Below are 59,299 nucleotides of genomic sequence, written 5' to 3'. Positions count from 1 at the left end.
TAAACGCATAAATACCTTGAAAAGTTTGACTTGAAGAAGTAGATCTACAAATACTGGTTTAAATCGCTCGAAACATGAAAACTGGCGCCCACGAATGACTGAATATTGTTTAACGTCCATCTCGAGAATTTTTCACTCATATGGAGACGTCACTATTGTCGTTCATTATCGATAAAAGCATTCGATATGTGCTTGTCGGAAATGCCGTACGCCGTAGTGACCCGGGTTAGAGTAGGTCCTCAGTACCCCTTGCTTGTCCTAAAAGGCAACTAAATGGGGTGGTCCTTCGGACGAGATAAAAAGAAACGAGGCCTGTGTTATAACAGGTGTGGCCCGATAAGGATCCCTCCCTGCACAAAGGCCATACACGCCGGGCATATGGCTAAACTTTGCAGCCCTTCACCGGCAATCATGATGTCTCCATACGAATGAAAAACTCTCAAGTGGAACATTAAACAATATACAACAACTGAATACCGTAAAAGTCTTTGAATTTTACAAATACCACTCCCAATTTTTTTTATATTTGGAGTTGACCCCTTTAAATTGTAAAAGTCAGCCGTCGATTGTAAAAGTAAGCCTCTTCGTAAAACTCTACTAGGAATACAAAATAAAAGGTTGGGCACACACGAACCCCTGGATATACCAGAGGTGGAATCAGGTGTCTAGGAAGAGTAAGCATCCCCTGTCAACCGATCAAACCCATCATAAGCCGTATATCTTGATCAGGTAAACGGAGTAATCCGTAGTCAAAATCAGTGTATAAAGAACGGTCTACCAATGAGTATGAAACACGTCAGACAGCATTTGACGTAGACTGCCTCAATTTTGTCCCAATTTCAATCAAACTTGTTTCAACGTATCATTTGATAAAATGGGTACACAAATTTGTATTTATTCGAATGAAGAGCTACATACTTGAATGACTGTCCTCTGAAATGTTCAAGATATAATCACAGCAGTGGTTAATCAATGGAATGAGTGGTTAATCAATTAATGATTTTATTTTCTGCTACGGAAATGTATCTGACTATATTATATTTACCAGTTAGACGTTGATGAATTCAGTGGTGATCGGGTTGTTCTAATTTCACAATCATCACTCCGATAAAATGATCTTTGTCCTGTAGACGTTTCCAGGGAATGAAAAAGCAACGTCAAAATGAATCAGACCATTATTCCACAACTAGTGCGGAATGCGTAACGACACTCGTATGAAGGAATTGCTTACATTTCATCATATACTTGCATGTTTGTATATTTTGTCCAAAAAGGCAAACTTTTGTCTTTAAATATTCAATCCCAATCACTTTTAATTTATTTGAATACCTCTGACCTCAGTAATTTATACCCCACTATTTCACCACTTCCTTGAAGTTGATATACCTTAATTTATAACAGGAGGTAAGATCACGGGTATTTTGGGATTTGTCCTTAAAAACGGAGGTCCGGTGTCAGGGCAGGCGTTTTGCACGATAATTTTTTTTATCACTGTAACGGCCCTGAGTGGCATGCATAAATCTAAATTGGGTCACTTCACCTGCAACTGGCGACGTCTCTGTATGAGTGAACAATTCTCTAATGTACATGGAACAAAATAGTACATTCTTTATTACATGTATATTATTATGATGATGTTTTATACTCTCACATTGCATACATTAATTACAGTTCCTTACAACCACAACACACTTCACATCATATATAGTAATTACAGCATAATGCAATTTTAGCATACTTTCCCATCACATAAAGCAATTACAGTGCAGTCACATTAGTTATGTTGCAGAGTTTACTTGAAAAATAAGTAACATGTCAGAAAGGACAATACTTTCACATCACATGCAGTAATTACAATACAATTCTTCGGTAGATTTCAGCAATTTAACTCGACAACATTTTACAAAGATAAATATTGGCAATTTTGTCTCTCAAAAAGTAGTTGAAAGCTTGGCGATTTATTTTTTTGGCAGAATCTCACTTAACATGTGTATTATTTCAATGGCTCTTTTTCATTTGACGAGTTTTCCTCATGGGGCCAAAAGGCCAACAATTTCAGTGGTTCTTTGGAATCTACAACTAAAGAGATTCCTTCAAATTCCTGAAGATCACACGACTTTTTATACTAATAATTTCCAATCTTAAACCGAATAGTCATATTTTAGTCCTGCTCTGAAAAAAATCTTTAAATTGATCCAGATCACAAATTGTAATCGGTTTTATTCAGAAAACGATGTTTTTTAAAAAAAAATTCCAATATTCCCCGAATGCTCCCGTCTCATCCAGTCTTTTTGTGGCCTCTGATCCGAGATGTTGTGAATGCAGTACATGTGTTCTTTAGATGACGAATTAAAAAGTATTCTGATGTCGAACATCTGGTGGCTTTTGTTGTCTCATCATGGTTATAATATCAAAAATGAAAGTATGTAGACGAACGCAGCAGATAACACAGCAAACAAAATTCGACTGTATAAGCCGCTCCATAAGAACACTTTCCGCCCACCAGTTGACGGTTGTCTTTTAAACTTCCTTCTACAAATAGAAAAAACATAATTTCAAACAATATACAACACGGGATACATTGGATCTATTTTCGAATTTCATGTTCCCCAGATGGGTTTTCAATACCATTACCTGTTTCTCACAGATGAATTTGTAGGCTATTGTACAGGAGGCATCATTCCAGTGATACCCTGACCCGGGGTTAATGTGAACACAATCCTCGCCACCTCTGTCATTGTTTGGTTCCCCCTCCACCCAGTCTGTGAATGCAAACGTCACTTGTGACGTCATCCAGTACCACTGTCCCTCAATGACGGCGTCTGATCCTCCTATCCACGTAGACTCTGTCAAAATTCACCGCTCTAAACTTCAAATTAAAGTGATCAAGAGATGTGTTTATGTAATATTCGTATAATACTCCTTCCTTCAAGAGTTAACCTAACATTGGGTCAAATGCTGTCTGACGTGTTTCATATCAATTTTTAGGCCTTTCTTGACTCACTGATTTTGACTACGGATAACTCCATTTACCTGATCAGGATATAGGGCTCACGGCGGGTGTGACCGGTCGACAGGGGATATTTACTCCTCCTAGGCACCTGACCCCACCTCTGGTGTGTCCAGGGGTCCGTGTTTGCCCAACTATCTATTTTGTATTGCTTATAGGAGTTATGAGATTGATCACTGTTCGTTATCTTCACCTTTCATGAAAGTGATAACGAACAACCCATAACATATAACTACGATGAATGCATATGTGACTGCACTTCACAGACTATACACTGTGACCTTTCATAACAACCAAACATAATACTTTTATTTATGCATAAATTTGAATTATACTGCTTTTGGATCGTACATTATCCCTGATTTGCATATCGACTCCTCAATTTAGTGTTTATGAAGTTTTGTGGATCCGGATCAGAAAGGTATCGGCAAAAGTTCACACTTTTTGATCACTCGGAGATCTCGTTAACAACAATGCAAGCCAAAATTTGGAAAAATTATATTGTATTAATTATGATCAGCAGAATAGAGAGGACCTACAGTAAAGATTTTATTGTACATGTATATATGAAAAAGAGACTTAATATTACAAAAATCAAATATGGAAGAAGTATTTTTGAAGTGAGGGAAAACCTACATGTAGGTAAATGTGTGGATGTTATTACATCTATTTGTGAAAAATACTTGTTTTTTGGTGTAAGTTATCCAAAAAGATTGTTAATTCATATTCAGATATATTGTTTGGAATAATGTACATATCTCAACTGATTCGATATGCAAGAATATGTTCTACGTATGAGAAGTTTTTATAATGAGGCAGATTACTGACAAATACGTTGACGTTACAGAGGTTCCGGAACAATAGTATCGTTTAAAGTTAGCACTTTGCAAATTTTGTGGTCGTTAAAACTAACTGATTAACCAAAAATAGGTCAACTGCTGTCTAACGTGTTTCATACCAATTAATAGGCCGTTCTTTACACACTGAGTTTGACCGGTCGACATGGGATACTTATTCTTCAAAGAAACCTGATCCCACCTCTGGTATGTATAGGGAGTGTGTTTTCCCTACTCTTGATTTTGTATTCTTTATGGGAATTATTAGATTGATCACTGTTTGTTGTCTTAACCTTTTCATGTTCTAGTATGCAAGTGCAAGATGACATGTTTATTATGTTAAAATTTATTTACATTTAATACCTATGACACTGTTTTAACTGCGTCTGATTTACAACACTCACTTGATATCTTTACCAAAACATTGCAATTCATGGAAATTTACTGTGAACATAGCCTAAACAAAGGTACTTATTTTTTCAAAACGTCCTGTGACAAAACGTAATCTTTTGTTCTATAGTATCACTATTGAAAATGTAAAAGAGTTTCGTTCTTTGGGCATATTCTTATCAAGAGGTGGAGATTTTAATAATGCAAAGAGAACAAGCATCGAAAGTTCTTTATGGTTCGTTATTTTAATTTACCAATTACTAATTAATTGTCAGATACATTTGTTTGATAAAATTGACCGGCTGTCCGCCAAATTTTACTTTATTCTTGTATAATTAGGGATTATGAGAATTTGAATATTATTGAAAAGGTAGTAAGGCCTATAATTTGTTAAATTTACCCTCCATATTAAATCAAGTGCCCCAAAGCATATGATGTTTGGAGCAAGTGACATGTATTGTTAAGCCGTTCTTGGCACACTGATTTTGACTGCGGTTAACTCCGTTTACCTGATCAGAATATAGGGCTCACGGCGGGTGTGACCGGTCGACAGGGGATGCTTACTCCTCCGTGTTTGTCCAACTATCTATCTTGTATTGCTTGTGGGAGTTATGACATTGATCACTGTTCGTTATCTTCACCTTTCATGTATCCATTATCAAAAAGTTAAAATATATGTAAGAATGGTTATGTGTTCAGAAAAAGAGTAACAGCAAGGTGAAGATAACGAACAGTGATCAATCTCATAACTCCTACAAGCAATACAACATAGATAGTTGGGCAAACACGGACCCCTGGACACACCAGAGGTGGGATAAGGAGGTGCCTAGGAGGAGTAAGCATCCCCTGTTGACCGGTCACACCCGCCGTGAGCCCCATATCCTGATCAGGTAAACGGAGTTATCCTCAGTCAAATCAGTGTGCCAAGAACGGCTTAACAATCGGTATGATACACGTCAGACAGCATTTGACCCAATGCGAGGTTGTATTGACGAACTAGATCGTTATATCGACCATAGAATTTGCGAAATGCTTACTTCAATCGAGACTGTTGAAATCCCTGTACCATCAGCTTGTTTGTCAGTAGCTTACCTCGATTTAAAAACTGACTATACCCAGAACAGGCTCTTGCATATCGAATCAGTTGAGATATATAAACACCATATGAAGGTGATAATGGAATATTGCTACATAAATGTGGGAAGTTGACGATGGAGAAGCTGAAATCATCCCGTTTGTTATACATTTGAGTTGTCAGTTTGCCGTTAATGTCTACTTTCAATAAAATATCTAAATATGAAGCAGAAGTGGACGACTCTGTGGTGTAATGTAATATATTGTTATTTTACAGGTATTGTATGGATGGGTCATTTATACACTGATAGATAAAGTATATAAAAGATATGCTTAATTTTTGTGAATTGTCGCACATATTGATAAATCAAACATTTCATAGCCTTAACTGGCTAGAGTCCTTTGTTATAGAATGGAGTCCCTGTAGTGATATCAATAACTCACCTAAATTAATGAATTGCAGATTTAAAAAAAAGATTTTGGTTTCGAAAATTATCTTTTCAGTTTGCCTAGAGATTTAAGGAGCTCGTTTACTAAATTTCGAACTTGTAACCATTGTATTTCTGTAGAAACTAGAATAATATTGAAAGATGTTTAAGGACATGTACAATGTGGGATTGCAGAAGTATAATCCATGATTAATTTCACTATGTCATGAAATGTACACATTTTTCAAACGATAGAAACATATGTTTGAAAAAAAAAAAATTAAAAAAAACATTATCAATTTTGATGACCTATTGAATGCAAACAATGTGATAGTTTTGAAATCAATGACAAAATCTATAAAGACAAAATTTAGTGCTACCTGCTCTTTCTGAACTAATGTACCTACAACTACAATATTTATTTTTCAATATATAAAAGGTGAGGATAACGAACAGTGGTCAATCTCATAACTTCTATAAGGAATACAAAATAGAGAGTTGGGCAAACACGGACCCCTGAATATACCAGAGGTGGGATTATGTACATGGGATGCTTACCCCTCCTAGGCACCTGATCCCACCTCTGATGTGTCCAGTGGTCCGTGTTTGTGCAACTTTCTATTTTGTATTGCTTATAGGAGTTATGAGATTGATTATTGTTTGTTATCTTCACCTTTCATATATTCATGCATATATTTGTTTAAACCTTGTATACCAGTGACCTGGTATTATCACCTGACATTCTGAGGTCTTTTATATGTTGAACGATGAAGTTTCTCTCCTGTTCGGTCTCAAGTTCCGCTAATTTTGAATTCAGACTGTGACAGTGATGCTGCAAATAAAACAATATACATATATATGAATATAATTATATATACATACATTTAGATCTTACTTACACAGTTTAAGTTAATTAAAGTGGTTAATTCCTAAATTTTCAATTGCAAAGTTCGGCTACCTTCCCGTCTTCTTTTTACTAAATTTCTATAACCGAAGATTGCCAAAACAGATAAACAAAGGGAACTGGGTACAGGTATATCTGTTATCTTTTGGAATTTCACAGTACTTGTACACTCGCTAGCTGTAGTATATCTAAAGAATCACAGTCTAAGTTCGGTATGTGAGGTAATTAACTACAACGAAAAACGTGATGTTTTGCAAGACGGCAAAGTCGTTACGCATAACTTATCACGTTTTCCATGAATCAGATATGCACATTATCACGATTTCCATTGAAGTTAATCACTTCACATAGTGATGCCCAGCAAACTTTGTGTCCTTAATAGAAATTGAAATACACATGACGTCCATGTTAATTTCCATACTGCCCCCACACTGACGTCATTCATTGGCATGGAAAAAGAGAAATTTACATCCAGTTGAGTATATGGGGAAATTGACACACAGAAACTTCAAATGTTATCACAGAGAAAATAGTTGAGAATCACAGGCACTCGACGTTTTAAATATTGTCTTCCTGTAAACAAAATATTCACAAGGTATATTATGCCGCCATCTTGGTTTTCTTTTTTTCACAAGCTGTATCGCTTGCAATTTTCGGCGAAAAGTTCGAGATTATATGATAATTAGACCCCTATCGTCTAGAAGCAACTCTGTGAAGATCGTAACTCCCGCATCGTGATGGTGAACTGGAAATAAAGTCCATTTATCGGCTATAATCAACCGTCAAACATCGTCTACTGCTTCTCAAATGCGACAAATCGGCAAAGAGGGGACAGAAGTGGACATAAATTTGGGATAGTCATTTTCTAATTGGTCGATAAAATTGAAAATAGTAATAATCAGCTGTAAATATGTTAGCGAGGTAGTGGATCTTGAACACTATAATATCTATTGGTATATATTATATTTTTTTTTCAACGTTAAACATGATAACTTCACTTATTCGTACATTCGTTGTATTAATTACTTGAAAGTAAATGTCATACGTAATATTTAAGAAAAGTTCACATTAACTGAATATTAACACCCGCACACGCGTACACGTGGGCATACTCTCACACGTTCACAGTGACATTTATACAGTCAAATGTCTGTAAATTTTCAGTGTTGTCACAATGACAAAACTTAGTGGGCTGGAGTCGAAGCAAAAAAAGAGAGGAGGGGCTCTTGAGCATTTCCAATGTTGTTTCGGCATTGCGATAGATTTACTAACCTTCCCGTGCCAGCCTGTCCCAAAACCACTGGAATTTTATTGTTTGCAGGGCTATACACTAACCTGCATTCACTGTCACCCCTTTTTTCACATAAACAACAGAGTACATCAGCAAAGGAATTCCTATTTGCATAATTATGTCAACTTCTGTCCTCCCTTTGCCGATTTCTCGCATTTGAGAAGTAGTTGATGATGTTTGACGGTTGATTGAACTTTATGTTCAGTTCACCGTGACGATTTGAAAGGTAAGACATTGACAGAGTTGCTTCTAGACGGTAGGGGTCTAATTATCATATTATATTGAACTTTTCGTCGAAAATTCCAAGCGATGCACTGGTAAAAAAGAAAACAAAGATTGCGGCATGATATATACCTTGTGAATATTTTGTTTATAGGAGGACAATATTTTATCATATATATTTTAAACGTCGAATGCCTGTGTTTGGGAATGTATAAATTTAAGAAATAAATTTCATTTTTGAAAATGCATGAGGTATGAACTGAGACGCTTCACATCGTCATACTTCATGAAGAGCGTTAATGCGCGAGACCGAGTCACGCGAGGAGCTCCGAGTAACTTTGGCTCACTCGACAAGAAAAATCAATGCGTTGCCCACAATTTGCACATTGTGTGGCTCACTCTCGAAATAGTGTAATTAGATATGACATTTAACTGAACAAAGATTTCACTGGCAATTTCTTTTGAAAATCCCATCGCCATCTTTTGTTTACATATGATATCACGTGTAAGATCGAGACAGCTATTTCTCGAATAAAACATTTTATTACACTAAAACTACATGTACTTAAATTAAACAGACCATTTTAAGATATTTGATATTAAAAAGAACAAAAATGACAGCAAAAAGTTTTAGTTTTGTCACATTTGTCCCGCCTAGTCGGTAATACACCAATGCACATTTTCATCACATGTGAGCATCGTTGTATTCTGGAGCCTACATCCGCGGTTTTTTCTCGATTTGATGGAAAAGGCCGAACGATGTTCCGATTGATCATCATAGTAAAGTTTCAATCAAAATGCTCTCATCAGACTATATAAATGAAAGTTTATTGAAAACTCACTGAGCTAAATAAGATCGTATGTAAACCATATCTTTTACATGCGATTATTTAAATCATCATTACAATACCAATGACATTCAATGAATATGTTACGCTCCAAACTTCACGTTTTATTGTAACTTTGCTTATCATGGATTTAGATATGAAAATGAAAGTACAATCCTTGTCTTTCTTAAATTACCTAAAAAATGAATGAGCAAGATGAATCACTTGGCTATTCCTCGTGAGCTTTTTCCTTTCTATCATTATGTCTTTCAGAAAGGTACATGTAATCTGAAAATTTATGCCACTTGAAATCTTGGGAGACGACCATCAAGTACTTTTAGGTAATAAATCCTCTTGTATATTTTGAAAACAATTTTTCTACCTTTACTTCAAAAATATTCTGATCTCTATATTCTTGATTAGAGTTGTTTTCAGATGGGCCCCTAACGTAAAATCCCACTTCCGGGTTTGCATAGTTTAATATCTGAGATATTATAACATTAGAATGACTATGTAAAATAAGGGAAATGTTAATATATCTATTTTTATTTGCAACAATACTTTTGGTATTCTGTTTTTTTGGCAAAACACGAAATGAATATATCTTGGTTTTACGAAATGTGTCCCCTTCAAATGTACCAGCCCACCCCTCCCTCAGAATCAGATGATTGTCCCTTTACCATTGCTGACGGCATAGTGGCGACTGTGTGGATAACTATGTAACAGGAAGGACCAAAAGCGACCCAACCGTCTGGACACGATGTGTTTCCTGTGGTTGCTGAAACTGTCAAAAGAAGGAGATGTTTGTAAAACACATATGCCCCCATGGTGCAAAATTGAAAAGGGTTATACACATACATCATTTAATTGAGAGTAGTATCATCAATTCAAAATATTGAGCAGACAATATCTTCCTATGTCAAGAGTGGATTTACCATGTGACCTAAAATCGGTAGGGGTCGTCTACTCTTTATGATGTACCAGCGTACCAACTTTAGTGTCAATCAAGCAAAGAATTCTTAAAATATAGGAGACAATATATTACTATGTCCAGTTCAACTATTGACCTTTGACCTCAAAATCAATAAGGGTCGTCTTCTCCTAAAAATGTACCAGTGTACTAAGTTTGATGTCTGTCAAGCAAAAGGGTTATCAAGATATTGAGTGGACAGTATATTACTATGCCCAGTTTGACCCTTGACCTTTGACCATGTGATCTTAAAATCAATAGGGGTCATCTTCTCCTAATGACGTACCAGTGCACCAAGTTTGATGTCTGTCAAGCAAAGGGTTCTCTAGACATTGAGTGGCCAGTATATTCCTATGTCTAGTTTGACCCTTGATCTTTGACCATGTGACCTCAAAATCGATAGGAGTCATCTTCTCCTGAAGATATACCATTGTACTAAGTTTGATGTCTGTCAAGCAAAGAGTTTTCAAGATATTGAGCGGACATTATATTACTATGTCCAGTTTGACCCATGACCTTTGACCATGTGACCTCAAAATCAATAGGGGTCATCTTGTTTTAAAGATGTACTGGTGTACCAAGTTTGATGTCTGTCAAGCACAGGGTTCTCTAGAAATTGAATGGTCAGTTTATTCCTATGCCCAGTTTGACCCTTGACCTTTGACCATATGACCTGAAAATCAATAGGGGTCATCTACTCCTTAGGATGTACCAGTGTGATGTCTGTCAAGCAAAGGGTTCTCAATATATTGAGCGAACATTATATTCCTATATCCAGAGTGGATTGACCTTTGACCTATGACCTGAAAAACAATAGGGGTCCTCTTCTACTCATAACCAACATACATATGAAATATCATTATCATCAAGAGAATGGTTCTCAAGATATTGAGCGGACAACATGTGGTCTACCGACCAACAGGTTCAAAGCAATATGCTTCTTTGAAGGGGGCATAAATATAAACAAATTTCAACACTTTTTTCAAATGGCAAACTGTACCCAGATGGTTTCCTCAATGAGGGAACCAATAGCAAAAACCGAGCTGCTGAATTTTAACCAAGAAATTCAAAAAATGCCCTCTCACCGTCAATTTTCCCCCCTTTTCGTGGTACTTTAGTTTTATATGCTTCTTCCAAGTGGTATATCACATTCTCGTAAGAATTTTCCAGCCTCTGAACTCGATGAACCTGTTCATCATGCAAACGTTTGATGTAATCATCATAGAAAAACTTCAGTCTTTCATACTTGGTATCACATTCAGACCTCACGACCTGAAGAGTATCCTTGTTTGTTTTTTCGGTCTGTGCAAGAATTTTCTGCATCTTCTCATTCACTCCTTGCAAGCGTCTATCGTACCAGTATGGGACGATCACAATAGCTACCCCTACCACAAGCATCAGCACCTCCCGGCCCAAACTCTGATCCGCTGGCATTTTTTTGCCCCTTGACGACAAACACCGAGCAATTATTATTTGCTGCTTTCGATTTTGCAGGAAATTCCCCAATGTATATATTTATGACGATGACGAAATTGACTTTTAAAGAATGTGTTGAAAAGACAATTTGGAACAGAGCCATAGTGTATTTTGTGAACATATACACGCACTATGCTTTTGAGTGTCGTTATAGTTGTAACCTCATCAAGTATGGCATAGAAATTATAAATGTTGAATGAGAATTTAATTACAGAGAACGCGAACGACAGAAAGTTATTTAACATGCGCACTGTTGATAATCTATATTAATGAATGCACTTTAACGAGATTAAATATTCTTCACACAAATTAACCATACACTGAAAAAGAGTGTCAGTCTGAGCAAGATTTCGATTGGTGTGAATTATAGTCACTATAAATCATGTATGTTACAGAACAATCAGCCCGTCCTGGTTACTATTTCTGTTTGATTTCATTTTCAAGATTATTTACTCAATAGTCGAGATCACACCATAGACCCTAGATGTGTTGAATGTATTACAGAAGCTCACTCAGTCCATCGTAAAGTATCGGGCCTTTCCTGCATGTGCAATATATCCAGGCATTACGGGAAAGGCCCGATAAAATGTGATTGCGCTTAATAATGGTGTTGGATTTAAATATGTAGTGAATGTTTTTTGGGTATCCTTACATCGTGCGCGCCGTAGGTGTGAGCTTCCTATTCTGTATGTAATTTCGTGTGGTTTTTCAATGTTCAAGAAGTTTCCAAACATATGTTGGTGAACCTTTCTCGAGTACCAAGATATTTGGTGCCCGAGCGAAGGAGGAACCGAATTGAGGGGCGAGAGAAAAGATTAACACACATAGTATGTGTTTCACGCGAGTAATTAACTCCCTATGGAATTAATGATTTAGGTGTGCAAGATATCTTCAAAGTTTGTTCTAAAACTACATGAAAGGTGAAGATAACGAAAAGTGATAAATCTCATAACTCCTATAAGCAATACTAAATAGAGAGTTGGGCAAACACAGACTCCTGGACACACCAAGGGTGGGATCAGGTGCCTAGGAGGAGTAAGCATCTCCTGTCTACTGGTCACACCCGACGTGAGCCATATATCCTGATCAGGTAAACGGAGTCACCCGTAGTCAAAATCAGTGTGCGAAGAACGGCCTAACAATTGGTATGAAACACGTCAGACAGCACTTGACCCAATGATAGGTTGTATTGACGAACCATAGAAATTGCAAAATGCTGACTTCAATCGAGACTGTTGAAACCCCTGTACCATCAACTTGTTTGTCAGTAGCTTGCCTTGATTTAAAAACTGACCATACGCAGAACAAGCTCTTGCGTATCGAATCAGTTGAGAAATATAAACACCATACGCATGTGATAATGGAATATTGCTACATAAATATCGGAAGTTGACGATAGAGAAGCTGAAATCATCCCGTTTGTCATACAGTTGAGTTGTCAGTTTGTCGTTAATGTCTACTTTCAATATGATATCTAAATATGAAGTAGAAGTGGACGACTCTGTGGTGTCTTTTATGAAATAAATTTAAAAGAGACAAGGACAGTTTTATATCGCTCTATCAGCATGTTGCCGTCGGACCATCGGATGATTCTTCAGGCGCATATCAATACATAATTCTAAACTGTCCGACTTTGAAAATCAATGGACAAACTGGAAAAACATTTTTGAGCCACAAATGTAAAATTTAATTATTCTATATAAATATATACAAGTATATATATTTTGTACACGGCATATTACTTTTTTAGACTTGAAATATGAAGACTTACTATCAAGAGCTTTATACACTATACCTAAAATCTCTCTAAGTTACAAGTACTGAAATTTTATGCATGTAGAACTATTTGTGTGTGAATATGTTTGAATGGGAGGTGAATGTGAAATGTGAATGTGAAAAGTAAAATTATACTAAGTTGTTCAATATATGCATATATGTTTCAATGGAAAATGCAAATTGAAAAAATAATTAGTTTTCTTCTACACATTCAAAATATCTTCATTCATGTTTCAAGACTGTGTATCATGGCCTTTCAGAAGAATTTTAGTCAAGAACTTACTAATAGTAGTATTTTGGACATTAGTGAGGGTTTGTGTTTGGGCATGATAGAGAAGACTTCAATGCATTTTCTAATTATTACTGGTATAACAGAGATTATTTGGGTGACCCGAGAGACCGACAGAAACATGCTGATACAGCGATATAAAACTGTCCGTGTCTCTTAAATGTTATTTCAAATGTTAGATTTCTGGATGTGTCGCTTTATGAACGACACTCGAAAACAAGGTAGTGGGTACTCATTTTATGCTATTTTCATTAACAAAGACCGAGAGAGAGAATAAATATCCTAAATATAATCTGAGTAAGGATTCATATCTCTGATATCCTGTTTCTGTTGGTCACCCAAACAATTACTAATATTTGTGGTTCTTTTATATTCAATATTAATTAGATAAGTGGAACACCGAGTTTAGAGAGTATGACACCCTGTCCTTTATTACTACCAGTCATTGATAATTATTGGTTAATAATTATAGACACAATATCATGGTTACCCGACTACGAAACTTGGATTTTGTACCAAGTGATTTAGTATAGGTAAAACTTTTTTGTTCTTAGTTTAATATATCATTAGTAAATAAAATTACAAATAAATATTTGAGAATTTTTAAAAGTAGGATGGTGTCCTAGGATGATTTAGTACCATAATGTAGTATGGGTGACTTAGCTAAGATATACAGTTATACTTGTCCAAACATTCTTCTTCTGCACAGAGGATCCTTAACACCCGATTACCGTAGATGAAATTCATCGCGAAAAGCGGGGAGTGTTAATGACTTGTGCGTCAGAATAATTCGAAATGCCAGCGAAAATCAATAAAGCAATTGAAATATTTAATTCCAATTCTCCAATTTATTTACAATAGAATATACACCTGTATGATGGAAAAATGTTATCTTACAGTAAGCAAAGTCCATAAATTCACATACAAGAATAAGCCTATTTATAGCGCCGTCGAAGTATGAATTACATAGATCAGTGATGGCTCGTCCCCAGTGATGTAATATCCAATTAATTCTGCAGAGTGCCCTTTTAACCACAAAATCTACCGTCTATTTATACTAAAACATAAAACTAAAACATAATTTTAGCAAGTAAAGTTCTAGAAAATGTAAACAAAACAAGCTACTACTGAACATACCCATAGTCTAAAAATCACCCTTATAAAAATAACTCTCGTTTAAATTCTTATTAACATCATCACAATCTACAACACTAGTATTTGTAAACTTAAAGATGTACGTTCCTGTAGTCGCAAAACAACTTGTTCAAGTCGTAATGTGTTTATAAGACATTTGTTTTAACATCATAGATAAATTACTCGATTTTAATCCAATATAATGCGCTGCATGCAAGGTGAAGATAACGAACAGTGATCAATCTCATAACTCCTACAAGCAATACAAAATAGATAGTTGGGCAAACACGGACCCCTGGATATACCAGAGGTGGGATCAGGTGCCTAGAAGGAGTAGGCACCACCTGTCGACCGGTCATACCAGCCATGAGTCCTATAGCTTGACCAGGTAATCGGAGCAATCCGTAGTCAAAATCAATGTGCCAAGAAAGGTCTAACAATCGGTATGAAACACGTCAGACAGCATTTGACCCATTGATAGGTTGTATTGGCAAACTATAGATCGTTATAACGACCACAGAATTTGCGACTTTGAACGGGATTGTTGAAACCCTTATAACATCAACTTGTTTAGGGATAAAGATTTTAGTACAATTTTCCTTTTTCATAGTGATTTGTATTTGCAATAAATCTTATTTCTTTTTCATTACAGTCGAATTACAGACTTCTGAGACTAATAACAGGAACTCTAGAGATTCGGTATTAAGTGATAAGTAGACTCCTGACACTAATAGCAGGAACTCTAGAGATTCGGTATTAAGTGATAAGTAGACTCCTGACACTAATAGCAGGAACTCTAGAGATTCGGTATTAAGTGATAAGTAGACTCCTGACACTAATAGCAGGAACTCTAGAGATTCGGTATTAAGTGATGAGTTACAGGGTCTTATACTTTGAAGAAGGGTTTAGTACTACTATGTAATTTTTTTCTGATTCACATAAAATTTCATCCATAAACTGCACTTGCAGCTCTTTATCTCGATAATTTCAATATGCACCTCCGTATTCTTACCATAGATTCTAGGGGATAAAACTGTTGATATCGTGCGTTTTAAACAGAACGGGTTGACGGTTGGATAGGGGCCTATTTGTATGGCAAGACAAAAAGATATATGTTTAAATTTATTAACAAATTGAGTGTAAAAGGGTCACAACCGATACAAAAAGAGATATGACAAATGTTGACGATTTGGTTGTTAAATTAGCCTTTATCACTTTATGCATGTATTAAAGTACATTATGAAGATTTAATTATGCTATTTATAACAGTCAGCTAAATGTAGAATTTCAGTGCAAAAAGGTAAATTTCATCTGGCTCATTAAGATAAGTTTGTGTAAAATTAATTAAGAGTTAAGGGAAATCAATTCATATATCCAACTTTACATGTAACTACCCCTTTTTGTAGGCAACGAACAGATCACTGAATAAAGACACGATAGGCACTGCTTTTCCATATGGGTGCAATGATAACTAAATGTAAAAAAAAAAAAAAAAAAAAAAAAAAAAAAAAAAAAAAAAGTGAGAAATCTTACAAGTAAACATGAGAATAATGGGACTTTTCACACAAACCAAATATACACAATATACACAAACCAAATGTACACAATATACACAAACCAAATGTACACAATATACACAGACCAAATGTACACAATATACACAAACCAAATGTACACAATATACACAAACCAAATGTACACAATATACACAAACCAAATGTACACAATATACACAAACCAAATATACACAATATACACAAACCAAATGTACACAATATACACAAACCAAATGTACACAATATCTCATTCAATTCACCTTTACCAACATCAACAATCAGGTCTACATCGTGCTCTCGTGGGGATCCGGGTTAGAATAGATCCTCATTACCCCTTGCTTGTCGTAAGAGGCGACTAAATGGGATGGTCCTTCGGATGAGACCGCAAAAACCGAGGTCCCGTGTCACAGTAGGTATGGCACGATAAAGATACATCCCTGCTCAAATGCCGTAAGCGCAGAGTATAGGCCATAATTTTGCAGCCCTTCACCGGAAATGGTGACGTCTCCATATGAGTGAAAAAATCTCGAGAGGGACGTTAAACAATATACATACAATCAATCTACATCTTGTAATACAAAATGTTACTCTGTTCCTTTCAAAGTTTTGAATAAGTTATATGAAGCCAAAGCAAGTCCATGTTTGGATTTTCCAACACTAGAATTTACAGACTGAATTCTGTGAATATAGATATTGCTCATCATAGGCTCTTTACACTTTCCGAATCATGCCGTCAGTTCCATAAACTCAAATATACTAACAAAGTAATACGGGATGTCAACATCAGCAAAATTCTTAGTCATAAAAAAGTTCAGTAATATATTCCATCATGTTTCAACTTCAATGTAGCTCTAACTTTATGTGATGTCATAGGTTTTTGCAATTTGTTTTATTAATTCAACTTTGTGCATGATAGAATATATCTTTTGTAGGAATTTTATTCTCTAGGAACAAAAGTGATAAACTATTTTAAACTGAAAAATTTATATTTTCTCTAAATAATTATCTATACAAGGGTTGTTCGATATGTAGTATGTATTGTACGATATCTCAAAAGGATTCGACTCAAATAGTGAAATGAACATTACATCCCTTCAAAGTATTCTCCACGGTTTGAAATACATAATTTCAATTTCTGAATCCATTTCTGAAATCCGTCACGGTACGCTGATTTAGGTAGACCTCTGAGGCACTGACTGATGGCTGAGCCAAGGGCTTGTCGGCACTTGTAACGACGACCAGATAAGAACTTTTTAAGTTTTGGAAAAAAGGAAAAATTCGCATGGGGCTAGATCTGGAGAGTATGATGGGTGTGGCAAGACGGTAACCTTCTCCGACTTAAAGAATTGCTTCACAAGCTCAGATGTTTGTGATGGAGCATTATCATGAAGTAGACGAACATACCTAAATCCTGACACAGGGCGTCGTTTATGGTAATATTTATTGAGATTCTTTAGTATAACATCTCAGTAATACTAACCTGTAACACTTTTGCCCTTCGGCACCGGAATTTGTACGGTTATACCATCACATGAGAAGAATATGCAATAAAGAACCTTCTTTGTGTTTTTGGTTCGTTTGGCAACTACAGGCCTTCTACCGTGTTTATTTAGCCATATTTTGTTTCCAATTTTTCTTACTGGTTCGAAATAGTGAACACATGTTTCGTCAACAGTAACAATGTTTGCAAATTGTATTTAATTGAATTTGGGAAATATTTTGAGTAATTGCTTAGCGGTTTGTACTCGTACCCGTTTTTGGTCATCTGTCAATATATGCGGTATCCAGGCCATCTGGCAGAAATCTTTCGTATTTTCAAAATACGCTTCAAAATGAAATGCGCCCGCGATAGTGATATGCCAACAGTTTCGGTAATATCACGAATCGTGTACATCTGCCATCACTTTCAATTATTTCCCTGACTTTTGCGACATTTGTCTTGCCTGTTACAGTCACAGGTCGGCCAGATTTTGATGAATCTTTGACGGACTCTATGCCAGTCAGAAATTTCTTTCTCCACCTACGAACTGTCTCATAAGATACCTTATCAGACCCATGAACTTCCCCCAATTCAGTAAAAATCTGCATTACCGAATAACCGAGTTTTGTGCGAACTTTTATATAAGCTCTAATTACTTCAACATTCTCATCCCGTTTCCCAACCATTTTTACAACAGTGGTAAATGACTGGCTCTATTGAAATGACTATAAGTTTAAAACTATGCATGTGGAGATGAAGGCTTGTGTTTATACCTTTGGAAAGGTATTGAATAGAGCTATTCAAGAGTATCATCATCCACGAAATCGTGCAAAGTGTTATCGCGCTGTGGTACAATACACGTTACATATCGAACAGTCTTCGTATGTCTATTATACAACGATTTCCCTAATATCCACGATTGATTTATATAAGCTGTAATGCAGAATTTTTTGAAACTGTGAGAATTAAAATTTTGTCATTTTAACCAGTTTTTATGATTTTTTCATTTTAATATATACATTATCTTGTTTAACAAAATCGTGTAATTTTCTTATGCTGCACTTCTGTTTGTATGTATGCATGTTTGACATTTTTAAAAAGTTAGCAACATGTACATTTTCTTTGGTTATTCATTAAATTAGAAATTAATACAGTTTTTCTACTTTGAACCTATAATAATGCAAGTCACAATGACATGAGAGTAAATTTTGTCAGGAATTCAGAGAGACCCGCTCTATCAAGTGGGGACAGAACTTCATCTCTATCATGAATTCCGTCGAAGATTATGCCACGATGGATTGAATAACTTGTCACTTGTCAGAATGGATAAAGAGTACACAACGAATATTAAAACGTCATGTTAGACACGTTAAAATGAAAATGCGTACTATCTATCCTTCTGTATTTAGATGAAAGAATTAGATAGGTTACATAAGGAATATGCACTGGTTCCAGTTGACAAAGCCTGTTAGAACATTGCCTTTTTTCTAAGGCTCTTTATCACAACTGCATGCTAGAAGAACTTGTCTTTTTAAATTCCACATTTGGTAATCCAGCTTACACTTGTTCCCTTTCAAAAGACGAAATTCTTCCAAAGCATGTTTCAGTTTTAAACACATTTCATATCTCAATCAATGGGACGAATGGGTTTAAGTTCCCGTCCCTATACTGCATTCCAAACCTTTACAAAAACCCTTACAGAGATACATTGTAAGATTCAGAAAATGTTCTGCCAATCCCCTGGTTTTACTCCTCACAAAAATATTACTGCTATGAAGGAGAAACTTCAGACATATTTTGCCATAACATATGCAAGAAGTGGTGTAAATCAAATATGGATTCTCAGAAATTCCAAAGAACTTTAATTAAGTAAATTTGAAATCTCAAAACTTCTCCAAAATCAACAGCATCAAAACGTGCAACTATTTAACAATTTACACCATCATCTTCATGACATTTTAAAGACTACACGTTTTGACATCACAGACAGATGCGTCTTCAATAAAAATGGAGCTCGAAAATATTCATATTTTGTTATCAGTAAAAAAAAACCCACTTCTCTGTTTCTACGCACAAATACTCTAAAATTGATATTAGAAAGATGATGGAGTTCCTCCAATGAAAATAATACCACATTTGGTATATACATATATGATCTTGTTCTATGTGATATATGCATGTATAATACAACCAAAAATAAGTTTACTTGAAAGTATATTACACACAGTAATTTAGTAAATGAAGTAAATTTTAATGCAAACTCTTTTCCAATGGAAAGTTGTACATGCATTCCAGGGGGCGGGATGAATGCTTTCTTCCAAAATCACAACCTCATATTGTTAACTTTACTTAACCTTCCGATTAAGCTTGCTCTTAGGTCATATAAATGCAACTTATAACATTTGGCATCATTGTGTATGGATTTCCTGCTGGTTGTCTCCCTTAAAGGGGCATTAACTGTCATTTTGTCACCAAAACTTTAATGCAATTAAAATTGTCCCATCTTATATATTTCAGTAATAATACCAGTATTTAATGATTTCAAACACTTTCTATCCTCATGCAAAAACAGGCACATGAATATGTAATTTTGGTGATTAAATAATACTATTGGTTTGCAAGCCAATAATTCCTCCTTATATATTTCTTTACACTAAAACTGGTTATCTAACATATTAGCTTTCTCTTCTTATACAAAGTAAATGTTTCTATTAGTCATTATTATATATTCTCATGTCAATGAGGGATTTAAAAAAAAATAGTTGCGATCACGTCCACAGCTAATTCCCCTTTAAATGAATAATATATAAATTATCTACGAGTTTTGTTTCCTTCATATTACTCTAGATTTCTTTTCAAAATCATATTATTGTAAATAAAATTTTAATATAAAAATAAATGGTAAAAATGATTGCCTTTATTATCATCTCTAAATATATGTTAAATCCTTTAGTTCAATATGCAATTCTTGCCACTGATTTTAAAAAACGCTAGGTATTCATACCTCCTTTAGGAGCAATCTCATAGTATAGTCTACTAAGGAACAATATAGTCCGATAGTTCTTGACCACAGGTTGTGACTCGGTTTTCGCCTTCGATCACTGAGCTATTAATTGCATATTGGTTTTCTTGTTTGGTTTTAAAAAGAATAAAGAGCCTCGATTGTTACCCGTCTCTCATGCACCAAATCAGATATTTGATCCAACAGACGCCCATGCAGTAAAATTCCATAAATTTAAATCAGACCTATATTGACTTACCAATAAGGTGTTTGCTTACAATAGACAGGGGTTCTATGTGCGGGTTTACGGCCTCTAATATTTCGTTTGCTCATACACATGAAGTGGGTGAACTTTTAAATGGTTTTAAATAGATCGTTTATATGTCCAAGTCGGGATCTTTTTTCCACAATGGCGTTTAACGAAATGGACGTTATCTAATCTTTATGTGGTATTAATTACGAACTGGAAGCAATCCCTTCTATTACAAATATACATTACCTATTGTCATTCAACATCTCGTAATCCGAAACAGAGTCGTTCATAAATATTGTTTTCATTCTCATAGTAGATCAATTTATCTGACTAGGAGTATATATTTTTTTCAAATTGAAACATTTAGTGGGAACATACAGAACTTTACACTGAAATTGTACGACTAAAACCACTTAATATTCCCTTATGTTTTGAAAGTTAATTTTCAAAACCAAGTCAAGCGGCAGAGTTAATTTTCTGTCTGCACTTTCAGGTTTTAAATGTAATGTGTAGTTTGATTTAAAAGCGTCAATCTGCGGTGTATAACATTTTAAAGGGGAACTCGTTTTAAGTATTTATTAAAATTTCGTGTCAAATATCTTCCTAACTTAAATTGTTTAAATGTAATTGCCTGTGAGAAAACGAAACTGTTCCCATTACTTCTCGCACTCTTTATCAGGGAGGTGACAAATGCAGATATCAACAGTTAAAACTCGTTAAGTCAATATTTATTCTTCCAAATATCTTAAAATCTTTGTTTGGCTTCCCAAAAAGTAAACTAAGAAGATTAAATTTCCATTGATTATAAGATAGTTTATTTATTTGACTCAAAGATCTCATAGCATTTACACCGGGTTCAATGCAACATTGGTGGGTTCGATTTGGTTGGAACGCGGATTCGGTTTGCTTGTATGGAAATCGCTCTGCAGCTGAGTAAATTATCAAACATTTCCCTTAATTTAATAAATATCTGGAAAACAATGTTTGCAGGGTTTGTCGGGTAGTTAATCTTCTATTGATGCTACATGATGGCAGAAATAACCAATAGAATTGGAGATCATTCGAGGACTGTTGTGGTTCTATCGATATTCGCGCCAATCGTATGTATGAAAAGGTGAAGATAACGAACAGTGATCAAATCTCATAACTCCTTTAAAAAACACAAAAGAGGGCAAATACGGACGCCTGGACATACCAGATGTGGGATTAAGTGCCTAGGAAAAGTAAGCATCCCCTGTCGACTGGTCACACCCGCCGTGAGTCCTTTATCTTGATACGGTAAACGGAGTAATCCGTAGTCATGTATGGAACATGTCGGACAAATTAGATCGTTATAACGACCATAAAATTTGCGAAATACTGACTTTTAACGAAACTGTTGAAACCTGTGTAACATCAACTTATTTGTCAGTAGCCTGCCTGGCCATACGCAGAACAAACTCTTGCGTACTGAATCAGTTGAGAGACATAAAGTCCATATGCAGGTGATGATGGAATATTGCTACATAAATATGGGAAGTGACAATGGAGTAGCTGCTCATCCCGTTCGTCATAAAGTTGATTTTACTTTTGTCGTTATCATCAATGTTCAATAAAATATTCAAGTATGAAGCTGACGCAATCTAGGATCTGATATTAATCAGATTGGAAGCAGACGTGGAAGATTCTGTGGTGCCTTTTATTTCGAGTTCACTGGGATATATCGAATCGACATATGAATGAAAATGATTATTGTTTTAAAATAGATAAAACGTCGTCGCTATATCTAAATATCGAGTTGAAGGCCACAGCAAAAAAAAAATTATCATGTAAATGCCTTTGAATAAATTATATATAAAAAGAGGTCAGCCAATAAAGGAGCACAATTCGTGCCAGTGGGAATTATAACAGACCATTGGAAGACCTGATCACCAAAGACTACGAAGATATTGTCAATGAGGAACTCCAGCATCTTTTTAATATCAACATCAGAGTGGTGTTTAACTAGGTATTGAAGCAACTTTCTATGCTGTCAAAAATATTTATATCTAACCGTGTTGCTGTCGCTATTGATGATTTAGCAGGTTCTTCAATTTCTGGAACTGAACCCATCAATGTTGCATTGAACCCGGTGATTGAAATCGAACTTCTAACCCTGTTTGTTAACATCAAGCAATCATCCCCTGTATATAACTCATAAGTAAGTAACCAATTAAAAGTCCATAACCGTGCCCAACATTAAGAAACTTAGTTCTCCGAATAATCCGCCTCTTTCAGCGATATATTCTGAGTAAAGGAGCAATCTGTTTACCTCTTGTGCAGGTGCGCGTCAGTAATGATAACGTTAGACACCGGGTTTACCTTGCGTGCAATAAACACTCATTTAAAGCAGTTTTATTTTCAGTCACATTTGCCATAAATTTGATATCGACGCATCTGGAATTAAAATGGCAAAGTATCCGTTAAACCCTGCCTTTTCTCAGCGTAAATTGCATTCTCAAAGATCATATAATAATGGAAAATGAAGTACCGTAACATTTCTAAATATTTATATTTATCAAAGTTTGACAGTAATAACCCTTTGCTGTCGCATTGCATTAAAGTGCACTATCTGTAACACGAAATTCACCTCTCAACTTGGCATAAAAAGGCCAACACTTATAGAATACACGTTGAATCACAAAATAAAAATATGAATTTAAAATAAATGCTCATTTTGTATTATGAGGGATATAAAAACAAAGGATGTACAAGGCAATATTTCTGTATAATCCGCAAAGCCGATTAAGAAAATCACCCATACTTCATTTCATATTATATCCCCACAATACAAATAAACAAGGCATTTATTTCTTTGTGAAAAAAATTGAATTCTCTGTCTCCCCTACAACCACCTATTGACAGTGGTTCCAACTTCTAAACGTTTGCCAGCAATTTCGGGAAGAAGTCCAGAAAATGAGTTCTTTTTGACCGCGGATTTATCCTTGCCACTAAGACTGGATATACAGTGGACACTGTCCGGAGTGGGCGGTTCTGGCCGAGACATTCCTTGTGACGAAGTCTCACACACAGAGGGAGGGGCTGAGTGCGTAACCTTGGTAGACCCCCCTGTCGTCCGTCGCTGGCTTTTGTTACCAGTAAGAGTATTAAACAAAGATTGCTTGGTTGTCTCTATTGCCAGTTTGTAAGAATTTAGAGCTTTTTCAAGCTCTGGACTAGCAATGTGAAAATTGTCAGGTATAGAAGGAACACTTATTGTTGCTGCGTCATTTCCGGTTGACTTTGTGTACCGTATATGATTATTTTTCGGTTTTTTGGACTCTGTGGCGAGTATTCTCTGGGCAGGAGTCACTCTCTCCACTGGCTTCAATTCCCCCCTTTGGGCAATGGATCTCACAGTCATTACTTCATCCGTATTTTGTCCATCCTTTTTATTTTGTGAATTCTTCGACGTCAGATCTTTGTTTTTATTTTGAAGCAAAAGTTTTGATAAGTCTGCAGCTTCCTGTGATTTACGTAGCCTAGAATCGCGTCTCAGTTCTTCATTTAGAACATTAATTCTCGTAGATATTTTGTCTATATTCAAGTCACTAGAAGATTTTTTTAATGTATCTGGCTTTGGTTTCTGGTGTGCTTCATACTTATAGTTAGTCACACACTCCCGTTTAGATTTTGGAGCCTCTAACTGCACGCTAGGAACACGGTTACTCTCTACGACCTGTTCGATTGACTTGTCCACTGGTGTTTTATTACTTGCAGACTCCACTACTGCTTCCGACATAATCGACTGTTGTCGGCGGTTGTGATTGTGAAATTTTACTTCCAAGTCTCTTCTCAAGCTTCGCTTCAATTCTTTGTTGAATCGTTTATTTTGCCAGTTCATAGAAACTAGTTCCGGGTATTTCTTATGAATTGTGTACCAATCACGTTTGTCACGATATTCTAATATTTTGACGGTCCTGTAATACGCGTTATTCGTGACGTAACGATACGTCCCTTGCTCTACATTTGCTTTCCAGCTTGGAACGGGGAATGTGTCAAAATCCTCACCGACACATTTGATGGAGACATTACCCTCAGCCTCCTCAATTTTGTTGATATCACGGCTCTGACGTTTGATGACGTTGGTAACTGCTGACGTTGGAACATATCGTGGAAACGGCACTGTATTCGTCCAGGCACTGACAGCCTCGTTCCAGTCGCTGTGTACGGTTTTTTTCTGTGCTGTATTGTTTAGAGGGTTGCATTTATCACTTTGATCAATGAGAGCATTCGTGTAATTTTTATCATTATCATAATGATTGTCGTATGAGTCAGAATCTGAGTAAAAATCCTTGAATATATTCACGAACGTCATCTTGTGGCTCTCTGTAACGAGTAAACAATGCCATTACTCAAAATCCTCACATACTTATCGATCATTACCAATTTACTAGTTCGGACCGTAACTTCTCTCTCACTCATCTTTTGTAAAGACTTGCGCAACAGAATTTAATTAGCCTGGTGTACATATTGATTAACCGGGTAACGATCTTTGGTAAGCTCAGAACTTGACAGCTAAAATTTTAAATCCTTTAAGCAGTTATTAATCTGTATAACACTGACATAAATACTCATATGTCGCGTAAACGGTGCATTTGAAATTATCAACGATTGATTTGTACCGGGGATTCTCTCTCTGTTTTTTTTTTTTTTGTGTGTGTGTTTTTTTTATAAATGCTAATATCTCCTGGGGCCCGTCATCAATCCATCCCAGTAAAAAAAAAAAACACTTTTAGAAAGAAAAAGAAGGAAACCCTCTGTAAATTCTAACCTTACCTCATTACTTTCTGTTATCCAGGTTTTCAGAAATAATATCCAAGTATCATGTATATCCAGTTTCGTATAAAATATATACTAATTTCTGTGCTATTGAATACCTGCAAAAATGTTCACACACTGCACATATCCATACCTCAGTTTTAAACATTTACATACTTAGTTAAACTTAGTGAGCGCTAGGCCAGTCTAACTTACACAGTGATAAGAGTTTTCAGTTGATAAGCGAACACCTTTGACAGTTTCTTATATTCACGTGCGTCCACATATAGACAAACCTAGAATACTATCACTCCGTACAAGTTTTGTTTTGTCGAGCCATTTATTAATTTTAAATGCCGTATCGAGCCATCTAAAACGGTCACGGTAAAGTGCTTGGCCTCACCGTGGCAACTAAAAATATACGGCTCTTACCTTTAAACTGGTCCTCCGTCTGTTTAGCAATGCTTATATCAATAATAAAATTATTTTTTATTTTCTTAATGTCAACTTTTTCTATTTTTCACAAAAAGGGACAATCAGCTATCTTTATAAAATTCTATTCAATGAAAAGATTAAAGAAAAAATCCAAAAAATTAAGTTATGCTAATGCTGTAGGGGGCACAAGAAAAACAGGAAATATTACTCGCACATGCGCAGATGAATTTACCGCCGATCTTTCTCAAGCACTGAAGCCAGAGAAAAACAAGGAAAGAAACCATGATTCGCCACAAATTGAGAAAGGGTATCGTTCATTCCTCGGTATTTTTAGCCAGTCAACATTGGCAATATTCAGGGAATGGTTTTCGCTGTTTGAACCAGGTATGTAAGCTTTAAACTTAGAAAATTCAACTTTCAATATTTTTCACCTTCATTTTAAGGATTAAAAAGAAAACGACACTTACTTTCATTTTTTTTTTTTTTTTTAAATATTGTTTTTCAGTTTCATTCAATTTATTGTATTGTACATATTTTTTTGTTGTTGAAAATATATAAATCATTTTAAAATTTGTGAACAGTAAATGTATGGATCATCATACTTGGTGTGAAATCTGATAACAATATCGAGCAAATTGTGTCAGCAGTAATTATTTATCATCTTTAACAACAGAAAAAAATTTGGTCATTTTTGTATTAATGCTGCCCTTAACTGATCGTATTACATTGTTCTTTGTACACAATTTGAGATAGTAATTGCCGCATGTGTCTCCAATGTAGCAAACTTAGTTTTGAAGTAGCAATTTATGTTTCTGAAATATAGTAACCTTTCACATTAAAACTTTTAATGTGTCCTAAATAATTTTAAGCAAAATCTCCATTCAGACCAGAGTTTGAATTGTAACTGTAGACAAGTGTACATTGCAAGGGATAACACCCAAGAGATCTTAATTTGATTTCTTTAAATGTTAGATAGAGTACGTATAAACAGGTTGGGAACACTTCCCCTATAGCGAGATATTCTCGCTGAAACGCGATTATCCCTCTTTAGCGAGAAATAAACATTACCACAAACAGGTGTTTTTGCGTCTTCATTGAAAATAATGTCAAATCCCGTGCAACGCTGAATAAGTGCGACACGCACTCAACATGATGCGAATTGTTTCTATGAAATTGACAACATAGTCATGAAATTGCATGTCAAAGTTGCTGCGTAAAAGGGAAGCAGTCTGAAATCCAATACACATCGTGAGTGTTTTTGTTTTGATTAATATATTTTCAGAAGTATCACACATTTTAGCACTTTTTCTTCTTTTCAAGTGAAACACAAAGAGATGTATTCCACGGGTGTTTTTCTCGGTTGTACGGGATGTATTTATTCTCGCTAGAGAGGGATAATCGCGTTTTAGCGAGAACATCTCGCTATAGGGGAAGTGTTCCCAACCTGATAAAGGATAGAGAAGTTATGTTATATGGCTTTTTTTCTTACTGTGATGATGGAATTGAGGCTGCTCAATTGTTTAACATCTTGGAAAGATTTTTGTCAACTTAATAGTTTACATATATACCAACATTTATTAGTGCTATTGCTAGTTGCATGCTGCAGCCATGATTAACCCATCTGGTTCCCAAAACTGGTCAAGAATTGATAGGACAACTGCCCTGTATATTTTCGGAATTTACTGGACAAGAGAAAAATCTTATCAGCCATGGAAATGAATCGGTCATAAAGCTTTAATATGATATAGACTTTTTATCTATATTTGTAAGTTTTTTGAATTTTCAAATCAGTTTATTTCATTTGGAATATCATTTTGATCCTTAGGTTTTCTTTACTGTCAAAAACACTATTGAGTCATATTTCATGTCCATTTCTGCTGTTCAAAATTTGTGCTACAGCAAAGTTCTACTGAAACAATAAGAATTTTCACTAATGTTTCAGATGATGTGAACACATATTTAAGCATGTCAACATTAAATTATCTGTGTTTGCATAACTGATAATGTTATACTTACCGGAAGTAAAATTAAATGAATAACTTCAGAAGACAATTCCAGGCAAGGAATATGAAAATGTGCCAGACATGTGAACTAATATTTAAATTTTATCGATCACATTAAAAATTTATTGGGAATGCCCAGACAGACATATTTCGGGAAATCTGTTAACCTTGTAGTTCAATTTGTTGTTTGACATGTGATCCTGATGATGAGAACTAATTAAATAAGAACATTCAAATAAATGCAGTAACATAAAACTATAAAGGATATAAAATATGGAGAGAGAAAAATACAGTTAATATATTTGACAACCTACTCAAAGACTGTTAATGATTGTAAGTAGTGATGAAACGACTGTCACCGATGATCGATTGTCGGTCGTTCAGAGACCTATGATGCTACTAATCCATTACAAAATAAAAGTCGCCGACATCGGTGACCAAACAAAATCCGGAAATCACTTCAACTTTGTTCAAATTTTATTTTCTATATATCAAACCCGTTCAAAATCAAGCAAACAAAATGGTGGGATATATGAAGGACGGTAACAACAACATTCAACAGTCAAATAAAGGAGTATATCTTTGATGTGTTGAGATTTTAAATAATTTTCAATACTTGATATATTGAAATTCTTATTTATTTACCTGTGAACAAATAAACAATGAAGAATTCAAATGTTGTTTCCATATGTTTAATGATTCTGTTATCTATTTTGAGGAGGAAAACACTTAAATGACAATTCCGATTATAATCGATTATTAATCAATTACATGTGTCTGATTATTGCTGATAATTGATTATGGTTTTTGGTCCAATTGTCCATCACTAATTCTAAGACTTATTTTTAAGAATTGTTTGCATTTTTTTTAAGCTGCCTGAACACATTGTGGAGGACATTGGAGATGGATCAGGTGTACCAGAAATTATTGTAGAACTGGACCAGTACAGTACACAAATGAGTGGGGAAGATGATGTATGCATGGAAAATCTAAAGGTAATTTCACTCAAATAGATTGAAGATCAATGAACCTATAACATATTCCTGAAGTCTTGATATTAACACCTTTTGAATGCAAAATGAATTTGTAACAGACATTGCTGGGAAATTTGATGAATTTTGAGCCACGCAGAAGTCAGGATGATGCCACAGCAGACGAGGAACAAAACAAATACGCAGCACAGTTTCTGCAGCATGGCGGAGTGGAGGTAGGGTTCTTGACATTTTAACATGCATACTTATGATGTTAAACCTATAATCTGAAAAAGGCACATAAATAAAAAAAGCTTAACTTTTTATGATGGATAAATGTTTTGGGATAAATGTTGTGCATATTTTGTCAAGTTCACTGGTTATAGCATCGGAATATTCATTTCAGACTATAACTTTGTTTTGGAAAGACATTAGTTTCTCGTGGCATGATTGACATTAGAAGTAATGGTCATAACAAAAACTCCAATCATTTAAAAAAAATCTGTTTTTTGTTGTTGTTGTTGTACTCATGAAACTATTAATGCTCATGGGCCTCTTGCTGAACAGACATTGTTTTTTATTGAATGGGAAGTAGTATTCTAAAACTGGTAACAGATTATCGCCCCTGGAAAAATATGAAGATGTATTTTATTAAAACTGATGGAAATTGTCCGTGTGACATTATTTGATTACTCAAAGGTGGGCCCCAGATATTAGAAATTGATATTTTTGATTTTATAAGCTTTTGCAAAATCCAAATCTTTATGAAACTAAAGTTCATTATCATCTTCAGTGATTTTGTGCACGTGTGAGTGTGTGCTAAAATACTGTTGATATTCAATGTTTTCCTCTCAAAAAAATTAGGAATTCTGTCCTAATTTGCAATCCATTTTTCCCAATTTGAAATAAAGAAAATTATATGTATGCATTAAAATACCAAAATGGTTAACAGCAACATGATTGTGAGAATACAAGTGATTTTTTCTCCAATGCCCCACAGCACAAAGTATTATGTTAAAGAAGATTAAAAAGAAAGATACATTGAGTTGGGCTGTATAAATTTGGTTTGTTTTTCAAGAAAAACCTCATCAGCTGAAGACAATGAAAGCGAAAGTAGTACTTAGCACAAAATCAACTTGCACTTTGAGTTCTTTGAAAATTTCTCAATTTTCTGGGGAACAGTCTGAAGACTTTGACTATGTGCCAAGTATTAGCACACCTAGTATATCGTAGTACAATTTCTTCAACACAGCAATTTAAAACAAATAGGTGTGACACCATTTACCAAGTGTGATTAACACAGCAACTTGAACAAGCAGGATTGACACCAAATATGATTTCATTTTTATAGTAACTTATGCACTTGACCAAGTACAATTTCATTAACACAACAAGTAACCATGACTGTACCATTTCAGCAATACATAAAACACCTTTTTCAAGTCTGATTGACAGAAATTATGTGCACAAAAATATGAATATGAAAGTCAGTATTCCTGGTTGTACTATGGGTGTCTTTGTAAATATTGTGAAATTTTTGGCATGTCATTCTCAGTCCACTAGTCCAACAGAAATTTTACTAGAAATCAGGTGTTGGTCTAGCTGCAGAACTGTAGCTCTCTGAAAAAAAATATTGTGACGGACAGAGAGCTACAGATCCACCACCCCTTATAAAAACCTTAGATTTACGGCGCACAAAAAGCTGCACACCGTTGAGGCCTGATATCGTTGTTGGCTACCTAACATGGCTACGTCAACAAACGAAATCATTTGAGGCTGTGAGTTTTCGGTTCGTATGGGGCTTTAATGAATATTTGAAGGTATGTTTGGACACGAGTATAGTAGGAAAATATGTTAAGAATTTTTTTAATATTAAATTTATGTGACAGCAACACAAGAATACAACGATATCAGGCCTCAAACGAGCGCAGCTTTTTGTGCGCCTTAAATCGAAGGTTTTTATAGGGGATGGATCTGTAGCTCTCTGTCCGTCACAATATTTTTTTTCGAGAGCTACAGTTCTGCAGCTAGTGTTGGTCTAGCATTTTTCACCCAGGCTGTTAAGTTGTATCCAAACCGCATTAACATTAGTGCTAGACAATTTGGATTAATGAACTCAATATGGGTAATTAGTGGCACTGGTTTAAAATGACCGATACTTGTGCAGACGATTTTACAATTTTCAATCACTTTAAGCTATTACAGAACTTAAGAGCTGAGGTAAGAAGTCGTATATAACCTTTACTCATGAACCCAAGTGGCTGTGATTCAAATGTTACAAAAGTGCAAAATGTGAAATTCAGAATGATAGGGGAACATGAAGGAATCACTGTGTTGATCTGTCCATCTATTCCACTATTTTTGTCCATTAACAAACCAAGCTTGCTCTTATTACATAGCTTGGGTTGCTTCTTCCAACTCATGGTCCAGTTGCTATACATTTTGTGCTTCTGTGACTGTTTAAGAATTTAGTGTGTAGTTGTATTTAGTGTTTTCTAAATTTTACCATGTTTTCACACAGTTAATTACTAATAATTTGTTGTGACAATACAGTAACTGTACATTTACTCTGGAATTTGCAGATCTTGATCAGAATACTGATGTTCAACACTCTCTTCCCTCAGTCCAGCAAAAAGTCAAAAGGTGAGAACAAAGAAGGTACTTAAGGACTTCTTGACTATTATGATAAAGGCCCATCCACCTGTCTTTTAGCTTTTTAGGTCACCTAAGGTCAGTGACCTATTGCTGTTGGACTATGTCCTCTGTTGTTCATTATGCATAAACAATTGAACATTTTTAACTTCTTTTTGATAACTACCATTCCAATTCTTTTCAAATTTGGTATGAAGCATGTCTGGGACAAGGGGGACTTAAATTGTATATTTCAGGATTCCTGGGGCCTCAGGTGGGATAAAAACTGTCAAAATCGACGAATTTTCAAAAATCTTCATCATCTGAAAGGAAACCTAAATGATAATCATGTAGAGCAGGAATACCTCTACCAAAATTGTAAATATCATTATCCTGAGGGGAGGTTCTGACTTCAGGGTGTGGCCAAACTTGGCATGTAGTGTTTATGTGTAAAACATTTAAGTGATATCTTTAATGCTACTGATGCTAACTTAAAAGTAAATTTAATAAATATTTAGAATGAGAAGATAGCCTTTTACCAAACTTGTAAATTTCATGATCCCAGGGGTAGGGGTTTTAATGGTATCAGGGTGGGACCAAAATGGTCATAGTGATTACTTGTATATGTTAAATTTGAACATTTTCAACTTCTTTTCAATAACTCCCCTTCCATATTCTTTTCAAGTTGAGTGTGAAGCGTCTCTGGAACAAGGGGGCATAAATTTTAAATTTCAGGACTCCTGCACCCATGAGATCTTTCGGGTGGGGCAAAAACTTCCTAAAATTGATAAACTTTCGAAAATCTTCTGTTGTGTAATCGCACATCTGTAAGAAAAACTAAATGGATAGTTATGTAGAGCAAGAATGCCTTTACCAAAATTGTTAATTTTATGATATCTTGAGTAGAGTTTCTGACTCTGGGGTGGGGCCAATCTTGGCATTTAGTGTTTATATGTATAAAAAAAAAAATAGAAATAACATGTTTAATGCTATAGATACTAAATTGAAACTAAATAGGTATTTAGAAAAAATCCCTTTATCAAAATCATAAATTTTATGATCCCAGGGTTAGGGGTTTTGGTTCCAGGTTGGGACCAAAATTATAGTGATTTTGAAAAACTTTCATCTTTAATTTTGCTGATACTGTATAAAAACTAAATGTACCAATATTGCAGGGTGTCAAGTTCCTATTTATTCCTATCTTTTCCTATAAATTTGAATGTTTCTATATTTTCCCTATAAGTCATTAAAATCCCTATAAAGCCCTATATATCCCCCCAAAAAATGACAGTCCTATTTTCAAAAATGATAAGAAAAGAACACCCCCCACCCCAACACCCCCAAATCTAGGAGCTGATGCCAGATTGATATTTAATTGGATTGATTGTTAATGAAAAGAATAACTATGATGATTGTATAAGAACTGTCTATTGGATGGAAATATGTCCACATCTGAAAGAATTCCATCTTTGTTATGTTTGATATTATTTCTTCCCCAGTAAGATACTATTCTTGCTAGATTTCTATGCAGAAACAAAAAACTTTTATACAAACTCTTTAATAAAACCCCCATTTATTCCTATAAATCTGCTGTAAAAATCCCTATATTTGCCCTATAATCTGCAACAACAAAAATCCTATAATCCTATATTTTTAGACCAAAAGTGGTTTGACACCCTGATATTGTGAATTTTGCAGTCCCACGATTCTGTCTCGTGGATGGGTCCAATACAGTCATAGTGTTAATGTAGCATGAGTCAAATTGGCAAGTGAATAATTGTATTAACAATTGAGCATTTTTAATTTCCTCTTGATAACTATCATTCTAATTCTTTTCAAATTTGGTATAAAGCATCTTTCGAACAAGGAGGGGGGTGGGCATAAATTGTCTATTTCAGGAATTCTTCACCCCCGGGCCTTAAGGGTAGGGCAAAAACTGTCAAAACTTTTCCAATTTTTTAAAATCTTCTTTTCTACAATTGAATAACTCTAAGAAACACTAAATGCATAGTGCTGTAGAGCAGGAAGACCTCTACCAAAATTGTAAATTTCAATTTGGCGTAGATATATACAGAACAGGAAATGTTTCCTAGATTCCGTAGCCCTTGTAACTAGTGTTACTTTTAACTAATACTCCGGTGAGGCCTGTTGGCCTCTTGTTTAGTTATTCATGCTTGTTATCTTATATGTTTTCTGTTTTAGTGGGGTATTGTGAATCAGATTTGGTGTTAAGAATCAAAAGTTTGGTGCTGGAAATCATGACCAAGTTCCATGTTACTGTAAGTACACATATAATGCTATTGCAGGGGTGTGCAATTAAAATAATTTTACTACTGGCAGCACCAAAGTTACTAGCCTTAAGATGGTCAGTCAAATGGCCGATGGACTACTTACTTTAACACAGTTTAAAAAAGCCTAAAAATGGAGTGGATACATGCAAGTTGATATATAAATATGCTAACGATGGTCAGATTAATATCTTTTAACATTTATTTATTCAGTTGGTAACGTCTAGCCAAATGGTGAATGATTCAGCTTAATTTATGATTATAATGTTTCATACTTTCTACACGGAATGTGAACTTTGAAGTTAAAGGAAGTTGTAACTTTTCCCTGGATTTTGCAATATCTAGATACATTTTACAATACTTGCATTGTATAAGACTATACTTTTCTCTTCATCAAAGCACAATCACGGTCATGTGGTGATATAAACTGTATCTGTCCATCGAACATTTTCTCTTTGTAATTGTTAATTGAAAAGTAAAAGGTAAAGATGAAAAACATCTATCAATCTCATAAATCCTAAAGAGAACACAAAATTAAGGGCAGAGCAAACACGGACTACCATACCGGAAACCATTTTGTCACTGATTGTTGCCTTCAACATTTGTTAAAACAGATTGAAGATCTTGATTTGGAATAAAGTTACAGTAATTCATACGTAAAGTCTGTCGATGTAATATTGACAGTTGTACAACAAATTATGCCTTTACTTTCATTTAGATTTACTAGCCCAAGTGGCTGATACAGCATTGAATTTTGCTTGCCCAACGACTACAATCAGTAGCGGGAGATGGTAATTGCACACCCCTGTATTGAGGCTTTTCATACATTTGATTGAAATTTATCTTTGTCATAACTTTTGAATGGTTGGTGCTAGGACTTTCATATTTCATGTGTATTCCTTATGACAAGACCTCAGTTTTAATGCCATAATTTTTGACACCTAGACTTTTGAGTTTGATCATACATGGGCATCATTGTTTCACAAACACATTTTGTTTTCTGTTTTCCAGTCCATTGGAGATAAAGTGACCAGTATATTGATGTCCGATGATGAAGTTTTGAATTATGTTTTCACCCTCCTGGCTAATCAGAAAACATTCATTAATGCCTGTCAGCTGGTTGAAGATATGTTACAATCCAGAAAGGAAGTCCTGGATCTCCACAGAATTAGTAAGTTTGAATATCCCTAGAATTAGTAAGGCTGAACCTCTCCACAGAATTAGTAAATTTGAACCTCTCTAAAATTAGAAAGTCTGAAATCTGAACAGAATTACAGTCCCTGAAACATTCTACTCTACCATTTATCCGTTCGCTCACCATACGTTCACATTGCGCTCTCCGTTTACAGTTTTGCATTCAGAAATCGTTCACAAAGCATTCACAGTTCAATCTTAGTCATTTGGAACACAAAAATGTAAAAGGAACATGTACTTAAGAATGGAAGGAAACTTTATTATATCAGAAATTTAAATTTTAAGTACAAAATTTCAGGATTATCAACTGTGAAAATTCAAGGAAAATTGTAGATCACTCACCAGTATTAAAGAATAGAATAAATCATTTTATTGTTACAGAATATAAATATTGTTAGGTTAAAAAGTGGGAGGAGTAGTTCTGAATGATAGAAGAATATAAAAGACTGTTGTTATGAATTCAAACTATATAAAATGAGACAGTTCGAGTTAATAAATACCACCCACCCACCCCCCTTTAAAATACTTTAAATATTCTATGTGTAGTTAAGTACAATAAACGGTTTTATCTGCATCAAAAGTATACAAATATGGCACAATCTAAATGTAATTCATGGTAACACTATTTATTTTGTGTGTACATTTACTCTGGGATTATTCCCTCAGGTTGATATTTTACATGTAGTTGCAATAAAGTAAATTACGCAAAATCTAAGTGGAAATAAACAAACCTTTTCATGCTATTTAGAAGCGTTCAGAACCTATACCGCCCGTGTTGTTTGTATAATGCATCTATCTTGACTCCATTCGGGAGTGTTTTTTAATTGTGAGTATTCCAAATAATTGAGCTTGTAAATTTTGAAGTCACGCATGTAACGTAATTTATCGAATATAGTTCACAGTTGTGTTTATTACACACACACATTTTGGGCCTGGAAATTGGAGGGAGAGGGGGGGGGGGGGGGGGCTTCGTGTTTATGATTTGCAGCACAAAAAAAATTTGACTAAGCAGTAATCTTTTAACTTTATACTTTGTGGTAATTTTCACTGAATATTTTTGTGGAAATAACAAATTCTAAACAGTGAATGCGAACATGTGTAACTGAAAGTAATATGTAATCTGTAGCTGAGGAAGATAATGTAATCTGTAACTGAGGAGGGTAATATAATCTGTAATGTAATCTGTAGCTGAGGAAGATTAATAGAATCCTTCATTAGTACGAGTGTGGGATAGGGAAATTCCACTGAGGGGACAAGATTCGCAGTCTAGAACGAGGCTTTGCCGAGTCCTAGACAGCGAATCTTGTTCCAGAGGTGGAATTTCCTTTTTCCCACACGAGTAAATAATGAAGGATTATTTTTCTCACATTTTACCTAAAGTTTAGTGCATAAATTTAGGAGCTTTGAGAAAATTCTAAATTATCAAAATCCTCATTTGAACTTCAATGCAAAAACTAATTAGATCGGCAGAAAGAGCATACCCGAAAATGGTTTACACTATAAGTGTAAACTAAAAAACCCAAGGTTGTCCACCAGAAAGCTATACTACATTAAAATTTAATGTAGTATAGCTTTCTGGTTCAAATGAGGATTTTGATAATCTAAAATTTTCTGAAAGCTCCTAATTTTATGCACTAAAATGTGAGAAAAATAATCCTTCATTATTTACTCGTGTGGGATAGGGAAATTCCACCTCTGGAACAAGATTCGCTGTCTAGGACTCGGCAAAGCCTCATCCAAGACTGCGAATCTTGTCCCCTCGGTGGAATTTCCCTATCTCACACTCGTACTAATGAAGGATTCTATTAATCTGTAACTGAGGAAGATAATGTAATCTGTAGCTGAGGAAGATAATGTAATCTGTAACTGAGGGTGATAATATAATCTGTAACTGAGGAAGATAATGTAATCAGTAACTGAGGGTGATAATGTAATCTGTAGCTGAGGAAGATAATGTAATCTGTAACTGAGGAAGATAATGTAATTTGTAGCTGAGGAAGATAATGTAATCTGTAACTGAGGGTGATGATGTAATCTGTAACTGAGGAAGATAATGTAATCTGTAACTGAGGAAGATAATGTAGTCTGTAACTGAGGAAGATAATGTAATCTGTAACTGAGGATGATAATGTTATCTGTAACTGAGGAAGATAATGTAATCTGTAACTGAGGAAGATAATGTTATCTGTAACTGAGGAAGATAATGTAATCTGTAAATGAGTAAGATAATGTCATCTGTAACTGAGGATGATAATGCAATCTGTAGCTGAGGAAGATCATGTAATCTAGAATGATATTGTAATTTTTAGGGAATATTCGAACCCTGATACAGTCTTTGACAGAGCAACAGCTGGCAAATTTCTGTCGCATTCTCGCTGTGGCCATATCAGATCTGGATATCTATGAAAATAAATCATCCTGTAAGTATCAATATAATGCAAACAGATTTGTTTTGATTTGTTTAAAACTTTATTTGGATTCTGAGATATATATATATATGTGTGTGTGTGTGTGTGTGTGTGTGTGTGTGTGTGTGTGTGTGTGTGTGTGTGTGTGTGTGTGTGTGTATGCAAATAATAAGAAAATGTTTAAAGTAAATGTTTCTAATCTGATTTGTAATGTTTGTGCCCATTACAAAAATTATCATGAATGTAGGTAATTGTTACGAGTATGACAAAAATTGGATTCTTTGTTGTAGTATTTGCACAGAACAAACAGAAGAGAACAAAGGGATTTGTAAATGTTAGAGACATCAACCAAGGTATTTTTGGTTTTATGTATTGTATTTCCCTGACCTTTCAGTGTTGATTATAGTATTAGTAACCGAGCTGTATATTGTTTTGTTAGAACTGCTTCTTGGGATTCCGGAGCTGCTGCCGCGACTGGTCACATTGGCAGTGTCCAGGGACTGTAAGTAACTAAGTCACGGCACCTCTAGCATACAAGCATTTTCATAGATGGAAAATACATCTTCTCAATTGATGAGTTATAAAACTAAGTTAGTTTTAACATTTTACGGATCTGAATCTCACATCCACGGAAATATGAATAGCTTGTGTATATTGTACAGACACTCCACGATTCAGAGGGATGGTCAGTGAACTGGACTGCTGGATGGAGTGGATAGAGAATCAAATGGCGGAGGAAATGTACGACAGTCCTTCAATGGATGACCTGGAGGATTTCATAGGAGGTCAGTAACAGATTCATTTCTTTATTATATAATTCATTATGGACAAGTTTTGATTGAAAATTAAAGAGGAAAAGAAAAATTTTGACATTTGCCAGCATTTTGAGTAACAATTTAAAATCTGAAGTGATGCAACAACCTTAATGCTATTTTCTATTTAATATTTGTGAATTCCACTGTTATGCTATAATAACATAAGGATGTTAGATTGTGACTAAACATTCCGGTACTTTTTTAAAACATTTTTCAATTGACAGCAGAGAGACACCACAGTAATATTAACATTTTTATACACACGTCAAAGACGGGACGTAGTGCAGTATGCTGTTGTCTGTCTGTCTGGACCTTGTAGGCAAAATGAACTGTAAGCTTCCAGGATCTTAAAGCTTGGTATATTTGATCACCATTATCAGAGGAAGATGTCTATGTTTTTCAAGGTCAAAGGTTGAGGTCATAGTATCAGTTGATAGGAAAACCTTGTAGGCAGAATACAGACAGAACTACTGGGGCTAGGACCATCATTCAAACTTGGTACAGATACTCCTCTTGCCAAATAGAGGACACCTTTTGTTCTTCAAGGTCAAAGGTCAAGGCCTTAGTATCACTTAGTAGGAAAACCTTGTAGTCAGGATAAAGACTGAACCATTGGGGCTAGGATCGTCAAACTTGGTACACATACACCTTACGCCAATTGGGGGATGCCTACTGTTTCTCAAGGTCAAGGTCTTAGTATCACATAGAAAAACATTGTTTTCGTTACAGATACAGATATTACCCTGAAATTTAGTCACAAGCTTCCTCTTGGAGTAATATATGTTCAGTTTGCATTTCAGCTGGATTGTTGCACCATGACCTACTTTAGTGGTAAAAATAGGTCAAATAGCTTTCCAGATTTTTTTTTCGTTATGAAAGCAGGTATTGCCCTGATGTTTGGTCATAACCTTCCTCTCAGAGAAATGCATAATCAGTTCACATTTCAAATTAATTGGTTCATCATGACCTACCTTAGGGCTAAAAGTAGGTTAAATAGTTTTCTGGACTTTTTTTCATCATGGATACAGATATTGCACTGACATTTTGTCACAACCTTCCTCTCAGAGAAACACATAATCAGTTGACATGTCACATAGATTGGTGCATCTTGACCTATATTAAGGCTTTTCTATTCAGAGTGTGTATGATATCAATTCAGAGTGCATAATATGCTTACAGGTCCCACAGGCGTATGTTGTACCAGTACTCTTGTTGCTCATGTGGTACTTTATTTATACAAATACATATAAGAAGGTTAAGGAATTGTTAATATGTTACTTGTTTAAGAAATGTTCTTGTTGCTCATGTGGTACTTTATTTATACAAATACATATAATAAGGTTAAGGAATTGTTAATATGTTACTTGTTTAAGAAATGTTTGTATGTTAATCATGAGTGTTTTCTGGTTTTAGGTATTTCTGAGCCAACAACAGCAGGCGGGCCAATGAATCAGCAACAGGGCCTAAAGATCACAGAGGAGCTGGTCCAGAGGGTGGAGGTGGTGTACGTACTGGGGCTATTCCTGCTGGGAAAACATAGAAAAAAGGTACTTTAACATTCAGGGTGCACTGGGGCTGTTTCTGCTGGGAAAATGCATGGAAAGGGTATTCTTAACATTTTTGATTTTAACTTTGACACATGAGCTGGAAGTTCAAGTGAGCTTTTCTGATCACCTTTAATCCAGTGTTCAATTCTCCATCCATCCGTAAACTTTCAACATTTGTTCAAATGAAGTGACACACCCTTTTTGAAGGATTGATGATTAAGAAATAGTGAAAATTTGGTGGCACCTTATTAAAAAATCTTCTCAAGAACTATTCAATTCTTTTCATGGGAATAAAAATGGATTTATTTCAGTTGAGTGATGTGGCTCATGGGCCTCTTGGTGGGGGGGGGGGGGTATAAACTGGGGTTGTTCATGCTGGGAAAAAAATGGAAATGTTTCATAGAAAAAGCTTGTTGACACTCATTTTCAAGGGAATAAGCCTGCCTCTTGTTACAAATATACATATAAGATATCCATATTTATTTTCAGATGCTAAGTCATGGTCTTTATATGTTGCATACACCAATTGTTGTTAGACTTACTTGTAACTAGTAGACCAGTCTCATTAATATTTAAGTCAAATTATCAAGTAGAGGGTCACCTCATTTGCTGTCCTTGAATTTCAAAATGTAAATGTTTTACAAATTAATGTTATGGATAGAAACTTGTGAAATGTATTTAATATTAGAACAGATACATTTATATATATATATAATGTGTGTATGATATATGTATATATATCGTATTTAGGAGTTAAGTATATATCTTATACAATTATTGACTTTGTATGAGGTCTACTCGTGACTACATAAACTTGGTCAGGTATTGGTTGATCGAGACCATAGGCCGAGGTCGACCAAGGCTTGACCAGGTCTGTATAGTCACTAATAGACCGAATCTGAAGTTAGTAATTGCTTCATTAAACAATCAAGAATTTTACAACAGTTTTCATAATTTTTTTTTTCCCTTCAACAAATAAAAACATTACAACTCCTCATAACAGTATTTCAACAGTTAAAACCAAGAAATTGAACAGTAATTTTTGTAATGTATTTTCAGTTTTTTACATTGGGATTGATAGTGATTTTACCATAATTAATAATGTTTGGTAAAACCATTATTGGCATTTAATTTTACTTACCAATACATGATTTAAAATGCACATTTGATTGGTCGATATAAATGTCAGGAAATCTACATGTATGGTTGGTCAGTAGAGAAATTCTGAATAAACCTCCCATAGTTAATATGGAGGTAAACTCACTCTTAGGTACACACCAGAAAAGTTTGTCTGGATCCATCAGAAAACATCAAAATTCCTGATCATTTATTAAATCATGTTTAGGCATTTAAAGAATTTGTTTTATAATTATATTAATTTTATTTAGGTTCAGAGGAAGTTGGCAGAACTGAAATTAGCTCCAGGTCTGAGTGAATTGTTTGACCAATTTATCTGGAAATGTCAAGTGTGAGTATATATGTTTGATCCTTATCAGATGATTTAAGGGAAGCTGTACTATGTAAGAATATCTTGGTATGCTTTTATAAGAATTGAGTGTTTGAAATTTGACAGGAGCAGATACAGTAGTCGTCATCGATTGCGGGGTCACAATGCCGCCTGTGAATGCAGTCCAGTAAGTCTTTATTGGTCACAGATATTCATGTCGGGTTTTTTTTTTAATGTAGAGTTTGTTCAACATTTAAGGTAATTCCACCCCTCTAGAATCATAACAGGGTTTGACATTAACTTTTTTGGGCACTAGACCAATCGGGCTACTTAAAATGATTTTTGCTAGATCTGACCTTACATCCACTAGCCCTGACCAACGTTCCAGAAAAAAATCTTATAAGATTCTCCATATCTAAATACATGTACTTAATTTAAATGAAAAACGTTAAGTTTGAACTAAAATGCATTTAATTGTCTCAAAAAAATCTTTAATCTCGTCATTCAATTTGATGCTTTTACTTTCAACCCTATTTTCAGTTTCTTTAAATTTTTACCAGCACGGAAATTCTTTAATCCATTAAGAATAAATTGACCTCAATATTTTTTTTTAATTTCTATTTCATAAGCCCTGCTTTGTTTCTTCCCAAGGTTTTCCTTTTTTTTTCTTTCTTGAGACATCTTTTGCTTTCATTGAGGACGAGATTTCATATTTGATTATATAGACATTCCCGCACATATGTTTAATAAACGCTTTCTTATATTCAATTCAAATGAACTGTTTTGGTGTTTTTTTTAATGAAAATGAATTCAATAATTCTATTTAACCAAAACATAACTTTACACACATTAACAATGTGTAGATGTCGTAGAACATCACTTACGACCGCGACTTATTAGAACTAAAGATAGAGAATATGTCATCATGCATTTCAAAATTGCTTGGAAACTCTTTACAGTTATTTTTTTTTATGAATAAAATATCTTATGATTTAAAGTAAAGTTTCTTAAATTTGTTTATATTTTTAACACGACCAGTCGGACTAGTAAATAAACATTTTACCCGACCGGACTTATCATTTAGTAGTCTCGGTCGGTCATACGTGCCTTAGTGTCAAACCCTGCATAAGTTCAATCTTATATTTGATTTTTAATTCTTTAAACAATATATCTTAGTAACAAATAAAAATGATAAAATAAGGGCTATTCCAGCAAAAAACGTTTGGGGGGAGGGACGGCAGCCGATATTTTTTTGGATGTGTGGGGGTGATTTGGGAAAATATATTTGTATGGGTGGTTGTCTTCAAGGTTAATAAAAAACATGGGTGCTTGTGAATTATGATAAAAATGAAAATGTATCGCGTTACGTTTCTTTTATTACAAAAGAAGAAGAAAAGCGGTGCAATCCTACATTAAGTATGAAACAAAGATTGATAAATGGGCAGATAACTCAATGTTACCGTAAAACTTTCCCCTCCAAGGCGTTACCCAACCTATTGTACCTGTCCTAAACGACCACCTGTCTAACGCAACCAACGATCATGAGTTTTACATCCTTTTCGTGTAATTTCACCTTTATGAAACGACTGTACATTTTTCGATTACAACGCGATTCCTACTTTCGATTTCAGTCGAGCATGACTATTCAGGGAATTATCGCCCCTAACACTTTCATTTTAAAATGCACAGGTAATAGTTCGGCGATGATCTTGTTTAATTGGCACTCTGAATAAATTATTATACCCAAGCTATCAATTGGTTAACGTGTACAATTACATCTAATTGTATGGGTGGTGGTAGCAGAGGAAAATTTAATTGTATGGGTGGCTGTCTTTGAAATAAAGTACCTTCCCTCCCCCCATACTTTTTTTGCTGGAATAGTCCTAAGTATGTTGCAGTATTAATAAAAAAAATTATTAATTGGCACACATATATCTGTTATCAATGTCAGAAAATTGCAATTTCCTTTAAACAGCATTATCAAAATTTCACAAAAACTGGTTAAAACAATATAATAGTATTCATAACAATTTCTTGAAACTGTTTCTTTAAAAAATATACAAAATGTTTGTGAAAAATAAAGGAAATCTATTGCATAATGGACTTGATAAATAATTTAATGAAAACAGAGTTATTGCCCTTGGATTCAATATTTTGAAACATATAATCGATTATTCATGTATAACTTAGAGTTTAGAAATATTTTATGGTGAACAAGATTTTTTGCAATAACTATTGAAAAAGACTCCAACAAAATTTATGTTCCTGTTATGCATTTATAAATCTTATTAAGTCATTGACTTCGCAAAATCTTATGACGTCGTAGGAGGGTGGAACTACGTTAATGAAATCCAGGTCTTACTACATCTGAAGATGCCTTTTAACTTAGTACATGTTCTTCATTTCTGAAAGAGATGTATCACAAAATTTTTAGAGATATTGAAGTTATTACAGTATATGATTGTTTGCAAATCTGAAAAGTTTGTATCTGACAGATTAAGTTTTGTTAGGTGATCAGTATATCACCACACAGTATGTGCATATATGCATGTCCATAGAGCTAACAAATTGGTGTTTGTTAACAGGAAGTTGCCCTGAAGATTCAGTTCCTGCGACTTGTCCATAGCTTCTGCGATCATTCCGAGTAGGTTTTCTGTCATGTTTTCCTAATGTCGTGGATTTTTTCATACTCTCTATGATATTCAGAACTGTTGTTCTCAAATTAATCATAAACTGAATTTTTACCTTCATTTAACATTTATTTCTTTCAGCTACAAGCACCTGCTTTTGTCAAAGAATGAGTTAAATGAGGTCATCAGAATTAACAGTGAGTTTCCTTTTCTCATCCTGTCGTCATCAGTTAAAACATACTTCCATTATTTAAGTACCGCCATACTTGAATGTTCATTTTTGCTTCTGACTATCTAGATATCTTGCTGTGAAGTACATGATGTATTTAGTCAGAAGCAAACTAAATAAAGATTCCTTTCACTTTTCTCAGCAACTTTAAGAACAGGTTCTTAATTGTTTGGAATTCCCTTTTGATAAGTTTTACCCTGTGACACATTTGCAGACTCTTTGTCTTCATTATGGCTATTCATCAGTCCATAACATCCTGAAAAATTCATAAATGTCTGGTTTACTGTACAGTAGAATTGATTGTGAATCATGAATCTTTTTTCTTCACAAATTGTATTTAAAAACAGCAAGCACAGTGTATAAATATTGAATATACATGTAACTGAGAATAACAGTGGAAATTGCCACCCTAAAATAATAGTTGTTGACTGAGACACTGTGGTTAACATCCGTTTTCTCCAATTTACAATTTCTAATGTTATCCTAAACTACAGGATGTGTGCATGCAGCATTGATTATATTTTATATTTGAAAAGTCATTAGATGTATAAAAGGGGGGTGGGGTCATGCAGAACAATATAATCATGTTCTTAGATTTACTAAGTTGTTACCTGATTTCATATCAATCAGTCTATTAGATTTTATATCGTTGTGATCTCCATTCTGCTTTCTGTTGTAAGTTTATTTTTTATCAAATGATGTTATTTGTCTTTTTTGAAATGTACATGTTTATTTCAAACACCAGATGAAATTGACTCTCAAATGTTGCCATACTTAAAACTATAGTGAACCATATTGTACATAAATTTGGCACAAGTGATATTTTTCATGTTTTTAATTATCAGGTTATGTTTTCTGTTAAAGATCGCCCTGAAGGGCATGCTTTTAATTGAAGAGGGAAGCATGTTTTCAAAGATTTCTTGGCGAATCAAAGTCGAGTATTTGTGAAAAAGTATAATGTTTTATGTTACACATGTACATTTCATTATATAATTCCTTGTTACTTAATAGTTGTTTCTGCGTTTATTCAAAGAGTATAGGTAGACCATAGTTCATGCAACCTGTTTTTCCATTGGGATGACAAATATTTTATCCTTGTTTTCAGCCAAAGCAGGTTCTTTAGCTCTGTCCAACCTCTCCTCTGTAAACAAGTAAGTGACATTTATATTTTGTTTGTATGAGGGCTGATGAAAACATTCTGAGATATCTGTAAAATCTAAATCATTGATGTAGTAGTTTCCATTTGTTGAAATGATGGAATTATTTGTTAAACAGGCAAGTTTTTGTTTACGGTCCAGAATTTTGGTATATCTACTTGATACACAGTACATTCAGCATATTTGGAATTTCCCTGGTGGGGTCACCAAGTTTAATTAATCTTCAGTAATGAGAATAGAGAATTTGTCTTAGATGTATATTGACTGTTATTTCAATTGAATTTTATACTTGTTATGGAAGAGGATTTCATAATGCCTGGATGATAGTTTGGCATTGATTTAAGTGAATACTACTGCCTATTGGTGTATGGTATAGTGTAGAGAGTCTGTTATATTGAAATGAGTTATAGGAGTGCATTTTGATCTTCAGATGATTGATAGAATGTAAATGTTGCCATGGTTACTGATTGTAGGCAGTTGATGTGTAAGGGCAGTAAAGGATTACTTACCAAAATTGTTGAGGTGATGAAGAAAGAGCCGACCACGTCCACGTTCCGATTCTGGCTGGCCCGGGCGGTGGAGAGTTATCTCCGTGGCAACACGTCTTACTGTGACCAGGTGTTCCTGATGAGGCGAGGCCTGTTACAGGTAGGTTACCAGTCATAGGTGAAGAATGGAAGCTCGTGGTGTTCAGAAAATAGATGTTCATGTTTGCAACTAGCTTTGTCAGAGTGAAAGAAGTAATTTTGTGTATAATACTCTATAAAACCTTATTTTCACTGCAATTTGATTTTGCTATATTCACTGTAAATCAAAACCATGAAATGAAAACTCTTCAGAGTGAATGTAACCAAGTCATGATCTTTTTATAAAATAGCAGAAAAGCTGTGGTGTGTGTGTGTGTTAGCAGGGATTTAGATGAAAACATTAAAAATAATCCACAACAAATGTATAAGGCTGTACACAGGAGTAATAGTCCTGAGATAAGAAAAGTGTGAAAAATTGTTTGATATATCACAGTATTTGAATCAATGCAGTCCTGTCTTCATTTTTCAGCATGTAGCCTCCAACATAGTAGAACATGAAATAAGACACAAGGAAATCCTGCAGAGTAGTTTTGACTTGCTTGGAGAGTTGATCAAATTTAACGTGGAAGCTTTCAGAACTTTTGAAGAGATTCTGCATACACAGCCAAATGTAAGGACTACACATGCAAACATTGAATTGAGACTGAGAGTAAATGTTAATCAGCTTCTCTTAAACTCTTGACATACATGTACATGGAATACTCACCAAGAGAAATGTATATTAGTCTCAGTAAAACAGTCTATTACTGGACAAAGTCTTGTTATTCTATATAAAAATATCAAAGTTTTCACTTTGTCTGAAATCTGTTTTGATGGAAATCTGATGGTGAACACTAGATTATCCAAGTTCTGAGTGGAATGCTGCTTTTATTTACAGTTTGACAAGTTCATCAACACAGTCAACAGGAACTTAGTGGACTCCAACATGTTCATTCGTAGTCTGGTTCTCTCCTTGGAACACCTGATGAATGAGGAAACTGCTTTCATGGGTAAGACTCGGGACTAGCTGCAGACAGCTCAGAGACAATCTGTATTTTTGTTATATATATTTTGCCCCTTTTCTAGAAGGGAGCACATTCTTTTGGACAGTTGGTCAATAGATAATATATTTTCTGACTGATAACTAGCAACTGATAGTCATTAAATTTCATAGGCATGTTGGACATGACTAGGAGATGACTGGTCAAAAAGTTATTTTCATAGGTTGCCTCATTTTAGATGATGATGATGAACATTCCTTAGATATGTACATATGTGTAAATGATGATTTAGATACTTTGTTTGATTTTATAAAAGATATAATTTCTTTAATATGTGTCTTTTATCTTGTTAGATTATGCCAAAAAGGAGAACAAGTTATTGATGTACATTGGGGACTTCAATAGACAGCTGGACTATCTGTACAAACTCATCAAAATAATAAATGTACAGAACCTCACACAGGTAAACAGGTCAAGACTTACAATTTACAGCTCAATAACTCCAAACAGGTCAAGACTTAAATAACTCCAAACAGGTCAAGACTTACAATTTACAGCTCAATAACTCCAAACAGGTCAAGACTTAAATAACTCCAAACAGGTCAAGACTTACAATTCACAGCTCAATAACTCCAAACAGGTCAAGACTTACAATTCCCAGCTCAATAACTTGAAACAGGTCAAGATTTACAATTCCCAGCACAATAACTCCAAACAGGTCAAGACTTAAATAACTCCAAACAGGTCAAGACTTAGAATTCACAGCACAATAACTCCTTATGTGTGTGTGTGGTCAAAGGGGATGGTGGTTAAGAATCACTTGGTTTTTTTTCTTTCTCAGAAACCACAAAGCACAGCTTTGGCCAAATAAAGTTTTCTATCGTATTCATGTGTGTGTGTATTGAAACGATGAATGTGTGATGATAAAGTTTGTCCAAGTCTGTGGTTTTTATAAGAAAAACTGCATGAAAATAGCTGTTTTATGTCAAAATATCAAAAATACCGAGTTACTTGGGATTCTTTCACAAAATACACGTTATATTTTGAAACAAAATCATAAATATTGATACAGATTGGCTAATAGAGCCCTTATATGTAGTAATTTCTGTACAATACAGACAGAAGTCCCCATTTGTTCCATTACTATATCTATACACAGTGTATACATGTATATCAATGTTGTAATCATTTCACACATACCAGGAAATTGTGTGGGGGCACAATTCTTCTCTATGTTTTCTAATATTAGGGGGGGGGGGGGGGGGGACTTGGAATAAATTTTTGGGCTTGAATTGTTTTTTTTAAAATGACATAACCTCATATTTGTGTTGTCATTACTAGTGACTTTATACTTGCTCCGGGGCCATAAGACTTGGATGAGTTAGTATCACTTTCATAAAAAGAAACAAATGATGAATAAGTGAAACTTTAATTAAAACTGACGTTGTCCAAGTTTTATGACCCTGGAGCCTATTGAAGGATAATTTGTACTGTTTTGAAATAAAGTGATACTGCAGAGTTTTAATTGGGTATTCATGTTCTTTGATTTACATATTGATTTGGGGGGTGGGGGGGGGGGCAGAAAATATCTTGACATATATAATTCCCTGTAAGATTGATATTGGGTTTTTTTGTTGGTTTCAAATTTTTATTGACTTTGTTATTTCAAGGAGAATGTAAGTTGTTTGAACACAACACTGGTGTTTCTGATGTTTGCGAATCGTAAGCATGCACTTCCCCGCTACCTCCAGGCTCTGAGAGATGAAAAGGAGGATGTCATGGAAGTCAGCGGGTCAGCCAACCTTCTCCGTAATTTCAGGTACGTAATTAGCTCACACATAATTTGATGGTAAATAAATTCAGGTTAGTTAAGAATTGAACAACACTTTTGAGCTGTTCTTGGTCAATATGAACAGATTTGAATTTGAGGCAAATTCTGTGAATCGCACTAGCGATTCACAGAGAATTTGCCTCAAATCCAAATCTGTTCATATTGACCATGAATGGCTCAAAAGTGCTGTTCAATTCTTATATTTATATTCATTTACTAAATCACCGTTTGTTTACATTGCTTCTATACATGTAAGTCATGAAATATTTTGTTGCATGAAACGAACTCTGTCGCAGTCGTATTGTGACGTACGTCAACTCATAGACATGACGTCACACTTCGTCTTACCCTGCTTTTTATCAAAATTGCACGTGCAATGTATTTTAGAGCTAGGAGACCACAAGATTGGGATGATAATCCACATAAGTTGTCAATATTAATCCGAGGTGTGACTTTGCGAGATCTTTATAACACGTTTTTTTTTTCCAAATCATTATGCTTTCTCAGTTGTGTGCTTTAAACTAGTTCCTGATACGTTTATAGTCAGTATGAACGGATTGTGTCGTGTGCTGAAATTGGTTGGTTCATAGAGGAAAATGCAATTTGTAATATAAATATTAAGTAGTGCACATTTTGATAGATTCATTGAGTACTAACTATATGCTGTTATATGCAACCCCTCAGGGGACTTCTGCATTAGAGTTGCATATGATGCTGAATAGAAGCATTATGTATACTGTATAAATATGAAAGAATGTTCAGCGGGATTAAACAGTCAGCAGATTGAGTCGTATAACTCAGGGGTTGTTTAACGCAGAGTGTACTGTACCATCAAGACAGATTGTGTGCAAACTGAAGTAAAAAATGATATCGCATTCAATAAACCAGTTTTATGTTTTTATAAATTAGTTTTTCTACTTTGCATGACAGATTTTCAATATGTTGCTACAATCAATATTGCTCCACATTGTATTAAATTGAAATTTGTGGGTTCATATTTAAATGACATCTTTTTTTTTAAAAAAATTGACGATAAAAACTAATTTTTTAACCAGTATACACAATATAGCCTGGTTTGGAACAATATGCATTGTTTTGACTTTGCTATGCCCCCGGAATCAAGATACGGGGGCGTGTAGGTTTTGGTATGTCTCTCTGTGGCAAAAAACTTCAACCTTGATCATATCTTCTATGTTATAAGAGGTACAGCTATTATATTTGGTATGTGTGTTTCTTGTGGTAAGACCTTTCCGGAAATTGACACCAAAATCTTGGGACCTTGTGACCTTAACATTGACCTTAGACCTGGTCCACTCTGTTGTAATCCGGGGGCATCAGAGTTTCACAAACACGTCTTGTTTATTAATGGCTTCACAGTTTCCAAAGCATGTTATATCTTATAAAGAGGTCAGAAATGAGCTGAATGCATGTGTACTGAGAACTTTGATGTTGATTGCAGGGAGCTGTTAGTGTTCTGGCAGGACCATTACCTCCACAAAGACAAGGACTGCAGTGCACTAGAAAAGGTAACATAAACGCAGGGACAAATACTTGTCCATGTCCGAGACATCAAGCAACCAAACTGAATGCCTGGTCATTATAAAGAGAAGTGCCGCTAACAGTAGTCATTATCGTGGTGTTCATGGCTCTTGCTGTTGGATCAGGACTTTAAGTGCTAACTCGGGGTCTATCAACTGCAGAACTGAACCTCTCTGAAAAAATATCGGGACAGATCAGAGAGCTACAGATCCACCCCTTATAAAAACCTTTGATTTACGACATGCAAAAAGATATGCACGGTTGAGGCCTTATATCACTATATTTTTGCATCTCCATCTCATAAATTTCAAATGAAAAAATTCCTAACATATTTTCCTACCATTTTTGTGTCCAAACATACCTTCATATTCATTAAATTCCCATACGACCCAAAAACTTGCAGCTTTTGATGATTTCGTTCGTTGACGTAGCCATGTTTGGTAGCCAGTTAATTTAAATCCCAGTTCATTTCCATACTTATGCAATAACATCTAGGTGTGAACTAATATCCATTCAAATATTTTTAGTTAAATATTTTATATACTCTATCATCCCAGTTCGGTTAAATAATAATCATTCAAATAGTTAAACTCACGGTTACGCAGCTTTCATTAGTCAGGCGCGATCCCCATCCCTGCCACATGAGCGTAAAGGACCAAACTTGGCTTTTGTAGCATTTTCAATAATCAAGAGCTTATTTTACCTTTTGATGAAATATATAGTTCTAATTTGTATGCAGTATTGGTGTTTATGATAAATGAAAAGTGAAATCATAACTTAAAGCAAATATTATGAATAAGTTACCAATAGGAACAGGGTTCGAATTGACTGGCTACCTAACATGGCTACGCCAACAAACGAAATCATTTGAAGCTGTGAGTTTTCGAGTCGTATGGGGCTTTAATGAATATTTCAAGGTATCTTTGGACACGAGTATAGTAGGAAAATATGTTAAGAATTTTTTCATATTGAATTTATGAGACAGCAATACAAGAATTCAAAGATTGGAGGCCTCAACCCTGCACATCTTTTTGTGTGCCGTAAATTGAATGTTTTTATAAGGGTTGGATCTGTAGCTCAATTGAGTATGAGTTGCAGCATTACAGATGGCCAAGTGACATTAACAGTTGTTTATAAACAGTAAAATCAGATTTTAAAACCATATACTTTTGATTATAACAGTTGTCATAATGTAAAACATATGAGATATAAAATTTTTGACATGTTATTTGCTCTAAATCACATTTCATTCGTAATAACATTACACATAATTTTGCAAGACTAGCCATTCGCGTAAATGTAGTTCTCACAAATCAACTCCTACATATAGAAGAATTAAGCAATGAAAGCTATGTCTCATAAATAAATACATCAGTGCGTCCACACGAAAATAAGGTTTCACAAAATAAAAGTGATTTACAGAATTCCAAAGCAAATAGCAAACGCGTAAAGTCCACAGAGGTGGCCCTTGTATACAAGATGAAGGTGGAGTATAAAAATAACCATGTCTGTCTGTCTCTGTATGCCCATCTTCTATTCTACATAAGGACCACAAATTTGTAATAACGCAACATTAGAAGCTCACACAAGGCACAAAAGTTGCTTATGATCAGATGTTTGTATAATGACCTTAACCAACCAAAATCATTCAGTCGTGGTTAACTAGTCATTTAGAAATGTTTATCAGAGCCTCGGCTTTATGGGTTTATAAACATGACCCAGTGGGTTATGCAAAATCCCCATGTAATGCGGTTAAAAAACAGCTGTAACCTAGCATAATTGGTGAGTATATGTATCAGGGATGTGATTTTTCCTCTATTCTCGGGAGATCCTTTCATTGGCTCAATTTTTGAAAAAATGAAACACTGGGTTTGATCTCTAAAGTGTCAGAAAATGATATATGGTAGGGTGAGGTGTTTTCCTCCCTTTTTGACCAGTTTTCCCTCTGATTTCTGAGGAATTCAGAGTCACAGCCCTCCTGTATGTAATTTTGTAAGTCAAAGTGTTGAGTTGTATTAAAGAAACAGATACATGTAATGTTTTTAGTCTTTTGTCGAGAACTCATGGTTAGCATTTATTTGACCATTTTCATTGCAGAGTTCCAGAATTAGCTTTGACTACTGGAAGTCGACTGTATCAACCTTAGTCACAGCTGACAAAAACGATAAGTGTGGCATACTTCACTATGTTCAGGAACCATTGAAGTGTGACAGACCTAATTAATCGTTCAAATGTGATCATTCTTGGTTGTCTCTTGGTAGACAGTATGGGCATTAGGACCATTGATGGTTTATACAGAATTTCATCCCATCGGAAGGCTCTTATGCGGGTAATTAGAGCCATGTGTCAATTGCTGCTTCACTTGTGCAATTATATTCGTTTGGTTAAACCATGTGCAATGACAGTGTGAAACAGACGCCCCAGATGGAATCACGTGCAATATTCTGACCAATGGTGTGGTGCGAGGAAAGTGTTGAATGATCTAAGCTGGTTCCAGATCGCACAAAACTGGACCCAGTTTGTTGATGGAAAATGACAAGTCTTCATATTTTGTTGGCCATGACAAAGTGTTTCTCTTTCCTCCAGTGATTTTGTGACTGGTGGAGTGAGTGGATTTACGCCAGCTCATTTTCCACTTCATCACTATGTGTTCATTTTTCAGTTAAATGTGACAAGTGTTTAGTGCTGGGCAACTTCTACCATGACAGAACAGGAGCATTTCGGGTCATATCATTCCTGTTGTTTCAGAAGGGGAAGAAAAAGGCTTCAGTACTTTTTCCTATATTTACCTTTCAAAACTTTCTTACTCACAAGCTTGTAGAGCCATAGAGTTTTTTAGCAATGAGAACTCACAGTCCTCAATTTCAATTGTTGTAAATGATATATGTCATAATTTATTCACTCTTGAATATGTATCTTTTTGCACATAGTATATTTTGTGAATGGGAGGTGCATGCAATTCAAAAATATTTATTGAATGGTTGATCTTGAGCATGTGTAATTGAAACTTGGTCGTAACAGGTTATCAGTATTTAACTTATTAAATATAGGGGGATTTTAGTGATTTATCTGTTTTTCTGTAAGTATCAATTGATGACAAAGAAAATTGTGTCACGGATATTGACAACAGTATTTTATTTCCTACGAATAAAAATGTAATTGTAGTTGAACAAAAGAAATGAAATACATGTATAAAAAAAACTGTGAGTTACAAAAATCCTTTGAACATGGTGGGTATCTTTGACCTCTTTCATTGTATTTTGTAGCAGTGGTTCAAGATCAGAATTATATTGCTTTTCATAATTTTGTCCGTCCATGATTTGTTTGATATGGATTCCTCCTGTGAACTTCATTACTTTCCTCCCATCATTTCTCCATTATTTGTGCCAAAAGTGAAGAAATCTCCAGTGTACGTGGGGATTAGTTTGCGAGACTGTGTGTATGTGTGGATTTGCATGACTTGAGATGTATGTGTTTGTGGATTTGCATGACTGGTATGTGAGTGTGTGTATATTTGTATGACTGAGATGTGTATGTATTTGCAGGACAGAGATTTGTGTGTGTTGGTGTATGTGTGTGTGTGTAACATTGTTACAATACAGGGTGTTCTTTAATCCTGCTGGTATCAACTCTATGAGAATGAAAAATTTATTATTTAATATGTTGAGTTGCATCCCTTGTTACAGTAAATGCTGACATTATTTATAGTTAACAGTGATGAATTACAGAATTGTTGTCTTGAAACACAGCAATCACGGGTGTATTTATTGTTGCAGAGTAGAACTGTGTATTGCTATATATTATATCCCATCTACTAGTTTCATGTCATGTCATTCCATCATTTGAACGGTTCTACAGCTGTTGGATCTCGGGTACACAAACTGAATTTGTGAACTGTTGTCAGTCAGTAAATGTGTATGCTGTAACATGAGAACTCCATCTCCTATTGGAGTAATCAAAAATTCTTGAATATTTATTATCTTACCGGTACTACATCAATTTTTATTTGTGAAAAAGAAAATATCTGTTTTATTTGAAATTATACCAAATATATTTTGCAGTGTTACCAAATATTGGATAGTTTTGGTATCAGGAACATTTCGTTGATTTTTCTCAAAGAGTAGTTTGAAATTTTGGCACAATATTTGGACAGAATTTCATTTGAAATATGTATTTAAATGGATATTTTAGTGCTTTTATTTTTTGCAAATTTCCTCATTTGCCAAAACAAAACCAACAATACAAGCCAGAATTACCCAATATATGGTACATGAATTAAAAAGAATTATATTTTCAATGCAACACAAATTACATGTAATAACTCTGTACACTCATTTTATGAAATTGCATAATTTATGGAATATATGTCAGTAATTTACTTTGTTAAAAAGAAGAGAGAAAAAAACCACAAGTACATACTCTCATTGTTCGGAATGCGAGCGGTGTTGGAAGGACATTTCTCAGTGGGATGTTTTATTGTGATCTGATACAAAGGAATGCAACTGGCATTGGATGTTTTGTTCTTCAATTGTATTGTTGGTTTTTTTTTTTTAATTGTAAAAATGTACTTTTGTAAATAAAATATTTATTGTTACCAGTTCTCCATTTTACCATTATTTTTGTATGAAGGCTTTGTTGATTAAAACACGTCAGTTTCGGTGAGGGCAACTTTGATAATTAATTGCCAAAAATTCGTACATACATGTAACTTTCACTTGTGTAGAAAATGACTTCAGAGACCTATGTAACCTACCGGTATGTGAATGACAGTAAATGAGGTACTAATATGTACATGTATATTGAAAATCCGTTAGGAGGAGGGGGATAGTTTGTATGACCCACAGATTTGAAAATTCAGGCTCCATGAACATAACGTTAGGCAGGTAATGAAAGGATGATTATATTCACCTCATTACAAACAACCTAGACATTTACATGTATTGTTTTAAATGTCGGCTGAAAGGTGAATTCTCTCATCATTGATACATTTTAAACGGCATAGATTTATCATTGATATTTGGTAACTTTGAACACTCGCGGGGAAAATTCTCTTTTGGAAAGGGAATTGGATTATTTGGGACAATCATGAACTGTTATTCTAGTTGTGTTCTAATCGGCGCTGCTGGTGTTCTAGTTGTGTTCTAATCGGCGCTGCTGGTGTTTTAGTTGGCAAATTCATTTATTTATTTATTACACTTAAATCGCATGTGATACACGAGGTAGATTACAATTTTTACATGAAAAAAAGAGAAACTGTCATATTTTAGTTGGCACTGTCGTTGTTTAAATTGGCGATGCCTTGCTGTTGTTTTTAAAAACTAATTTAGCATTGACCACGTACAACTTTGCAAAGGGCACTAAAAATGCACACCGCCAAGTAGAAAATGCGACATACAGATTTTCCACATTAAGCACTGGCAGATCTTTAGAAAGTCGTTCCTGAAATAAAATATTAAAAAGAAATGATTATTTTGTTCCCTTCCGCTCACTTGGCGAACTGAAAGGTCACAACCAGGACAATGTTCGATTTTCCACTATCAAACTTAGCCATACGCGCTTAGAGGATGCTGTTTCATAAACGCACCTTGTTTCATATAGCCTGGATACTTAGGAAGTAACGTACATTTCATCTTGTCTGTTCTTGTTCTATGTCATTTTCATTCTTGGGGGTGGTAAAGGCCATGTCATCTAATTTCTCCGATTTACGTCCACGGGCGGGTACCTTTCCACAGAAATTCCCTGAAGATAAGAATCTAAACGTACCTGTCTTCTAGCTAATTGTACTTCCCTGAAGTACTTGATTTAAGTATGTTTTACGTATAAGAATTGGTAATGCGTCTATATCTACAGATGTCGGGTCCCCAGACATGCTATGTCCGCGCATTTAAACACGATAACAGAATTTATATCAGAAGCTCGTTCCCTCTTGCTTTATGGATGTTTTTGCATGGTATATTGACGGTTGGTTGGTTGTGTGTTGTTTGACGTCCCTCTCGAGAATTTTTCACTCATATGGAGATGTCACCATTGCCGGTGAAGGGCTACAAAAGTTAGGCCTATGCTCGGCACTTGCGGCCTTTGAGCAGGGAGGGATCTTTATCATGCCACACCTGCTGTGAACACAGGTTCTCGGTTTATGCTGTCTCATCCGAAGAACCGCCCCATTTAGTCGCCTCTTACGACAAGCAAGGGGTACTGAGGACCTATTTTAACTCGGATCCCGGGGGGAGGGGTACTGAGGACCTATTTTAACCCGGGTCCCCACGGGATCATTGACGGGGTTACTTAATTCTTCAAGATTTTCTTGTTAATCTGGCTGAACGCGATACAGAGCGGAAAGGTCACACTTTGATCAAATCATGTTTTGCACTCAGTGGAGACGAACCTTTATGTAGCGTGGGCATTTGTAAACTACATGTGTAAGTATATTTATTTATAACTTTTCTTCAGTTTGACGAATTTATGAAGAAATTGTGAAAATACGCTGTAGTCAAATACGGAAAGCAATGATAATGTTAAAAAGTACCCACCATTACCGTCCTCGTTCGGTTTGACAAATTAGCAGGTGATGGATTAAAATAGACACAGAAAGCTGTTGTTTTTTTTAGCTCACCTGAGCCGAGGACTCAAGTGAGCTTTTCTGGTCAAACCTTTCCGTTATTGTCGTAAACTTTTCAAATTTTGATCTTCTTCTCCAAAACCACTTGACCACAAATCATCTTTGGGTAAAGGGGATTCAAGTTTATTCAAATGAGAGGCAACGTCCTTCTCAAAGGGGGAGATAATAGTGAAATAGCAAAAATACACTAACAAATTTTAAGAATCTTCTCCAGAACCAGCAGACCAATCTTACATATTATCCTTGGGTAAAGGGAATTCAAGTTCATATAAATGAAGGGCCTATAAAGAGGAGATAATCACAAACATGCAAAAATAAGGTGAAGTCATTTAAAAATATTTTCCTCGGGAACCACTTGGCTAGAAAAGTTTACCTGGCAGCTTTCTGACATTGTGCAGATTCAATTCGTCAAAAATAATGGGCCCTGGGGGTAGGGTAGGGCAACGATAGGGATTCAAAGCGAATATATAGGAAAAAATCTTTTAAAATCGTTTTCTCAAGAACCACTGGCCAGAAACGTTTACATTTACATGAAAGCTTCCTAACATAGTGCAGATTCAAGTTTATCAAACCCATGGCCCCGGGGGTAGGATGGGACCACAATAGCCGATCAGAGTTTTACATGTGAATGTATAGGGAAAAGTTTTAAGAACTTATGTCCAATCTTTTTGTCTTTAATATCTTGACAATAAGATCTGTTCTATTTAGGGAAAAACTTTAAAAATCGTCTTCTTAAGAGCCAATCGTCCTGACAGCTTCAACTTTACGTGGAAGCTTCCTGACATAGTGCAAATCCAAGTGTGTTAAAAAAGTTTTACATGTGAATGTATAGGGAAAATCTTTAAATATGGGCCAAAGTGACTCAGGTGAGCGATGTGGCCCATGAGCCTATTGTTTTTTAGACATGTACTTTTAAGCAAAATCAATCTTCTCTCCTCTAGTGCGTTTTTAAAAGGGTTAAAGGTTAATTGAAGTAAAACGCTTAAAATTACATAGTATTGTACACACAGGTTTCAGTTTGAAAATAAGCAACATGTCGGCTTGGTGGGTCCTCCTGATGTTATCGGCCGTATTTTCTCGATCTGTCCTGGGGACCTGTCCACACGTGTCCAGCATCCCCGTCCAGCCCAATTTTGATTTTGATAAATTTGCAGGTGATGGATTGAAGTGGAACATGGTCCTCTATAACAAGATCGTCCCCGTGGAAGGATTGAACACTGCTCTGAACGAATCTAATGCCTTCTCAAAGTTCAGCAGAGACAGAAGCAACGCACGAGTCGGTCGAACCGGTAAGTTACACAGTTCTCGTTGTTTTATTTCAGTCTTGACCGGAATAGGAATAAATTCATTAATTCCTTAATTTGGTGACTGGGCCTGAAACATAAATACCGAGCCACAGTCTCGTCATTGCTACTAGTATTCATTTTACATTTCCAATCTCTGCTCTCGGTTGTCAGATAATTATGTCGACTTATCAGATAGTTTTATCATATTCGACTTGTCGGATTTATTATGTCGACTTTTCATATGATTTTGTCCAAATTGTCAAAGTAACCGTAAAATGCTTTGACATCCAAATTGTGCAATCCGCTTAACAACATGATAATCTGACAAGTTTACATAATAATCTGACAAATTTACATAATAATCTGACAAATCTACATAATAATCTGACAAATTTACATAATCTGACACAAAATTATCTGACAAATTTACATAATTATCTTACAAGTTTACTTAATTATCTGACAAGTTTACATAATTATCTGACAAGTTTACATAATTATCTGACAAGTTTACATAATTATCCGACAAGTTTACATAATTATCTTACAAGTTTACTTAATAATCTGACCAGCAGACAAGACCTGATATTGACAATCTGACAAGTCGACATAATGATATTTTTGTCGTCTTGCTAGATGATTTTGTTGAGTTGTCGGATAATTATGTCGACTTGTCAGATCGTGATGTTGACTAATCAAATATTAAGACGGAAAGTAGATATCAGCAAATGACTTTGGAATGTGAGAATCAAACAATGATGAGAAATCATGAAAGAGTTGGGGTTTTTTCGACAAGCCGATATACATGTAATCACCTGACGAGTCGACATAATCACATGACGAGTCGACATAATCACATGACGAGTCAACAAATCACATGACTAGTCGACAAAATCGACTGATAAGTAGCATAATCACCTGCCAAGTTGACAAAATTATCTGACAAGACTTAGTGATGGAAGAAATTTTGGCATAGACTTATTCTCGTTAGAGAAGTCGAGAGGCA

The 59,299-nt window shown here is 35.1% G+C and overlaps 4 protein-coding genes across 4 annotated transcripts in view; 2 read left to right on the top strand and 2 right to left on the bottom strand.

The window, feature by feature from the left end:
- Positions 1 to 1,593: 1,593 nt before the first annotated feature.
- On the bottom strand, positions 1,594 to 11,456 carry LOC125662253 (ladderlectin-like). The gene is made up of 5 exons (XM_048894430.2): positions 11,038 to 11,456; positions 9,663 to 9,766; positions 6,474 to 6,570; positions 2,635 to 2,846; positions 1,594 to 2,532 (listed from the first exon to the last, which is right to left on the bottom strand). Exons 1-5 carry the CDS (start codon positions 11,384 to 11,386, stop codon positions 2,521 to 2,523), a joined length of 774 nt encoding a protein of 257 aa, XP_048750387.1. The 5' UTR covers positions 11,387 to 11,456; the 3' UTR covers positions 1,594 to 2,520.
- An 11,972-nt stretch (positions 11,457 to 23,428) lies between these two features.
- LOC125662243 (uncharacterized) lies at positions 23,429 to 26,117 on the bottom strand. The gene is made up of 2 exons (XM_048894421.2): positions 25,715 to 26,117; positions 23,429 to 25,264 (listed from the first exon to the last, which is right to left on the bottom strand). The coding sequence occupies exon 2, from the start codon at positions 25,251 to 25,253 to the stop codon at positions 23,781 to 23,783; it is 1,473 nt and encodes a 490-aa protein (XP_048750378.2). The 5' UTR covers positions 25,254 to 25,264; positions 25,715 to 26,117; the 3' UTR covers positions 23,429 to 23,780.
- Positions 26,118 to 26,325: 208 nt separating this feature from the next.
- On the top strand, positions 26,326 to 54,988 carry LOC125662232 (short transient receptor potential channel 4-associated protein-like). Its single transcript, XM_056152919.1, has 23 exons — positions 26,326 to 26,515; positions 29,007 to 29,129; positions 29,228 to 29,341; positions 31,688 to 31,748; positions 33,939 to 34,015; positions 35,036 to 35,195; positions 37,528 to 37,638; positions 37,917 to 37,979; positions 38,066 to 38,128; positions 38,289 to 38,411; positions 39,855 to 39,988; positions 41,377 to 41,456; positions 41,562 to 41,622; positions 44,021 to 44,079; positions 44,207 to 44,262; positions 45,400 to 45,445; positions 45,925 to 46,099; positions 46,508 to 46,648; positions 46,916 to 47,027; positions 47,372 to 47,481; positions 48,689 to 48,837; positions 50,309 to 50,375; positions 52,486 to 54,988. Exons 1-23 carry the CDS (start codon positions 26,414 to 26,416, stop codon positions 52,609 to 52,611), a joined length of 2,313 nt encoding a protein of 770 aa, XP_056008894.1. The 5' UTR covers positions 26,326 to 26,413; the 3' UTR covers positions 52,612 to 54,988.
- A 3,003-nt stretch (positions 54,989 to 57,991) lies between these two features.
- LOC125662223 (retinol-binding protein 4-B-like) overlaps positions 57,992 to 59,299 on the top strand; it is a 13,877-nt gene continuing 12,569 nt past the window's right edge. Inside the window, exon 1 of the mRNA XM_048894404.2 lies at positions 57,992 to 58,296. The gene's annotated coding sequence lies outside the window, so the exon portion shown is untranslated. The remainder of the gene's footprint in view (positions 58,297 to 59,299) is intronic.

Source organism: Ostrea edulis, chromosome 1 (genome assembly GCF_947568905.1).
Source record: "Ostrea edulis chromosome 1, xbOstEdul1.1, whole genome shotgun sequence".
In the NCBI taxonomy this organism is placed as follows: domain Eukaryota; kingdom Metazoa; phylum Mollusca; class Bivalvia; order Ostreida; family Ostreidae; genus Ostrea; species Ostrea edulis.
This window is presented reverse-complemented; position numbering and strand designations above follow the sequence as displayed.

Coding starts and splice junctions, on each gene's coding strand:
- LOC125662253 (XM_048894430.2), bottom strand. CDS start 11,386: ATGCCAGCGGATCAGAGTTTGGGCCGGGAGGTGCTGATGCTTGTGGTA. Junction 9,767..11,037: donor AAAAGGGGGGAAAATTGACG/GTGAGAGGGCAT, acceptor TTCTTTTGACAG/TTTCAGCAACCACAGGAAAC. Junction 2,847..6,473: donor AAAAGACCTCAGAATGTCAG/GTGATAATACCA, acceptor GAATTTTGACAG/AGTCTACGTGGATAGGAGGA.
- LOC125662243 (XM_048894421.2), bottom strand. CDS start 25,253: ATGACGTTCGTGAATATATTCAAGGATTTTTACTCAGATTCTGACTCA.
- LOC125662232 (XM_056152919.1), top strand. CDS start 26,414: ATGATTCGCCACAAATTGAGAAAGGGTATCGTTCATTCCTCGGTATTT. Junction 29,130..29,227: donor TATGCATGGAAAATCTAAAG/GTAATTTCACTC, acceptor AATTTGTAACAG/ACATTGCTGGGAAATTTGAT. Junction 44,263..45,399: donor TGAGGTCATCAGAATTAACA/GTGAGTTTCCTT, acceptor CCTTGTTTTCAG/CCAAAGCAGGTTCTTTAGCT.